Source organism: Carassius carassius, chromosome 25 (assembly GCF_963082965.1).
Source record: "Carassius carassius chromosome 25, fCarCar2.1, whole genome shotgun sequence".
Lineage (NCBI taxonomy): Eukaryota > Metazoa > Chordata > Actinopteri > Cypriniformes > Cyprinidae > Carassius > Carassius carassius.
In genome coordinates this window covers 16,779,873-16,851,961 of record NC_081779.1, presented here as the reverse complement: position 1 = coordinate 16,851,961, position 72,089 = coordinate 16,779,873, and the positions used below count along the sequence as shown (strand labels likewise).

The 72,089-nt window shown below is 35.6% G+C and overlaps 4 protein-coding genes across 5 annotated transcripts; 3 read left to right on the top strand and 1 right to left on the bottom strand.

Annotated features, from left to right (window-relative positions):
* The first annotated feature begins 35,842 nt into the window (after positions 1–35,842).
* LOC132104723 (gap junction beta-4 protein-like) lies at positions 35,843–37,071 on the top strand. The gene has a single exon (XM_059510279.1). It carries the CDS (start codon positions 35,843–35,845, stop codon positions 36,614–36,616), a length of 774 nt encoding a protein of 257 aa, XP_059366262.1. The 3' UTR covers positions 36,617–37,071.
* Positions 37,072–40,411: 3,340 nt separating this feature from the next.
* On the top strand, positions 40,412–47,475 carry LOC132104305 (peflin). The gene is made up of 5 exons (XM_059509681.1): positions 40,412–40,512; positions 41,407–41,668; positions 43,823–43,978; positions 44,166–44,309; positions 46,779–47,475. The coding sequence occupies exons 1-5, from the start codon at positions 40,492–40,494 to the stop codon at positions 47,006–47,008; spliced, it is 813 nt and encodes a 270-aa protein (XP_059365664.1). The 5' UTR covers positions 40,412–40,491; the 3' UTR covers positions 47,009–47,475.
* Positions 47,476–47,721: 246 nt separating this feature from the next.
* On the top strand, positions 47,722–49,288 carry LOC132104722 (small integral membrane protein 12). Its single transcript, XM_059510278.1, has 2 exons — positions 47,722–47,846; positions 48,276–49,288. Exon 2 carries the CDS (start codon positions 48,288–48,290, stop codon positions 48,561–48,563), a length of 276 nt encoding a protein of 91 aa, XP_059366261.1. The 5' UTR covers positions 47,722–47,846; positions 48,276–48,287; the 3' UTR covers positions 48,564–49,288.
* Positions 49,289–52,696: 3,408 nt separating this feature from the next.
* Positions 52,697–56,412, bottom strand: LOC132104304 (gap junction alpha-6 protein-like). Of its 2 annotated transcripts, XM_059509680.1 has the most exons (3): positions 56,286–56,388; positions 54,610–54,710; positions 52,697–54,491 (listed from the first exon to the last, which is right to left on the bottom strand). In XM_059509680.1, exon 3 carries the CDS (start codon positions 54,486–54,488, stop codon positions 53,442–53,444), a length of 1,047 nt encoding a protein of 348 aa, XP_059365663.1. In that variant the 5' UTR covers positions 54,489–54,491; positions 54,610–54,710; positions 56,286–56,388; the 3' UTR covers positions 52,697–53,441. The 2 variants fall into 2 exon arrangements, with proteins under 2 accessions (XP_059365663.1, XP_059365662.1); XM_059509679.1 differs by lacking the exon at positions 54,610–54,710 and having other exon boundaries at positions 56,286–56,412.
* Between the last annotated feature and the right edge of the window lie 15,677 nt (positions 56,413–72,089).

The window sequence follows — 72,089 nt, the reverse complement described above, 5'->3', positions numbered from 1 at the left end:
CAGTATACCGTTCACACAGCTTCAATGGAGGGACTGAGAGCTCTCGGACTAAATCTAAAATATCTTAAACTGTGTTCCAAAGATAAACGGGGGTCTTACAGGTTTGGAACAATATGAGGGTAAGTTATTAATGACATAATTTTGCTATTTAGGTGAACTATCCCTTTAAGTTCAGAGTTTGTTTATTTGCATCAAACCAGCTCTTCATCTTTTGTAATTCATTTTCTACTGTATCCAAGAGCTGTTCCAGATTTTTTCCAGAACAGAGTAAAATAGTATCATCAGCAAACAAAATGGTTTTCAGTGTTTTTGACATCTCCCATACATTATTAATATACAAGTTAAACAACAATAGTCCCAACACTGACCCCTGGGGGACCCCACAGGTTATTTTCTTTGACTTTGAAATATGGTTTTGCAGTTCAACATATTGTTGTTGATTATGTAAGTAACTATTTAACCAAGAAAGTGCAGTCCCCCTAATTCCATATTTGTGTAATTTCATAATCAAAAAAAATTTGGTCTACTGTATCTAATGCTTTCTTAAGATCCAAGAATATCCCTACTGCATTTTTTTTTCTATTGCTGTGAGGTTGTCCTATTAGTCCTGAAACCATATTGCTGATCACACAGTATATTATGTTTAGTAATGAAGTTATTGAGCCTTTCGATAATATCTTTTCTAGTATTTTTGAAAATTGGGAGAGCAGTGAAACAGGTCTGTAGTTTGAAAATGTATGCTTTTCACCAGCCTTATATATTGGTATCACTTTTGCCATTTTCATTTTATCTGGAAAAACTCCAGTTTTCAAAGATTGATTACATACATGCATTAAAGGTTTAACAACACAACAAATAATACTTTTTCCCATAAACATGCCAATACCATTCCAGTGAGTTGACTTTTTACTCAAATGTTTTAACAATCTCTATAATTTCTTTTTCATCAGTTTCCTTAACAAACATAGATTAATTAATATTTACATTCTTGCTTAACACATAATTTATACTGCTTTAACTCATCACTGAACACTGCAAGGTGGTGCAAGAACTGTCAGTCACATAAAAGGTTTCAGTTAAATTTGATAAGTTTCAGTTTGAATATCCTGAAAATGTAATGCACTTCTAATCCATTTCTGTTAATACACAAACTTTTAAACAGCTACTAATGAACATGAAGGCTTTTCACTACTACTATTATTATAATTTACATTCATGCTGTACCTTGGCAGGAGCATTCACACTCCCACCATATTCAGTCTCAGAGGTTTTTCTCGGAGTGGTAGCAGACTGTCCAATGCCTGTCTGTACTATTCAGAATACACATCTTGTTTTCCTGTGGGGAAGGGAAATGATGAACACAAGGATGAGTCATGTGTTGCCTATGCAACAATATGCTCTAAATTTACAATCCCCACGTCAGAGGTTCTTTCCTATATGTCCTTAAGAAAATTAAGATGCATCAGAAGCAAAGCATTACTCATACTTGTCCACGCTGCATCACGTATACAATACTGGGAAACAAAAGTCTTGATTCTGGGAAATTGTGCGAAGAAATGAGAAGCAGCTGCTCTTACAACAACTGTCTGGTCCTTAGCAGCGCAAAACTGCTTTTGCTTACAAATACAAAACCATCCAGAAATCTTCAAAAGAAAGCCTTCATGCTGACAGAATTTAAATGTTATCATTGCTTTGTTCACACAGCTTTACTGTACGTTTCTAATGCTGTTATATGATTGCATGGTGCCTTTCATGAAATGACAGCCTAAGATATGTATGAAGCATTCCCTGCCAAGGTTACATTGTGATCCCACTGACAGATAACACGAACAAAAGTACTTCACAGTTCCATTTAGGGGAAAAGTCAAACTGAACCGAAACTGAAATGAAACAAGACAAACCAGATCAAAACAAAATAACCTGAACCAAAGCAAAAAAAAATTACAAAAAAATTAATGCAAATTAAATTTCACATTATTACATTTAATTTACATAAACACATATAAATAAATAAATAAATAAAATATGGAGAAACACTCAAATAAGAGCATACTATTTGGTGAGGGAATATTCTATAAATAAACAAATAAGGTATTGCATAAAAAACACTCAAAAATTCACATGGAAAATATTTATCCTGAGGTAAAAGTATAGCTTTTAAAGGGAACTCGCATAGTGGTTCGTGACATGTCGTGAAAGATAGTGGCCCAATTAATTGCTGTCTAAGCTGAGCAATACCATTTGTTTGTTGGAATGCTTATTTAAGCCGGCCAACTGATATTTTTCCACTAATGACCAATCATACCACCATTGCCTGGACTTCCTTGACCTCTGAGGTTATATGAACTTGGTAATGGGATGTTGCCACTAGCAACAAAAACAGAAAAAAAAGGCTTGCTGTAATGAGGATGATCAAATTCTGAAATGTGTTATGGAATTATGAGATATCACATAACCATCTGACCCATTTAATGGCTGTGGGGATATTTTGATCCACCCCCAGCTTCAACATATTCTTATTATAAAGTTAAAAACAAGGTTTAGCTTAAACCAATGTTTCACATCATCAAAAAACAATTATTTTGATGTACAGCATGTCTATTTTTATGTTCTAAATCAATCATTTTTAAGCTAATATATTGCTAGTCCAGCTTATTATTGTCATGTCCAAGGACTGTCCTGTGTTCCGTGTCTTGTTTTGTTCTCAGTTACCCAGTTTCTCCTGTTTTGATTATTCATCGATTTCAGGTGTCTCCCATTACATTCTATGTGTATTTAAGCTCTGTGTTTCCAGAGTCCTGTGTCCATTATTGTTCGTCTATCCCCTGCTACATGTGTGCTCCTTGGATAAATAAAGACTTTAGGTTTAAATGCTCTTACGTCACCTCGTTCCAACACAGTAGCAGCATCGTAACAATTATATTAGTGGTAAACAATAAAACATGTAGTGACACATTTACTTAGAGTCAATTTTTATCGTCTTGTGATCTGTAAGACAATATTATGCCCAGACAGCTTCAACATATCTTGCTTATGGAGATTAGGCAAACCTCATTCTACAGGTGTTTCCACGGCAACCATCATGTCAACTCTCACAGGACTTGCCTTCTGGTGTCAGAAATTTATTAAGACACCCATCAGATCTCCTTTACACTATGGTGACAGCACAAGGTGAAAATATTCACAGAATAAAGGTAGAAAATTGAAGAAGAGAAGCAAGGCGATGTTGACAGAACTGGGGCTAAGTAAGGCCCACCAATCTGAACGGCATATCAACAGTAAATCGCCTTAGAGGGGTCCTGTATTTTCACTCACTCTCTCTCCCACTCCAACATTATATCCATCCTCCAAGCAGAAAATTGTGTTAATGCTTCACTAACACATGTCAGCCAAACTAAATGTTGCCCTGATAAAGCAGACAGTAAGGCTGTAAGGAGAAACAAATGTGGGGCCAAAACAAAAGCAAGAATGCTTGACATTGGCCGCCTTTCACAGTCTGGCAACAGCCAACATGACAGGAGTGGAATCTGAAGGGTTTTGGTCTCTGGTCTTCAATCACATTAATTCAAATAAGGAATCCTTCACCTTGTCAGTCTAATCAGCATGTTGAAATCAGTGAAGTACACAACAAATACATGTTGGCTGCGACTGAATTAAATTTAAGGCTTAGTGATATCTCATGGGTGTTATCTTGTGTTACACGGCTCTTACAACAATGGCTGGAATTGCTAATAGAGGACGTTAGAACATTGCATTTACATGCATTTATCGTACAATAGACTTTTTTAATTCACTGATAACACAAGGCTGTTATCAGCAACAACAGTGGTAGAAATAGGTACTGAAATTTGATACTGAACTCTTAAAAGGGATAGTTCACCCAAGTATTTATTATTTACTCATTCATATGTCATACCAAAGCCATATGCAAAGGGGGGGGGGGGGGGGGTAATTAGATATGAATATAATCTAATATTATACCTTCTTGTGAATTCTTGACCTGTGAATTCTTGACCTTAGTTCATTATTTTTATTCTTCTTCTCTTAAATTCAATCCGCCAATGACTCAACTCAGTGACTGATTCAATCGCAATATTTGACAACCAACATAAAAAGAATATAACAAGCAAAAAACTGTTTAGTGTGCCACACAAAACTATATGCCTTTAAAAGATGTAAAACATAGTGCACATATTTATAACACTGTAATTGTGCTTTTGCTTCACTTTTGAAGCTTGAAAGCTTCAACACCCTATGCATTCCAATTAAATTTACATAAGTATAGAAAGTATATTTTATATCATACTTTTCTCACTTTGTGTTCCATGTAAGGAAGAAAGTATGGTACAGATTCAGAACAAAATTAGGAAAAAATATTACATAAAATTTAATTTTTGTGTGAATTATCCCTTTGAATTTTGAATTATCAGGTGATTTTCCTGCAAAATATCACAATGCCCCCCCCAAAAAAAAGAAAAAAAAAAAGAAAAAAAAAAAAGAAAGAAAACTTGCTTTAGCTAAGCAGTAATGATACATTATTATGTTACATTTTAAATGGTTATTTAACAATTGCATTCAGTCCTGCTGCCTGCATTAACAGTGTGAAAGAGTGAAAGAGTCAGGAAAGAGTCAGGAAAGCTCTTTTAGAGAGGAAGGAAAACCGTGGTTCAACAGTGAAAGAGAGCAGATCAGTTCACCCCTTTACTATAATGTGTCTACAGATTATGAATCAGATCATTTAGAAGATCTGTAGCCAGTCCAGTATCTTGAGATCCACTATCATCAGAAGCCATCCACAGTCATCAGAACATCTGCACTGAATGCCAAACATGTAGAGCCAAATCATCTGTCCTAGAGACAGCTGACCTCCCTGACACAATGGAGGGGGCCCTTACAGATCAAACTAAGGTGATACATCAATAAATGAATAAATAATCACCCATTCTTACTCACTTCTGAGGGTTCACTGGCACTTAAATTGTGATTGCCATTTATTATTATTATTATTATTATTATTATTATTATTTCATTCCAAATGCCTGAAACTGAAATCTTTAGTCAACAATGAGATTGACATGAAGGTCATAATAACTGTTTGTGTGTCTGCTTTCATTCTTTAACTGTATCGCAAAGCAATGAACATGGCAAATATTAGAGCAAAACTACACAATGAAAAAGTTAACATAAAAGAACAATGAACAATCAGTGACAAAACGTTATAAGTGAAAATATCCGGATGCAATAGGAAATACAGTTGCTACTAATCAAATAAAATCACTGTAAATAAAAGAGCTACTTCATTAAAAATAACAAAAAAGACTAAACCAATTTTTTAGGGTTGTCAACGTGAACATGTTTAGTTCAGATGTTAATTAAACATGCTTTCAATGTTTTAAAATGCCGTTACTGTATTTTGTATGGTTTCATTAGTTTTAAACTGATAAAATAGTAGTCATTTAAAATAAAAATTGTATTTCTATACAATAAAATAAAATACATTTTAAATACATTTTGTTAATATTCGCCATTTAATGTCCTCTTACATTATAGAACAAAACAGATTTTGTCACTACTAGGGCCATTCAGACATGTCAAAAGCACATTCAGCAAACTTTATCAAATCACGCCTGTATTTGTAATATACGTTCACATCTCATAATACAGGAGTACAAAAATGTCATGAACTAAATTATGAGTCTAAAAACTAAAACTAAATTTGGATTCAGTGGCACCAGCTTTCAATGAGTCTTCTATTATACCATGCTCTTTAGCCGTAAACAGAGGTGTGATGATTTGTTGAACTGGATCACAGCCTCATGCTTACATAATTATACTGAAGTAGGACCAAATTTGCATCATAATTGCCACCAGCAAAATTTCTCACCTCTATCTCGAGCATGGCTGCACTCACACACAGTCACACAACCAAACACAGCCGCATAGTACAGCCTCAATCCTCTGCCATGCAGTTGAAATTGTAAAGACAGAAGCTTAAATTATTACTTTACCAAAAAAATTAAATTCGGTGCCATTTAGTCACCTTTATGCCCTTCCAAAACTGCATTACCTTATTTCTTTGTGAAATACAAAAGGGTAAAACGTGATGACTTTTTCCATGATCTTTTATGTAACATTACAATGATATTATCCTTAATAATAACAATAATAATAATTAAATCATAAAAGTGTTATAAAATAATCATAAAAGCAGTCCATTCAGTAGTAGTATTAAAAACGTTCCAGTTACTAATGAAACCTTGGTTCCCTAAAATAAGGGAACGAGCGTTGCATTGACACACTTACGGGGAAACTCCTGTTTACTCTGATAGTGAAGCCTGATTGATTCATGTTTGTGTAGCTGCACGAATCAATGGCACTTAAAGCCGCCAAAAGGGGAGGAGCCAACCTCTATATAAGTCAGCTCTGAGCGCAATTTTATCAGGATCTTTTCCCAGTGCTCATTCCCTTATCTTAGGGAACCTAAGTTACATTAGTAACCAGAGCATTCCCTTTCGAACAGTCTCTCCCGTTGCGTTGACATGCTTATGGGGATGTGCAGAACAAAGCCATGTTGCGAGCCCAGCCCCGGAGCAAAGGGAGCTGCAAAGACACCAGTTGAGGCCCCAGACATTAAGGTTCCACAAGTCTGGCCATGGATGCCAAATCATGGCCTCCATCAGTGGTATCGGCCAAGTGGCTACCGATAGCATCTGAATCAACTCAGGGGACCACATCTGATTCCTCCACAGTGTGGCCACAAGAAGGACTGAGCATCTCACTTCCCTGGCCTGTCTGAAGACCTGAGGAAGCAGAGGAAATGGAAGAGGAAATGGGAGAGCAGAGCATGGAGGACCGCCTTCATTTAAGAAGGCGATCCATGGGTGGAGAAGGGTGAGACTCATGCTCTTGCAGTGAGAGCATGCTGTCTCAGTGAGTACAGCCTCTGTGTGGGTGCTGCCCAGACAGATGGTGCACTCACTGTGCCCGTCTGCATCGCACAGGGGTTCCCTGTATGAGCCACACTCATGGTGCAACATTTGCAGTCACTGGAAATTTGCTCAGAAATTGCTCTTAGATGTGCCAGATGATCGCTGGGGAAAGCTTCTGGCTTCTTCCACTGCCAAGGACTACTACTACGGTGGCGAGCAGCAGGCTGAGCTGAACTTCGGCTTCTTGCTTGCAGAGTCAGCGAGGAGTTGATCTTCATCGCTGAAGGAGATAAATTCAGAAAAAAATGGTAGTCAGAACTAACTTATATAGAGGATGGCCCCTCCCCTTTTGGCGAGTTGAAGCGCCATTGGTTCGTGCAGCTACACTGAAACTGCAGCATGTTTTTTTTTTCATGTTAGAGTAACCAGGAGTTTCCCCATAAGTGTTAACACTTATTTGTATTGAATGTGCACTTGTACTTATACTTGTACTTACGTTCTACTTGAGTGGATGAAAAAAACTAAATGCATGTGATATAAATTTAAACTTGAATACATTTACTTTAATAATAAATACTATGAAATTAAGTGTGTAAAATGTTTTTATTTTTAAAAAAGTGTACTTCTTTTTCACAAAGGTATGCAAGACAGCAGATTTTAAACAGTAAACTTTTGTTTCCTGTGCAGTCAGTACAGAGTGAGAAAAGGAAATTGTCTCTGTTCAAATTTAAACAAACACATTTTTCTCTAAGAGCAAGAATGTAAGCAGACATACACCCAAGCTTAAATAAGGCCGAGCCTATTCCCGGGGAGAGAATCACTATGAATTGTAGAAGATAGTCCTGTTCTGTATTCCAAATACAGTTACTTTCGTTTGAGTAGCTGAAAACTAAAAATCCATTTTATTTTCTGGCCAGGAGGTAAGTCTAACATGTTTAAAGGCCTGGTGGATGCATTAAGGAGCTAGGCAGGCATTGCAGAGATAGAACCGTATTACAGGCTGGAAAACTACAGTAGGTACTGGAGGTACTGTATTTGTCACCTGGTAACTTGTCATTTAGCAAAAACTGAAGTAAGGCTAATATCAACTACCTTTTACTTATTATTTGAACACATTCTAAAGTTAAGTAACGTGTGTTCGCTTTTTCATGCATAGAATTTGTATAAAGTGTCAGGTTTGTGTACAAATGAAAAAAAGACCCCCTTTCAGTTAATATTAGTTGAATTGGAACCACATTGGCCACAACACAAATGAAGTATAAAAAAAAAAAAATCACAAAAGTGATTTTAATTAATATGACATGCAAAAGCTATCTGTCAATCTAGCCATCTTTCTATCCACTCATCCATCCATTCATCCATCTTTGTCATCCATCCAACTTTCTAACCATCAATACATCTTTCCATCCATCCAACTATACATCCTTCATTCCATCCATCTATACATCTTTCCATCCATCCATCATTTTCTTTCAATATAAGAAATGAAACGCTAGTAATAAATTCTGGGAAATATTTATTAAATACAATGAAATAAGCTATCCATCAATCCATCAACATCCATCCTCTGCATACTGTTTTCTAGCTCAATTCAAATTTTGTTTTGAAATTTTAAATTAATTAGAACTTTCAAGGTGTTCTCACTTCAACATTTAATGATGCACAACCTTAGTATACAAAGGTGTTCGGAGAGCCTATTCCTCAGAAGCTTGTGCACATGACACCATTACTTCACCATACATATTATAAGGAATCCATTTTGCCATTTACTATAATGCCATAACATCCCCCTCGAAACATTTAAACTCTCCCAGCACAGGATGACACCATTCAGTCAGCAACAAGGAATGAACTTCCCCTATAAAATCAGAAGGCAAGAATTGTGAGTGAAGTGGTATCAAACTTTCCCTTGCTTGAGTTTGTCAAGATACAAAGCACATGAAATATGGTTTATATATCCATGCCATATTGTAGATTAAGCAAGCAAGTATATAGAAAGGAAAAGCAGAAAAAGACGGAGTGAATTAACTGACAGACAGATGTTGAATGGCACTAGGGCACGGAAGCATGCAGGGAGCAGGCCTCTGATGATTGCAGGGGGTTCTCTAGGGACTTCCTTTCCGTTCTCTTTTGTGAAAAACACAAGCTGCTTTTCACACCAACAGTCAAGACAACCTGACTGTTATTATGAATGTGTGTATTGGTCTGTGTGTTGGCACGTGAGTGTATAGGAATGTGTTTGAGTGCCTGCAAGGGAGAGAAAGAACAGGATATAATTTCACACCCTGTGCCTCAATAACAGGCCATTAGGACGGACATTGATAGACACGGAGCATCTTTATTTCTGCCAGCGCTCACACCAGTCTGAGTCTGAAGCTGTCCTTTAAATTACAGATTATCTTCAAGATTCAACCCAACTCCCCAATTTGGCTCAGTCTTTTCTTTTTATAGAATAAGACTCCGATAAAGATCTTTGTCAGATACTTGAACACCATAATGAATTCTCTCAGACTAATGCACATAAAATTTTCACAACCATTATTTATCCATACTTAACACCCACCAAATGCCATATGAGAGTAAATGGCTTTGGCAGTCTCCAGTTGGCCAGTATATATATATATATATATATATATATATATATATATATATATATATATATATATATATGATTTAAATCAAATTTAAATGCAAGAACAAAAGTCTGACCCTCACAGTCTCAAAGAAATCATCTGATATTCTTTTATTGTAGTGGAAAATTTCCCTTTTTCGTTCTTCAATCATCTTGAGATGTCCACTGGAATTTCTGCAGATTTTTATATTCATACATTTATTTTATATTGTAAAACAGCAGGGTATAGTAGAGGGAAAACTGATATTTTAATTAATAACTATAAAAGAAACCCCCATTTTTGCAGTTTTGAGGAATATCCTCATTCACAAATCAAGCAACTTCTTAATGTGTTTAAGCCTTTGAAAATGTTTTAATTTCTCCTCAGCTCTGAACCTTTCACACAGACAGAAAAAGTCATTTAATCCCTTCTTGTCATTTGTATTGTTGCGCTTTCGCTGTTCTACATAATAACTGTTTGGGTAATGTCTGAATATACAGTAATGGGTCAGATTAATCTGGTTTACCTCAAGCTCAAAACAAATGTTGGTTTAGTGTGTATAAAGCAATAGTGACAAAAATACAAAATCAAAAAGCTCTAGATCCTCAGGTGAAATGTTTCAATAAGCTTGCATTCTTGACAGTTTGCTCAAAGTTAGATAACAACACTGCATCTCATCATAAAAGTTCTATAAAATATGAATACATATAAAATGGCACTTATTTCTACTTCACAATGAGTAAAAACTATTTGATATATTTAAAACATAACATTTAACAATTTACAGAAGCAGCTGTAAAGAAAGTGTGAAGGCACTGTGGTTTTAAAATGACTGTAATTTCTGAAGTGGTACAAAATGTCTGTTATAACCCAAAAATAACAATTTATAAAAACAGGCTGAACATGACAAATTCAGCTATGCACTTATTTTTCTGTGAGAGGATATGAACAACAGGTCTTTAGTCCAAACAAATGCTGATGTATTGTATATACTCTGTAAATGCAAAAGATTGGCAAACCTGATAGAACTATGTAAATGTTCTACAGCTGACAAGAAAATAAAGAGTTTTGGAAACACATGAACGCTAACTAAAAATAACAATGCTAACTAATTCTATTGTGAGGGGAATATATATAATATATATTAAGTATATATATAATATATATATATATATATATATATATATATATATATATATATATATATATATATATATATATATATATATATATATATATATATATAAAGGGTAACATACATGGCCTATATAGAACATATTTATGGCCTGTAAATATTCTCAATTCATCAGCCACTTGCCAGTGTTTAATTTCGAAGCGGTTTGTGTAGTGAAATCAGAACAGTTTTCATCTGAATTTCTGCTGATTGTGACATTCATGTACGACAAAGAAATAAGGTGTTTTAAAGAACACAAAGCAGACAATCTGTTTTCAATCTTTGACACTCACATAACAAACAGTGCCTCAGACTGACTGAACCCTATTTCACAAATGACCCTGACTTCATGACTGCAATTTCTCTCTGACTCACTGATCTGCTTGTTTCCGCCCTGATATTTAGAAGAAAAAAAATCTAATAAAAATGTGGCTGGGTGCCCAGTCACAACAAACCCCTTTAGTAAAAAAAAAAAAAACAAAAAAAAAAAACTTGTTTATAACTGAACGGGCATTATCACTAATAGCTTTCTTAAAATAAAGGCTTTGTTGCAACTGGTTTCTGGTCTTATGCAATATTAAACAAATACATTTTAAATGAACTTGCTTGTTGAATTTATGGCTGTAATGTAATGGACTGTCACTTAAGCAATAATGCCTCAACACACACAGAAAAACAAACACAAGTTTAATTACCTTCATGTAAATTAAGAGTACATTTTAGGATTGTGTACACAATAAACCACTAATTAAGACTTTAACAATAAAGTTAGGCAAGTAAATATTATAAGTAGAAGACAAGGAACAGAAAATGAACACATATTCAATTAGGGTAAAACATCTTGTTGTTTGCTCCTGATATGGACGTATAATAATCAGACCCAATAATGGTAACTTAACTTTAAATTACACAATTCCAGGATTCCAAATGTGTTATGCATCATGAGCTGTATATTAATAGCTTCATTAAATAACAAGCGTCAACATGCAAGCACCTAGCTGATGTGGAAAAAAAAAATAAAAAACATAAATAAGCAACAGCACACAACCCCATTAGCATCTTTTAAGATTTCTACTGTTACAGAATAACCTTTGATTGTAAATGTTACACATACAAAGTTTTGTAAAAAAATTTGTAATGTTCATGGGTCAACACAACGGCAGGTAAAAATACACTAATTGTACAGTACTCGTACAGGTTGATAAGCAATTTGTACTTTATACTGGTAAGATGTTCCTTGAGGTTCACTTATAATGTAAAAAAAAAGGTTTATGGCACAAAAAGTCATGTTTGAAAAAAAAGGGGGGGTTATTTTGATAGGTAATTGGTTATTACAAGAATAAAGATAGAGCAGTACTTTCCAATCTATGTTCCAATCTATGAAGATGCTGTTTTAAATGAAAATCAAACCACTTACTCAAAGCATTCATTTTAAATACTGGCTTTTGTCTTGAAACAAATAGGTTACAGTTTGTTTTAAAGAACAGCACAAATCTATATGAAATACACACAAAAGAAAATTTCTGATTGCAATGATTCTAAACAAATCTTATATGCTGTCTCCAAAAATAATTTTAGTTTCTGTAAAATGGATGTGTTATATGTCCAACTGCTGTAGGAGAATAAGTATGTTTAAAAAGTCAGTGATGCCAGTGGTTTGAGTGACTGCTACACAGAATCGAAGAGGTATCATTTTTCGAAAAAGACATTTGGCAGGTCAGACATTTTACTGAAATTCAAATAAAACTTGTCACATTTCTGGCCAATAACTGTCAGTTTGTGGGCCAACATCATGACTGAAAGTTAAGGCAAACTTTCAAGTCAACTGCGCACAGGAAATGAGTGTGGTATTCCTCCAGAAGGACTGAGGAGACGGCTGAGGGTGGATGAGAGAGAATGACTCAGCTTTGTTACTCAGCATTCAGTTTATTTGCCGACACAAGATGCCAGTGGGAATTACTACTCACTACCTGGACCTTTCAAAGGTCTAAAATATTTAACCAGACAAGACTTTCATTGTCAGATGTTATTGGTTTCTGTTGTTTTTTTAAAAAAATTTTTTTTTGTCTGAGGATACATGTAGATGTAAAAACAAGACAACGGACAAAAGAGTAGGGTAATAAGGTCTGTATCATGTAAAATGCCCCCATCAAAGCCTCTTTTGTCTCTAAAGTGAAGCAAATTTGCATATGTCGAATACTGGAGTAAATCAGGCCTTAAAGCAATTGTTTTTACTCTGAAACAGTGTAATTATTAGTTCTAAACTTTTTTGTAGTACAAAAATACTGTGAACAGTTAGCTAATCTTGATAAGCCTGTCAGCTATTTCTGAAAAGAAAAAAACAGACCAAAATTAAGTAAAAGGCAAAAAATAAAAAAAATAAACAAAAAAGCATATGATTAAACTAAACTAACGCTTATACAAGAGATAACTAGAATAGTAGAATGCTGAATTTGCCTCATAAATTGTTAATAGTCAGACTAAAACATTAATTAATGAGAATGAGGCATTTTTGCTCAACCAAATAAAAATAGCTTCTTTAAAATTTGTCATTCTCATTATTTTAGATAAAATTGCAGCTGTACAGACTACGGCGAGCACACAGTGCATTAAGTTATTACCAGTGTTACACTGATCATTATACACTATTTATCTCTATATAGTATTTGATGGTAGTGTTTGTTTTTTTGTTTTTTTGATACATTAGCCATTCATTTTGTAAAGAATCAGTATGATGTCTATGTGGAAAATGAGAAACCTAATAGTTGCAAGCTTTCTACAGCTAAAAAGCAGTTATGAACTATCACTGGTATGTAATCACATGGATCTCCATAACTAGTCAAGAAAAGAGCATTTGAACAGCCACTGAACACGTAATGTACAGTAGAGTCACAAATATGCCATGTCTGTGTGAGCAATTTATCTTGATCATATGTCATGGAGAATTTTTGATTATGTAACATTTTCCTCGTTGCTGCAGCCATGTATATTTTTAAGGCAGGAAATAGGGCTGCCTCATTTAATTTGTTGCCCTTTTGATAGCGTGTAACGTTTTTTCCCTTGTGCTTGACTAGCCCCTGGACGATTCTCCCCCCGGCACCACGGCCCTTTATTAGAACTCTATCGGTGCTTTTAATATGAAAATGCAATAAAGTCATTTCACGCCACGTTGAGCAACCTCCACTTGTTACTGCAGGCCCTCTGTGACTTATTTGCAGTTTAGGGAAGGAGAATGATTCACTCATCAATGAGTAAAGCTAGGATATGTTTGTGCAATCAATACAACCAAAAAATCAGCTTAAAGGGTTAGTTCACCCAGATAGCAAATATATGTAATTAATAACTTACCCTCATGTTGTTTCAAACCCGTAAGACCTCCGTTTATCTTTGGAACACAGTTTAAGATATTTTAGATTTAGTCCGAGAGCTCTCAGTACCTCCATTTAAGCTGTGTGTATGGTATACTGTCCATGTCCAGAAAGGTAAGAAAAACATCATCAAAGTAAACCATGTGACATCAGAGGGTCAGTTAGAATTTTTTGAAGCATCGAAAATACATTTTGGTTTAAAAATAGCAAAAACAGCGACTTTATTCAGCATTGTCTTCTCTTCCGTGTCTGTTGTGAGAGAGAGTTCAAATCAAAGCAGTCTGGATATCCGGTTCGCGAACGAATCATTCAGTCACCAAATCGAACTGAATCGTTTTAAACGGTTCGCATCTCCAATACGCATTAATCCACAAATGACTTAAGCTGTTAACTTTTTTAATGTGGCTGACACTCCCTCAGAGTTCAAACAAACCAATATCCCGGAGTAATTCATTTACTCAAACAGTACACTGACAGAACTGCTGTGAAGAGAGAACTGAAGATGCTGCTGCTTTGTTTTGAACTCTCTCTCACAACAGACACGGAAGAGTAGACAATGCTGAATAAAGTCGTCGTTTTTGCTATTTTTTGACCAAAATGTATTTTCGATGCTTCAAAAAATTCTAACCGACCCTCTGATGTCACATGGACTACTTTGATGATGTTTTTCTTACCTTTCTGGACATGGACAGTATACCGTGCACGCAGCTTCAATGGAGGTACTGAGAGCTCTCGGACTAAATCTAAAATATCTTAAACTGTGTTCCAAAGATAAACGGAGGTTTTATGGGTTTGAAACAACATCAGGGCAAGTTATTAATTACATAAATTTGCTATCTGGGTGAACTAACCCTTTAAACTTGACATTGCCCTTGATGAGTAAATGTAGATTAATCAAGTGCTCCTTAATAACTGAAACTTTTAGCACTTGCATCACTTTATTTTTGGTCCAAACCTGAGTTCAACTCCACCGCCATCACCCTGCAGATCTCTTTTATTGTACTTTTGGGTTCATACTGCAGTATGATTGTACAATTAACATAAGCAACAGCTGTTTACTACTATATCTAGATTATGATTTGAAGAGAAGTTACTGAAGTTTTTCCCTTCGAATTCACCACCAAAACTCTACATGCTCAGAAAGATGCTTGAGTTTGTCTTAAGTACATGTACTGGAACAGGTGCAGAGACTGTGACTGGCTCATAGGCAATGTATTTGGAGACAAGCAGATGTAAGAAATGCATTGTGCTATAATAAGTGTAACGGGGAGCATGCAAAGACGTCATCAACAGCTGTTCTGAAATTTGCTTTCACACCAATTGCTAACTGTAGCAGAGTTCACATGAGTCATAGATTAGATAGATTCACAATAACTCCAGGGGTTTCAAAGCCATTTCAGTTTCAGTTTTGCTTTGTTAAACCTGTAAAACAGAAATTACTTTAAAATACAAATTTTAAAATAAAAACATAATATAATATAATATAATATAATATAATATAATATAATATAATATAATATAATATAATATAATATAATATAATATAATATAATATAATATAATATAATATAATATAAATAGGGAGGTCAAAAGGTTAACATATTAAAGATAATTTGCAATGAACTGTTAAACATTCAATTTGTCTACCTTTATTTATTTATGTATTATTTTTGGTGAATAAACGTTCAAAAGTATAGCATTTATTTGAAAATAAATATTATAAATGTCTTTACTGTTACTTTTGATCAATTGAATGCATACTTGATGAATAACAGTATTTATTTCTTAAAAAATTCTTACGTACCCAAACTTTTGAATAGCGGTGTACTTTTAAAGTTAAGAAAACAAATACACGTAAGTTTTATCAGGTTGTATGAATGACATTTTGAGTGGAACATACTGTGCATACATATAAAAACTCAATACAGAGGCAGAATTCTGCAGCAGAACAATACAACACTCTTTCCTATTTCCAACCAGTCAAATATCTCAGACAATCAAACTAACAGCAGTTATACAATAACCAATTATACATTTCTCAAACTGCTTCAGATACTTAATGGGCCATGTTTTCCAACCAGTATCAATAGTTATAGTTAAAGAGAGAATTGTAATAATTTAAAGCTATGATAATAACATTCATTATATTTTTATAACATGTCCAGTATATATAGTCAAAAGGATCATATTTCTGGCTTGGAGATGGAGAATGGATTTCTTGAAGCAATGGGGCTCTTAAGGTGGTCGTCAAACAGATTCTGTCAGCACCAAATGCTCTTAGTGCCTAAAAACCCAAGATAAGTTTCTTTTTTTTCTTTTTTTAAGAATCCTAACCAATGCTAAACTGATATCTTTTCTCATTATCTATTTTCATTTAAAATCACAGCACAGCCACAACAAACTATCTATTATCTATTTCCTCAAGCTTTAAAGAGTGTAGATAATTCTCTGCTTTACACTATCTGCATTCTGCACTTTCAACAGTCAAGGCAGTTTTCATAATTTGATGACCAGTAAGTACTGCTCTGCACACATTTTAGAACGGACATTAAAAAAAGATGACAAGAAAAAAATGAAGAGTCTGCATAAAAATAAACTGAGGTGCATCTGGCAAAGCTTTCATCAATATCATTAATGCTCTAAATATATGATGTAGCAAAAAAAAAAAAAAAAAAAAAAAAGTACAAAATAGGTCATCCTTCATAGTACAACACAGTTAATTTTCTTTTTTTTCACCCTTTTTTTAAATACATTTTCTCGGGACAGGTTTATTCAATATAACGTTTTACAGCTCCCCACCTGCTTTAGTATTTGAGCAAGCATTCTCCCCAACACAGGATGTCAAAATCCTTTAGTCAGTAACGTTGACATGTGATAGCAAAAGCTACAGTCTCAGACCCAGAAAGCACTCGCCGCCTGAGCTGACTGCATGTCTTTTTGGCCGTTGCATCAGACAGGACAAATAGGACGGAATTTACTTGGTTTGAGTGTTTGTGAAAGACTGAAGAAGGGCAAAATGCCACTAACACAGTTGAAATTCACAGTACATTTCACTGAGCACTTAGAAAATATATAAAACTTTTATGGAAAGAAACAAAAAACAACAATGAAAGACTTCACACAACTTCACACATTACTAAAAATGCTTTCATTTGTGGAAAATAACTTTTGTTTAGATGCGATATAGCCTGTGGTTGGGGGGGGGGGGGGGGGGGGGTGTTACCTCTCTGGACTCTGTATGCATAAAGAGTACTGCATAATGTCATCAATATGTCCTTGAGTACATTCAGTAGTTCAACTTTACTGTCTAAACATAAGTATAAATAAGAAGCCAGCACTGCAAGTCCAAAAGCTTTCCAGGCAACATTAGCGATACTATACTAAATATCATTACTGAAATGCACTTTTTATGAATTTTTACTCTCAGTCTATGCTAGATCATAAACAGAGCCCAGAAAAACAGCCATTTTCAAATTCTTAAATGGTATGCATACCTTTTAATGGTTTATGAAATTCATACATCTTTTATTGTCTTCAAACTATTCATAAGAGAATCATATTGGAAATCGGTGGAGCGGAGTTGAATTTTTAGGTATCAAAAACCTTGATAGCACAGTGAACGTACATCCAAAAGTAATGACAATCATTTCATTTTTTAATTGACTTGATATTGTCTTTTTATTGCACTTCTGAATGTTCTCTAAGTATGCATTTGTATTTTCTATATTTCAGTGTGCTTGGAGCTGTTTTGCATTACAAATGCTTATTTTATATGATTGTTTGTGTTGTTAGTTTTAAATTTAATAATTGTGATTAAAGCATCCTAAAATTAACATTTCACAAGCACAAATGCATTGACCAACCATAAATTATGGCAAAGAAAAGATGGTCATGATTAAATAAATTGAATAGAATTTAATCTTTTCTTAATATTGAATATAATTAATTCGAAATGATGGTGAGAGGGAAAGTGAATGACAGTGGGAGAGGTGAGGGGTTGAAAGCTTCTGGAGAGGCAGCAGAAACTCACATCAGTATCGTATCATGGCAACAGAGACAGATGGAGAAGGGGTGGAAGACGTGGGTGTCAAAAAAGGCTGTGCTTTTCACCGAGCCTGGGTTTAGTCAGTGCAGAGAGACGTTGACACAGACGCACATACACTCAGAAAAACACATGAGCACTTATTCGCATTCAACACGACACAAGCCACACGACCAACTCAGATAATGAACTCTGAGTCACTGTCTTCCCTGACCATCAACGATTCTCAGACACGTTCTTAGGAAAAAGTGACATGAAAAATGAGTAAGTGTGTTCGCTGTTGAAGCCAATTTAAATATCTAGATTTGGAAGGAAAACAAAAACAGCATCGGTATTTTAACTCATTTAAAAAAATTCGATTCAGCACTCCCAACAAAGCAGACTATGGAAAGAAATGAAAGAAAGTGCAGATAACAAAAACATGAATTTAGAAGGACTTGTTTTTGTGAGCATAAGAACACTAACAACCTTTCTACTAACAACATATATGCAAACTATATGGAAAAAAATATGCAAAATATATATATTAATGATCCGTCCGAATATATTACAATATATTGATTAATAAAGAATTACAATATTTATTTTTATAACAATGTACTTATACATGTACAATTCATAGATGTACATTTGATAAAACTGTCTGTATAAATACATCTGAAGATATGTACTATATGAGAACATGCATGGTCCATATTTGTACACATCTATGAGGATAATATGTATTGTGAGATATATATATATATATATATATATATATATATATATATATATATATATATATATATATATATATATACCTAAAAAGGATTATTAGGAACACCTGTTCAATGTCTCATTAATGCAATTATCTAATCAACCAATCACATGGCAGTTGCTTCAATTCATTTAGGTGTGTGGTCCTGGTCAAGACAATCTCCTGAACTGCAAACTGAATGTCAGAATGGGAAAGAAAGGTGATTTAAGCAATTTTGAGCGTGGCATGGTTGTTGGTGCCAGACGGGCGGTCTGAGTATTTGACAATCTGCTCAGTTACTGGGATTTTCACGCACAACCATTTCTAGGGTTTACAAAGAATGGTGTGAAAAGGGAAAAACATCCAGTATGCGGCAGTACTGTGGGCGAAAATGCCTTGTTGATGCTAGAGGTCAGAGGAGAATGGGCCGACTGATTCACTGTGCAGGCTGGTGGTGGTGGTGTAATGGTGTGGGGGATGTTTTCTTGGCACACTTTAGGCCCCTTAGTGCCAATTGGGCATCGTTTAAATGCCACGGCCTACCTGAGCATTGTTTCTGACCATGTCCTGTGATGGCTACCCATCCTCTGATGGCTACTTCCAGCAGGATAATGCACCATATCACAGAGCTTGAATAATTTCAAATTGGTTTCTTGAACATGACAAATCTCCATCAACTGCAAGATGGTATCCTATCAATATAGGTCAACATTTCTAAAAAATGCTTTCAGCACCTTGTTGAATCAATGCCACGTAGAATTAAGGCAGTTCTGAAGGTGAAAGGGGGTCAAACACAGTATTAGTATGGTGTTCCTAATAATCCTTTAGGTGATTTTATATATATATATATATATATATATATATATATATATATATATATATATATATATATATATATATATATATATATATATATATATATATATCCCTATATTTGTATTTATTTATAATGTGCTAATTCTTTTTTATAACCATTTGACTTCCAAATCCTAAAATGTAAGTGTAAAAATGTAGTGCAGTTTTTGTCTTCATTGCTATATATTTTTATATGTAGACATATACATGTCATACTGTATATACCTGTAGTCCAACAAATATATTGCAGTACATTGAAAAATATAAACACCAGTTTCACATATATAGAAATGTATAAAATTATATATTTTTTATAGTTTCCAGTTTATTACCATATATGTTTTATATTGTAAACTGCACTTTCAGTACTGATTTTGTTATTTATAACTATTTATACTATTTAGAACTATGACTGTTTGCATATGTGTGTATTCACAGCACTGTTTATGGAGACTGCATTATGCACCAGCTGTCCCCTTGAGAAAGCTTGTCTGATGAAATATGGACTGCCAGTCTTAGAAAAAAAAGTAAAGAAAATTAGGGCTGTCAAAGTTTACATGTTAGCAAATTTTCAATGAATTACATTTGATTTTAGGTGCAATTTTACCATCATTGAAGCTCAACAACAGTAAAAAAATAAATAAATAATAATAATAATAATAAATAACAATAATAATAATAATAATAATAATAATTATCCTATTATTAGTCAAACACACCATCACAGCAGGTTAACCAGGGGGTGGGTGAGGGAAAGCAACTTGAAATTTAACAAGTTATAGTTATGTTATATAATTACTGCAGCATTTCTTATGTGTTTTTGTTTGTTTTACTATGAGTGTCTTTACTGAAACTGGCGACACAGTGCGTTTAATTTGTTATCATTACACAATGCATCAATAATTGAATGCTAATAAATCTTTGTTCATGATTAACTAAAGTTACAAATTGTAAAAAAACTGTTTTGCAGAATATGTAAAATGTAAATGTAAAAATGTAACATGCAAAAATGTTGTAAATGTATGTTCATGTTAGCTAAATAATAACTAATTGTTACATTAACTTAATGTTTCGGGTCAGTAAGATTTTTGAAAGAAGTATCTTATGAGCCTTCAGAAAGCTTTTGTAATATTATAAATGTATTTAATGTGACGTTTGGTCAAATTGAATGTATTAATGTATTGATTTATTTTAATAAACAAACACAAATAACTCTGAACAATAATAATTTATCAGGTCTTATATATATATATATATATATTTATTTATATATATATATATATATATATATATATATAATACAGTAAAAAAAAAAGAAAAGGTAAAGTTAAAAAATTATTGGCACATATTATTTAGTTTTCTTTCCTTAAAAAAAAGTGTTAGCAAATTAGCTGCAAAAAAGAGTCATAATTACTATTTTAATAGACTGACAGCATAAAAAACACTATGCATCTAACATCAAATTAGCACAGTTGCACAAAAATTACAACTCCACCAATACATCTTGTTTCTCAAAACACTATCCTGTTAAGTCACATCTTACAAAATGTGTCTGAAAATAGGAAATCATTTAGTTCATAATGAAAACCATTTCTGAGCCATGCAATTAAGAGGGCCTTTAAAAGGGTCACATGATTAATTTGTGTCACAGGAAGCCTGCGAAGGTAATTAAAACAATGACACTTTTGTCCCCGATGAACTTGTAAAAACTTTCCTTGTACATGGCTTTAGGAATGATGTGCGTTGTCTATGCTCGGGGCTGACCAGTTCGATGTCATTCTTTGCTTTAGTTATATCCTTATGCTGTAATTTAGCCAGAGAATATTTTTGAAGCATAAAAGTTTATTAGCATTTTTCGCTAGTCGTTTGTGGTCATTATGTTTTTGAGCTTTACCTTAAATGACATCACTTTTTCACTGCCCTGTAATATAGGATATCAACCAAGACAATTGCAATGGCATGTAGCATTTCAATTCGTAATGCAGATATATAGGACAATCAGATGATGTTTAATGAAAATTATCCATTATGCCCAAAATACATGCTAAAGAAACAAAAATCAACAATTTACTCACCCTAATATTGTTTCAAACCTACATGAGTTTTTATTATTATTAATTGCCTTTTTTTGTGTGGAACATGAGTTTACAAATACAAGTTTACAGGTAAACAATTACTTCATTTAAATTTTTGGCAAACTACACCTTGACACCTGTGTTTTCTGCAGATTTTTGCCAGTATTTGCTGCATGCAAGGAGATTTCACAGGCAAACCATCAAATGTCTCAATAGTGGAAATGATAGGGGGTGGATATAAATTTGTGAGGGCCAGCAATTAAGATGAATTGAGGCAGGGGAGAGCTGAGATCCCAATAAGACCCTGCTGCCATGTAATTACATGTTTTCTGCTTCTTATCGAGTGGATCCAAAGATCTCAGGACTGGTGGATTTATGATAGGCCAGTGTGGCAGTAGGGGGCACTTGGAGGAAAAGTGTCATCCCTGCTTAACAGCTGTTTCCATATTTATCCACAGCTGGATGAGAACAAGCCTACGTCCCTTAGGGCTGACCACGGAGGAGGGAAAGACAGGTAAGTGGAGACAGACATGAAAATTCATGAGAAATCGACTCTGCGAGATGATGTACGCTCGGCGATTGCCATCTTGCAGCGGTATGTTGGAGACTCATCATTCCAGGGAACGGCTGAGAAATCATGAGAACGAGAAGGGATTTGGGGATGGATATTCAAAGATACTTACATGAGGAGAGGAGGAAAACGGTTTGGGACGTGTGAAATGAAGCCGTATCCTTGTTTGAAAAGAGAGATTGCTATTCCAAGACCTCTGCGTGGATGTTTGCGTGGTTTCCTGAGATGCCACTTTTGAAAAAGCCGTCCCCGAAGGGCTCTGACGCCTCATGCTACCAATATACCGTGGACAAGGAGAGGCGTAAGGGGGCCTGGACATCAGAGACACTAGGAGAGGAGGACTCGAGAGAGGCCCTTGAGAGAATGGGATTTTGTGAAACATGAAAACTGCAAAGGGAACAGATATGGTGTAGGTAACGAGATTTGGAGCGAGAGAAATGGAGAGCCTCAGATGGAGGAGACAAAAAGGATAGAGGCAAGAAATGCGAATCTCTTCCATTATAATAACCCACCTCTGACTCTCGCTAGTGAGACTCCTTGCTTATCTCATCTTCAACCCAGAATAAAACCCATTTTCAAGCCTTAGAAACAATATAAAGAAAGGTTACCATGCCCAACATCCGTGACACCTAGTTAGAGCAGGGCCGAAGAAGAGTATAAAAATGCATGATGTGTCGTGGTCCTGCGTGTACCATTCTGATTGTCGGGCAGCAGCAGGTATCAAGCTTTGTCACAGTGATTTGGTGCAACAGACAAGGCGAAGGATAATCATGTCCATGAAACCACCACGATTTAAAACTTTATTTTATTATGCAGGTCTTCCTTTCTTTTCCCGTTCTCTTTTTCGCTTTTCTTTCCTGGATTACAGGCATTTTTGACATTAATGTCTCTTTAAGCTAAACAGATTAGGGGCTTTAATGACTCTCGACAGGGCCTGGGAGCACATGAGTCACATATATTTGAGTATATATGGCAGTTTTGGTTCTTACAACACCAGATACACTGCAACGCTAAGTGCCTTGTCTATTCTCATCCAAGCTGCATATCAAGGCTGCAAATCCTCTCCCCCCGGGGGGGAAGATGTTTAAGCAGTGAGATGGGGGCTGTGGTTTAGACACCTCTGCTCATCTATGCCCACAAATTCTTCTTTGCTTCTCACAGTGAGTTAGAAAAGAAAGTGGTGTACAAGCCAAACAACTCTTAACTTCCAGGCACAGAGGCTGCCAGCACTGATAATTCTTCCCCTGAAGTGCAATTGCCATTCAGCAGCCTTTCTCTTCAAAAACAAGTCAGATGAGAACAGTATCAAACCAGCCAGTAGAGCAACCAGATCTTTGGACTACTCTCTTGAAGACAAACAGTGCAGAGATTGATTACTCACTGATACGGCAGTCGCATTGGATTAAAGTATGGCTCCTCTCACTGCTGTGTGTGTGTGTGTGCACTTGTATGGGATAAATGCAGAGGACAAATTCCGAATATGGGAAACCATACTTGGCCTCACTTTATTTATTTTTTTTTTCACTTTTACTCTTAGAAATACTCTGTATGAATACAAAAAGTTAGTGGTATTAGAGCTAATATTGGTGAAAGAAAGTAATGTAATTTCTACACTACCAGTGCCATCCAATGGATGTCACACTGTTTATACTTTTTAGAAGAATACTAGACCTATGAATGGCTTTAATTTGTTCCAGTAAAAGGAATTAATAGCAAAACGTTGCTAAAAAATTACATAATTTTGTGTAAAAACCAATAAAACCCATTACAAACGAGGCATTTGTTGCATCCAGTGGGGACATAATTACTGATTATAATGACTCACTCTGTCTTTTTACGTGTTGTCTTGCATCACGCCGAGTAAACATAAAACCATGTCTGCATTTGTGATTAGAGAAATGACAAACAACAAGCGCTACTCTACACTGCTCAAAACCTGCATTTAAATCATCAGTGGCAAAACCTTTACATATGAAAATGTACTTATAGACTGTGAGTCAGCATTATTTGTCAGAACACCGGCATTGTAGGCTGCTCTCACCAGGAAACAGTGCTTGTCCTCCATAAAATGTGTCGCACACACACCTGAATATTTGGGTTAAACTGTTTCGGAACAGTGTTGTAAATACAACTTACACACTGATTTCTAGTGGTGTCCTCTTTTTGAAGGCCAAACAAGGAAACATACAGTTTGGCTGTCTCTGCAGCAACAATACTACAGCTAGAATAAAACTTAGGCCTTCTTTCTTTGTGTGAACTTTTAGAAAGGTGTTATGCAAATCTTCCCACATCATGAAGTAGACATGTGGGGACGTGTTTAAATGAGGAGGGCGTGGATGAATCTTAACTTTTATAAAGAATATCTCTTTGAGTTTGAGACTTTAGTCTTTGCAACTTTAGGGATCTTATATATTAACGAACAGCTTGTAAAACTCCAAAGAGAAAGAAAAACTTGAAATCGTATCATATGAACACTTTAAGTGAGTACACATGTTTTACTTATTGGAGCCAATGAAACAAACTGCATGCCTTTTAATGTTCAAAAGTTTTGGTTCAGTAAGATAGGAATGAATTACATGTTTAAATATATTAATATATAAAACAATAACACTAGTATAAATGCATATTCCTTTTCAATTTTACATAAATTTTACATTGTTAATTAATGTAACAATACTTTGAAATCTGGGACTTAATCACTAAAATAAAAATAAAAATGGGGGCTCTATATTTTCCCACTGGTCATAATTTCAATCTCTTACATGTATGCATGTCCTGATAGCGAAATTAATATAAACCAGAGAAATATTCTTAAATAATATTAAGCTAGAATAGGATAAAGTATTTTATCATCAAAAAAATAAAATATACAAATACACACCTCACCCTTAGAAGATGGATTCTTACAACCTCTAATTGAAATGAAGAGTAACATAATGTGAAAATACATGGAGTGTTATTGACGTTTTGGTTGTGTAATTTCACTGTATCCCACTGGTTTAACAGAAACATCAGTTCTTTTAAACTGCCTTGAAATAATCACGGAAAATTACAGCAGAGTTTTTACAACAGCTGAGCTGAGTGAGAACAGGAAGACTGAAAAGGATGTTCCTTTATATATATTCTTCATCTTAAAGAAGAGACTGGTTTGATTATGCTTACATTGGAGTCCTCTTTACTATGTAAATCATTATATTTAAAAATGTAATATCGTTAATATAAAATTTAATTTAGATAGCTGAGTGTTTTATTTTCAGATCAGGTTCTGACATTTTCCCCTCTTCATCCAGACATCTTCCGCATTGCCTCAAAACAAGCAACAACAAGACAATAGCAGCTCCCCCTACACTTAGCATACTTTGAGTACATCATTACACGAGTATTTCATTACTGTGAACTTCTCAGGGAACTTAACAGGAATATGTTAGCAGTTTGTCCTGTGGGGAGAAACACCTACAGCATGAACCACTAAGAACACGGTAGCAAATCTCAAGAAGCACCTGGAAGGCAAACACAGCACCACCGATGCCTAAGGATCCACAGGCTAATGATCTGAACCAGGTCTGTTAACCAGAGAAACAAGCAGCACCAGAGATGCTTATAATCCTCCAAGGCATTAGCCTAGGAGAACTAAGCATTATAGTTGGTTTTGTGGTGCTACCCACCGCCATATTTGAGTCACATGCTTAACATAAAAAAATAAATAAAAAATAAGTTTGGGGAGAGAGAGAGTTTTTTGTTACTGAAACAAAAAGTTTGAGGGCCTCCACTATATGTGGCTGTAGGGAAACAAATGCAAAAACATTAAGTCATCTATGAAAGCAAAGCAATTAAATACAAATATTATATATCATATATTATTAAAATTATGAATATGTACAAAAGTTGCCCTGGAATTTTTTTTTTTTTTTCCAGGTCTGCAGCTACTGAAAGCTGAATTTCTTGTGACATTGTCCCTCACATCATACAATGTTGGAACATCATGGCAAAGAACAGATAAAGTGAAAGCTCTCATTAAAACAACTATAAGTAACTTGAGTGAAATAACTTGCTAATTAATGGAAACGGATGACCTTGAAGTCCTATACATTCTTGATGTCTCAGCTCTGAACTCCTTGCTTTTGATGACCTGGAAGGATGAAAAACCGTGACCAAAAATAAATAAATAAATAATAATAAATAAATAAAAAGGTTACATAAACTGTACTGTCAACTCCTTAAAGAAGTTTTTGACACACAGAATATTTGATATTCCTTGCCCTCTAGCCAATGCTACAAGAATAATCACTTCCAACCAACTGGTAAACATTGAACTGGAAAGCAGCCGTAAGGACTGTGCCTTTCTCAGCCTTCAGTCTTCCCAGTCATGAAGAAGGCGCCTCAAGATCCAGACCATGGGCTTCTGTCTAAGCTAATCAATCCACATGGTGAGCATTAAGCAGTCTTTTCAGGCTTTAAAGACAAGCTCCACTCATCCATGGCTTGAAACCTCAAGAGAGAGAGATCAACAATCAACGGGTTCTCAGTGTTAACTGTTTATGGGATGAAGAACAAATGGATAAAATTTCAACATTTAACATCAAGAGAGAACTTGTGAATGAAATTAATCTTTTTAAGTATGAGCTTGCTAAATACATCTTACTCCCTTAAGTACAAAATAAAGACACTTCATATCAAAACATTTTGAAAGATCACAGTCTTTCACAGGCTGTTACCAGTGTGCTATTTGTTTCCCTTAGGCTTTTTCTTGGTGTTCTTTTAGAAGAGAGGAAAGAGATGCTTTTATCCAGCGCTTAGCACCCTTCTTATATATATATATATATATATATATATATATATCCTGGTGGCTGAAGCCAGAAGCCCTTTTATCTGATACTGCCAGTGCAGGTGGGATTGATAACGCCTTGGCCTGCGACTGGGAGACAGTTCCTGGATCACAGCCCCCTTCCATCCTAACTCCTATTGATCTTCATTATTTCCACAGGACCACGCTGCCTTTCCCAAACCCTGCCCAGCTACTTTAAACCAGCCCACTGTGTGCATTTCATTCCTAATAATGTAACCCATTAGTAAAAAGTCTTATACAATATTTATATTGTGTAATTTGGGTTAAATCTGTTGCATTTATCATCTAGAGATACGGTAACCCTTTTTTGTAAATTGTGCAAAAAGTTTTTAAACTCAGTTTAAAGGAGCTATGTGGAGGTTTTTACTTAAAAAAAAAAAAGTTTTAATTTGTACATGTATGAGCCAATTATGATGTAAAAAATAGAATGACACCTCGACTGTCCACCACGGTTGCCTCTATCAGCCTGTAGGCTCAATTGTGTGTGGAGGAGTCGTGCCCGAATTGGCACGAAATTTCACAAAATGTGACGTCATGCGCGTTCTCGTCTACTTGTGCTTACAACAATATAGTAAGCAGCGGCAATAGTGTTTTCAAATGGACTCTGCGGATGGAAAGAAGCGACCAGCCTCCAGCACAATTCAGACACCCACGGACACTCCTCGTAAGTTAAAAAGAAAAAAAAAGCGTGCGCACTGAGAACGAGCATGAGACTGGCTGCAGTTCCTCTAACGGCCACTGGTATCAGTAACGGTTAGAAATTTCAGAACCTATGCAATGCTCCTTTAATTGGCTCATTTTACCATACCACTTCTGCAGAGATGTAAATAGGGTGTCTCTGAGATAATACCATATCGACAAGGTGACTTTCAACACATGAAATTACTTATGCATTAAGATGGTGAGCCAAATATGAGATCGTTCTGCACATAAATCTTACCTAGTGAACCATGACTGTCTAGATTATCACACTCATTCCTTCTTTCATCGTTCATTCAATACACTGGACCACCATAAGTTCAAACCTGACATTATAGATGTATCAAGACGAGACGTACCAAGATGAATTTCCAAAGAACCAACACAATGGGATTTGGTCAGCAGCATATGATAGCACATAAGACACCTCAGTTGTATGTGGCACCTGGAGACCCTGACTTGATGACTTGCACCTAATAATTGATGACAAACTAGTCCACAGCTTCTTTATATTAATCAACAAATGTGGCTGCACTTTATTGCCTCCCCTTTTCTCTCATCCTGAATGAGAATGTGAATGCAAAAGGTGAAATAAAAGAGAGTGTGATAAACAGAAGGCACAACAAGTAAATGAGAACAGTTTATTGAATGGTAGAGCTCTAAGGTGCCACTCTTCCTCACCAAGTAAGGCTAATTCAATTCCCTCACATGTCCCAGCAAAGAGTGTGCTGCATCAAAGCTGTGCTGGAAAACACAGAGTGATTGTAACTCAATTGTTGTCACCCCGTCATTGATTACACACTGGCATAAAGTCGAGTGCAGAGACAAAAGACTTTCCTGTCCTTCCCTGGACTTTGTAATCACCTTTCTGATGTTTGAAGACTCTGATTCATCCTCTACTGCTAATAAAGCCTGCACAGGTCAAAAATGCCTCTCAGATACAAAAAGTAACCAGACATACTTAAAAAAAACTCTCACAGAGCGACACATGTGAATGGAGGATGTTGTAAAGGAAGGCAGTCTTACATTCTTTTTTAATTTTCATTTTCAGTCACTTAATTTTTTTTTATATATATATATCAGAATTGGGTGATAACTTTTCTGCTTGTCCGTTAAGTGTCAGATGTGTGACTTATTTTGACAGCACTGAGAATAGTTTAAATTTATATAGTTTATTTATAGTGTAATAAATAAAGCTGCAAAAATAAATCTGTTATATTAAGTAGTGATATCATATATGTTGGCTTTACACTATTTTCTAAGATATTGGCATATGCCATTATATATATAGACACACACACACACACACACACACACACACACAGACATTTTGAGCTCCTCAGGAGATCAAGACAGTGTTTTTTTGGTCCTAATGTCTCTCATCTGGGAATCAACGGCACTCTTTAATGAGGAGTTGGTGCCATTAATGACTATGCAGTTGGTGCTTAATGCTGGCTATGCAGTCTATTATCTGGCATGCTAGCAGTAATGTCCTTGAATGCATACAAGTAGAAAACAGGTCAGAAACAACCAGAACACTCTGGGGCCATAGTTCATTAATATAGTCATAGTCCATGTGAGGGATTTTTTTCTACAGGTTGCATCAGACAGTATGTTAGACAGTATGTTAGCAGGTGCAGAAGACAGACAATTCTTTGAAATAAATTACTCAACCTACACTGTTCACTGATTCTTAAGATATTCTTATATTCACCATTAACACTCATTAAAAATAATAAAATGTAAATAATAATCAAAATAATCATTAATGATCAAAATAAAATAAAATAATGCCACTGAACATCTAAATGATTTAGAGAAGACTTGGGAGAAAGTGCTGTGGTCAGATGAGACCAAAATTGAGCTCTTTGGCATTAACTCGACTCGCCGTGTTTGGAGGGAGAAAAATGCTGACTATGACCCCAAGAACACCATTCCTACAGTCAAGCACGGAGGTGGAAACATTATGCTTTGGGGCTGTTTTCTGCTAAGGGTACAGGATGACTTCACGAATTGAAGGGCAAATGCACGGGGCCATGTACTGTTAAATCTGGGATGAGAACCTCCTTCCCTCAGCCAGAACACTGAAGATGGGTCATGGATAAGTCTTCAGGATTACAATTACCCAAAACATACCACCAAGGCAACAAAGGAAGAAGCTGCTCAAGAAGCAGCACATTAAGGTCATGGAGTGGCCTAGCCTAGAGAAAGTCTGTGGAGGGAGCTGAAACTTAGAGTTGCAATGAAAGCAAAAAAACCTTTTAAAGAACCCAATCCTATGTCATCTTACATTTCATACAGTTGACTGTTAACAAACATAATGCAGGGCAACAAGTCAATGTGTGATGTAGCCTATAAAATGCAGTTATATGCCCTTAAATTGAACATTAAATTAAACCAGGGTTTCCCAAACTGGGCTTAATGGAAGAACTGCAGTGGGTTTGTGAGTTGCTAAAAAGCAATGGTTAAATAGAACATTGCATGTTAACATTGAACTGTGTTGTTAAATCATTGAAATATTCACTTCCTCAGAGATACTCAGAAAGTAAATTTTCATGTCAAAGGGGTCTGGATGGTTGGGGATAGTTGGGAATCCCTTTGTTCCATACATGGTGATAGTCTGCTTGCTTGTGCAGAAAGCCTACTTCACACCAGTAGCAAGAGTAAATCCATGTTTTAAATGAATCGGGTGAACTGATGATTCAGTAGCCCATTCAAAAAGAGAGCTGTTTACTTCATTCCTGAATGAATCAGCAGTTTGAACAAATCGAATGCATGAAAAAGACTCAATTGACTTACGTATTATGACATTTAGCCTACTGCCATCTACTGGCAGTTTTTTAATTAGAATATTATTTCATAAAAATTGAAAAAGTTAAAAGTTATAGTTCACTCAGAAATTTAAATTATGTCATCATTTGGTCACCCTCATGTTGTTTTAAACCTGTAACACTTACTTTTTTTATGGAACCAAAAGAAAATAATGAAGAATGTTGGTCACCAGAAGAAAAAGTAGAATGGTTTTTTTCCCCCTTATAGCATTCCTCATAACAAAATCAACTATGAAATAAAAAGTTTAAATTAGAACATGCAAAGTCATAATTATAAGATATAAATGTGAAATTATGAGATTTAAGTGAGACTAAAATAATGTTATTAAGATTGATTTACTAAAGCATGATTTTTTAGGTCAAAACTGCCATACAAATAGCAGTAAAATAGATCTAAAGTTTCAGCAAAGTTCTAAATGAAATGCTGCATCTTAGTCAAAAAAAAAAAAAAAAAAAAAAAAAGAGAGATATGTCAATGTGAGATTATCTAACTTGAACCAAATAACAAATGTAACAAAGTCTGCACTCTGAGCTGTTTGGGCTGAATTTATTCCAGAAGTCTAATACTTTTTTTAGAGGTTCAGAACAAGCCGTAACCAGAATGCCTGAGGAATTTCACCACAGGGATAAGAGCACAGTTAAAAAGATGTTCACATTTTAGCTTGCACATTGTTTTTCCTGAAAAACCACACAATGAAAAGATGGTTCTTCAGTTTCAACCATCAAAACTCTCTAGGAGTAAAACAAAAACTCCAGTAACTGGAGTCGAGTCCAAGCACTGTTCAGTAGGTGATGTCCTGAAGGCTAGAGCAAAACACACTCTCACACTCCATGCCTTCTGCAAAATTGAGCAACAAATCTGTCACAACACAGACCTGCAGAGACATTACCCCTTTGTCATAGCGGTTCAAGAAAAGCTCTGTGTTCCAGCCGGCATTTGAGCTGCCAGATATGACAAGCGGAAGCTCTGCTTCAGCAGGACACATCTACATTCACCTGGCTGAGACGCTTCGTGACAGCTCTCCTTTCCTCGCCCCCTCGACACAACCCCATCCTTCCTCTGGTTCAGAAGAGCACAAGTCTTGACTGCTAAGTCACTGTCTCTCTCTCCCAGCCTGTTTACCAGGTTTCCCTTTTCATATCTAGTCTCTCTACCTTATAGTAAATTCATGTCCATCCTGGTCTCAAGGTCTTAACTCTTTCTCCCACTGCTACATTTTGTCTCTGTGACCTTTGATAAACCTCCTGGGTGACGCAGACAGACAAAGAAAAGTTTGGTATATAGAACCAGGCTAACGGTCTTTGAAATAGTGACCGTGGTCTGCAATATGCTGCTTCTCCAGAGATCTTGTACTGCATTTATGTTCCTTGAAGCTGCCGTCTTTATCAAAGCTTTTTATATGAAGTTTAACATAATCTAATGGGGGCAATTCAGCTGGACATAAAGGCTATAAGTCACATTCCACAACAAAATAATAGAAAGGAAAAAGTCGAACAGGTAGAAATAGGTTAGGTTTAGTATAGAAGACACCGTTTGGGATTTTAATATTTAAGTCTAATTGGCATTAATTAAAAACAAATATAGCAATAGGCTCTCTGCAGCTGTGTTGCTTATTTTCTCAGCATGAGGCTGGATTGTGAAGCTCTTTTCCAAAGCTTCAGCGATAGCTTTCTGGCTTTTGAGAAAATATTGATGGAGGATAGTGGAGCTTCAGCCCTATCTAGTGGTGCCTTAGTGAAATGATCAACAATGATATTTTTCCCATCTCCAATGATGATGATAGACTATGTAGTATGGCATGCTCTTCTGGACCCTAATTCTGCTGCTAGTAGAATATATAAAAGAAAGATTTAGAACAAAAAATATTAACGGCAGTTGAGGTCTCTCTCTCTTTCTCTGAAGCAAACATTAATGAAATTCAAATAAATAAATCACTACATAAAATATTAAATTAATCCAAAATTACAGTAAAGAATTCTACATTGTTACAAAATATTTGTTTCAATTAACTTTGTTTTAATTTCTATTTATCAAAGAATCCTGAAAAATGTAACCTCAAAGTACGAAAAAAAATGTTACTTAAGCATCAAAACAGCATATTCAAATAATTTCTGAAGGAGCATGTTGCCATCTATCTAATTAATTAATATTTTAAAATATCACTTATTTATTAGCCAAATAAATGTAGCTTTATTGATCCCTTTTTCAAAAACAAATCTTACTGATCCCCATATTTAAATGGTAATGCATGTAATAATCTTTTTAACAACTTTCTGTGTTAATGAAAATCTAAAGACAACCACCCTTGATTATTATTTTTTTTCTTTAAATTAGAATATAACTGGCATTCGCAGTAAATAAATTGTTTTATTCAAATGCCTGAAAACATTACTGTAATGAGAAATTGTGGTTAGGAAATGTTCTTAATTATCCTAAATACATAAATGTATCGATGCTAAATACAGTCTGTTAAGATTTCTGTAAAGGAGTGGAAATGAGTGTCAGGTTTACAGTCAGTGAGGGCTTAGGATACAAGGTCATACAGCTTTTAAAATTTCATGTTTTATGTATGTCGATGAGAAATATGCATTAGAGGCACTTGCTAACAATGTTTATACATGGGTCATAAAAAAAGGTATTAACCTGCTCAGTATTCAAAATGGCATAAGTTTAATGTACAATATTTCAAATTGTAGGTCTTGGGACTACCCTATGGCCTGGCAAAGAACCTGTACAGGGATTTCAGTTTAAATCCAACTGTGGGCAAATTTGGCCAGGAAGGAGGTGGGAGGAGATCAGGCCAAGCTAGTTTAGAAAAACAGAGAAAAGAGCCAAATCAGTGGGGCTGACGGATGCATGTTCTGCATAAGCTGTTGCGTGTTATAGGTAGACACAAACTTGCCGTGCAGTATATCTGCATGCAAACTCTCACAGATGGGTACAGCATATACAAGCTGGCAGCTTGAGGCATTATATTTGAAAACAAACTCCTTTTGACAGCACAGAGGCGAAAGTTGTATCCAATTACTCTCACAGAGCCTAGCAGAAGCAACATGACAAATACTTGTGCATATTCACCCACATACACACCACACTGTAACCATGGAACTACCAGCCTGAATGAGGAAATAGAGCTCCAGCCCACTGCACCCTCAGCTACTCTGTCCTTGTGTCCATTGTGAGTCTTTCAAGTAAATACAAAAAGTCTTCTTCCTGCTTTCATCTTATCTGCACTTATATATTTCCAGCTTTATGATATTGAATGTTTTCATGAAAACGCCCTTTGGAGGAATGTTGTTTTTAGGTTTTGGTCTGGTTTCTAAATATAACACTAGCTTATAAACGCTTTTTGTTTGACTGATTTTGTTACAGAAAAATATTTCTACAGGACAATGTTATTTCATGCAAAGCACTTCTCATATTGTAGTGCTTTGCACACCTACATGAACAAATATTTGCAGTCCTATGAAGTTCTTTGAACTTTGTTTAGTTTTAGACCAGTCTGAGAAACTTTATTAAATGCTCCCGGTGTTACCAAAAACGAATTACAATAGCAAATCCCCCACAGTGGAGTTGAAGCATAAGTAATGGTTTCATTCATTTCAGTTTAACACTTTCTTTTGGTTTCATTTGACAAACTCCGGTGAGTATAGTCATAGATATGGCACAGCCCTCCATCAAAATCAAGTCTGTCTAGATTGTCAAATGAAGGCAGATCATAACCTTTTGATTCCGATGCGGTACAAACAGCTCATACTGAACCTCTCCGACACCTAAAAAAGGTAAGAGACATATAGGATTGATTCTCAAACTAAAGGGGAAGTTTTATTTATTTTATAAATCATTGTCACTGTGATAGGGATCAAGACTATATATAATTTAGTACAGTACATACATGTAGATAAAAAAAAAATCTTATGTTGATTTGTATATTTGTATTAGTAAGTGCTAACTTGTACACTTTAACTTAAACTACTGTAACTGTAAGTTAAATTTAAGCATATTGTTTGATATACATGCACATATCTGCTGAAAGTAAATGGCAAGTCTACTGTCTAGGGAGTTTCCTGTAAGAAGATAATGCGTCAAGAGAACAAGAAGATATTCAAACTATGAAAACTATTTTGTTGTCTAAACAACTTGACAGAGATTTGAACATAATGCTGTTGCAAACTTAATCCATGATAAATCTATTAACTTCTGTGAATACTGCAAGCAGATCTATAATGACAATTGATGACAATAAAGAGAAGTACTTTTAAAATACATAAAGTACAGATTTATTTACTTTGAAAATGCAGCTTGATGTAGGCTGCTGTAAAGGAATCTGTACAGAAAATGAAAGCCCCCTAAAATAAGCACTTAATGCTGCTTTTAGACACTTTTTATTTTTTTATCTTGAGCTCTCTCTCTCTCTTAAAAACAAAACCAAAAAAGATTACGATTTCTAGTGAAACCAAGTGAAGAAGAAACCAAAAGAAGATGTTTAGCAGGGGAATTCTACTAGTAGAGAATAGTTATAGCTCATAAACTTATTATAAAGTAATGTCATTAATGTATTAGATACATATACAATACATATCTTTTTAACAGTATGCAAAAAGTCATATCACATAAAATATACTCACTGAATGAATTATATTATTTAGCCATTTGAAATTACTGGGTTTGGCCCATTTAAAAAATAAATAAATGAATAAAACGCTTTTGTTAATATTTTAAAAATAATTTAAGACAAGAAATTATTTAATTTAGGCAACTTTACCATTATCAAATATGCTTTCATTAAATGCATGCTTTAAATCATTCAAATCTGGTCTAAGATTAGACAATATATTAACATATAATATTAAATACATTATTAGTGTGTGTGTGTGTATAATTATATATATATATATATAATTACATTATAATTTACATTATGAAAAATTAATATCCATTTTGATATAATTGAAAAAGATTTTATGATTACTCTGCATTCCTGTGACATACTGCCATTGAACTCATGAATATATTTATGTTTCTTTTCGTTTCTTTTTTTTTTTTTTTTTAACAGGATTAACATCCTGGTAAGAGTAAGGATAGCTGTTTGTGGTGGCAGACATGAACTGGATGTCCTTACAGGTCCTGCTTGGCGGGGTTAGCCAGTACTCCACTGTATTTGGGCGTGTCTGGCTATCGGTGGTGTTTGTGTGCCGTATCCTGGTGTTTGTGGTGGCTATTCAGCAGGTGTGGAGTGATGAACAGAAAGATTTCATCTGCAACACCGCCCAGCCGGGTTGTACTAATGTCTGCTATGACCATTATTTCCCCATCTCCCACATCCGTATTTGGGCTCTCCAGATCATTTTTGTCACTTGCCCGTCTCTCATGGTGGTGGCTCATGTCAAGTATCGTGAAATGAAGAATGAGAAGTACACCAATGTCCACAATGGTGAACATCTGTATGCCAACCCAGGAAAGAAGCGCGGAGGGCTATGGTACACCTACATACTCAGCCTGGTGTTCAAAGCTGGCTTTGATGCATGTTTCCTCTATATTCTGTACTACATTTATCATTTTGACATGCCAAGAGTTGTCAAATGCACTGAGGAACCTTGCCCAAATAAAGTTGACTGCTACATCTCCCGTCCTACAGAAAAGAAAATCTTCACCTTCTTTATGGTGGTCACTTCATCGCTCTGCATCTTCATGTGTATCTGCGAGATGTTCTATCTGATTACCAAGAAAATTCGCAAGTACCTGCTTAAACAGCATCAACGCAGTTTACAGCATGATTACAAAAGGGTGGATCCAACGGCCTCATCCAACCAGAATCTCAGCAACTTTAAAAAGGCAAAGGTCACAGAAGGAGAGAAGGATTCAGAACCAGCATAGTTATCGTCTGAAATTATTGTGATGCAAGCAAGCATTATAGACATTAATGAGACACACTGGACCTTGCTAAGAATATAGATAATGCCAATACACCAAAGGAATATTGCATATTTGAAGGACTTTTTCTTGGGACAATAACATATCTATGACAAATTCTGAATTTCATTATTTTCTTATATGTAATCATTTAAATTAAAAAATAAAATAAAATTTGGGAGTGTATTCTTGAGTCTCCTCCACTAAAGGAGCACAGTGTCCCCTAGTGTACAGACCCACTTCAGAGAACAACATAGTGGGGAGGAGACCATAGTAAGAATCCAGTTCCTGGCCTAATACAGTAAATAAATTATTGTCCACACTAAAGTCTGACATTTTCTGCAAAACATTGATTAACAGCTACTGGACACACAGAGACTCTTGAAAGCTGGACTGAACTAACCTTATGAAGTCTTTTCATTTTGCACATCAATACTTTTATGATTTGCTCAAAAACAAATGTAATGCTTCATGTACAGTACATGGGTCAAAGACGATAAGATGTCTGAATCAAAAGTACAATTATAACTAATTAGTATGTGGGGTGAAAGTAATTACTCTTTTAATGTCATAAATTTATTTTTGTCGGATATGCCTCACAAGATTGTTACACTGAATTACATTTTAGTTAGTCTCTTCTTTAAATCAGAAAAAATTCATGATTTAGATTTTTGATTTTTTTTGCTTGACAAAATTGAAATTAAATTAAACAGAAAAAAAGAGGAAAAACTATTTAAAGCAGTATTACACTTGATGCTTAAACCCTTTTTCATCTTTGACCCACAAGCACTGTAAAGTAATAATGTTTACAGAATTTTTTTTTTGAATATACAAAAAAAAAAAAAAATGCTTTATTGTATTTGTTCTTGTTTATTTTGCACATACTGTACTTCAAAGTGAAGCACTACTAAATTATATACTAAATAAAAGCATAAATGAGTACACCATCTCTGAACATATCTCTATTTCTTAATGATCAATATTACAATTCATGGGAATATGCCAAAATGTAAATTTTATTTTCAAGTTTAAAGGTACAGGTTGTAGGACCTGCCACTAGAGGGCGCACTACCAAAACAATAACAATCGAGTGGTTTGATGACGCTAAGAAGGAGCGTGGAATGATGGGATTTGTTGTTTTCAGTAAATTATCAAATTAATTGATTACTGTTTAGTCAGATGATATGAAGACGATTACAACTTGTTCAACAAATATATACACTCATATACATTCAAACACAATAATTTGGCATACATAGCAAATGCGAGTTCAACGATTTGCAAAGACGCGATTGGACTATGGATCAGACGCGTTCTCGCGCAGGTCTAGAGACGCGATGCCTCGCGTTTGGCCTGTATGCCCCATAATACTAATCTCGTTGATCATTATAATAGCATACGTTTTCTGTAAAGATACAAATGAAAACAACTCACCTGTAGAGTAAAACACAAGCGAGATCGGCATCTCTTTCTAGTTGAAGTTTGTCGCGAAGCTCTCTCCATCTAGAAAATGCAACACCGATATTGATCCTTGCTCTTTCTCTCCTCTTGTCCCAAACTCTTCATTCCCCCGTGTCACTGTTTAAAATGGGAATTTTCTCATGATTTACAAGTAGTTGAAAACATTAGAGATATTGTTAGTAATCAGCTGGACAAAATAAATAACAGCCTATTGGTTTTTGGATATTTTACTGCAAATATCTTACAAATTGTACCTTTAACTCCTGAAGGATGACCTCTTAGAATGCATTGATCTTTAATGGGTAATGTTGCTTAACTTGTCTTTACAAAATCCTCCACATGTGCGTGAGAGTGTAAGCTGCAATACTTTTCACTCTGAGATGTATAGAGTCATTACATCCCTGTTTAAGAACTTTACTGGACCTCACTGTGGGGACCATGCAGGCACTTCTCACTGTACAGTCTCCCACTTGTGACACTATTTTGAATGCTGTTAGATTCAGAATGATTAACCTAAATATGGCATGCCAAATTTCCAATACAAAATATTGAAAACGTATTATTTTATGTGAATTTAATTATTGCAGCAATATGCTTCTACAGAAGAACAATGCTATTTTGTGCAAACAAGCACTCCTCATATTGAGGAGTAAAAATATCACAGCATACACACATACCTATAAATAAAAGAATTCCCATCCTACAAACTGCTTTGAAGTTGTTTAGTTTTAAAGAAGAATCCCCACAGGTGAGTGGAAGCAGAAATTATGATATTTTGTTAGTCTAATATTTTCATTTGATTTAATCTGACTAACTCTGGTAAGGCTGATCATAGATATAATCTGCCACTGCCCAAAACTAACCAAGTATGTCTGGTCAAACAAAGGCATAGCTATTTATTTTTATTCCAGTCAAGTACAAAGCCTCATACCTCTTAGAAACCACCAAAGGTAAGGACATATGTGTATCTCTGCTCAAACAAAACAGGGTGTTTTTAAATAACTGCCACTGTGATATTGATCAAGACTCTCATCAGTTAGCAAAATAAAATTCTAAGAAATAAAAAACTGATGTTGGCTTTATTTATTATTTTTTTTATTTTTTTTTTTATCAGTAAGCGCTAACTTAAACTTTGGGTTTAAGACAGGGATATCTGCTACATTTTAATGGCTCTGGGATTTTTTGTAATATGGTATTCATCGAGAATGAGGTATTAAAGCTACATAAACTTGTTCAATGCCTAATTTCATTCGATACTAGAATAGTGGCTTAACAGGGTTGTAAATACAATGCTGTTGTAAACTAGCTTAATGGTAACTGTACTAGTGAATGCTAAATGCAGACTTATGACAAATAACTTAAATAACTCAAAAAGTGAATTTGCAGAAGGGAAATTCTGAAATCTTTTAGATTGTAGCTCATCAATTCTTACTATAAATAACCCAAATGAAAGTATTAAATGCATTTATTGTATAGTAGTGTGGTGTATAATGTTTAAAAAGTATGAAAAAAAGTCACAATGCAGAAAAGAAAATTTCACTGATTGGATTGGTGACTGATATATTGACAGCTAAGGCGGATTAATCATCCAGTTTTTTTTTTAATTATTGGTATCGGCCAACTCTACTGATCGATGTCAAAATCAATGAATGACACATAAGTGTATGTGAACATAAATAAATAAATGTATGAATGTTAAGTAAATATCGGGTAATATAAGCATTAATCCATCAAATCATCAAATCATCCATCAAATTTTTTGCTAAATTGTAATATGTAAACATCCTAATTTATGTCAGATACGATCAATTTTCCCCATGCTCCACATCCTTCTATAGTCAGATCATTTTTGTCATTTGCCCGTCTCTCATGATATTGATTCATGTCAAGTTCCGTTAAATGAAGAATGAGAAGTACACCAATGTCCACAAGGGTGAACACCTGTATGCCAACCCAGGAAAGACATTTGGAGCCTTGTGGTACACCTACATACTCAGCCTGGTCTACTTCATTTATCATTTCGACATGCCAATAATTGTTAAATCTAACTGAGAAACCATGTCCAATTACAGATGACTGCTACATCTCCCGTCATTTACATCCTCAATTGCTCATTAACCAGGTAAAAAGAAATATCGTTCTTACCTCAATATAACAACTCCACCCTCATTCAAATATGGTTTCTATTAAAACAAAAGTTTCCAATATAAACAGAATGACTCACAGTTTCTGCTATGAGCAATTTTCCATGTTTTATCCAATCAGATGGAAAATACGAAGCTCCCTTTTGACAAACGTGAAAACGCACCAATCAGCTTCAGGAGGCGGGCCTTTATAAATATAGCCGAATCACTCCATTTGCTAAGATCCTCAGCGGAATGAGTTATCGATACGGACAGGTAAAGTCTGTCTTCCGGGTTTACATATTTAACACACATATATATGTCTATATGATTCTTTCATATTCGGTCTAAACTTCTAGTGTAAGTGTACTGGGAAATTGTGTAGAATGACGTTGGTTCCAAACGCGTGAACTTTGTAGAAACAGCCTTTTTTTTAGGCTAGTCGTTTAGCACTGTAGCTAATATGAAACATTTAAGTGGTAACAGTATTGTGTTTCTGTTGAGAGCGTGCTGTTAAGTCAGGAATCACAGTGTATGACATAACCATATGTTTTACATCTTTATCTTACATAATGTCATACAAAAAAAAAAAAAATTCACGACAGAGATGTGTCAATGGGATGTAATGTTACCTTACCCTTTACCATCCATTTACATACCGTAGTTTTACAGTTATTGTTACTGGTGTAATATTATAACAATAATTATAATAAAAGTATGAGGTTACAAGTACTGCTTAATATAATTTTACGGTACAAACTTCCGTGAAACTCAAGAGAAGACTTAACATAGTATCCTATCACTTTCTTTGTATGGAAAAAAAACAATGCAGTGAGTGAATGGGGACTAAATATGTAATCCTTTCTTAAATATATCCTATATTAATATTATAAATATTATATGAACTCAGTATAGTAATAAAAGTCATACTATATAAATGTTAGTGTTCCACAGAAGAAATAAACTCATACAGAACAACATGAGCGTGAGTAAATGACCTAAACACGTTAATCTGATTATAATCCTATATTTGTTTTGGTGATATAATTGCTTTTGCTCATGCCATTTAACCACATCTAATTATTCTCTGTTGGTGTTTTATTGCAGTTCAGCATTTCAAATTACTCATGTTTATTTCAATACAAACTTTATATTATTTGTTTTTGAAAGGGTTATCAGGGGCCAGGTGGTAATGCTCCCCAACACAACCCGCCTCCAGGGGCACCGTATGGAGGTGGTCCCGCTGGTGGACAGTATGGTTCACCTTATGGCGGTGCCCCTCCAGGGCAGCAGTATGGTGGAGGGGCTCCATACGGGTCTTATGGTCAACCTGGTCCAAGAGCGCCGTCCGGTGGGGGCCAAGCTCCAGGTGGTCCTTACGGAGGTTATGGACAACCCCAGGGTGGACCGTATAGTCAGCAGGCACCTGCAGGTTAGAGACATGTAACTCTGTTTTGTTTTAATTTGGCTGAGTATAAATTTGGGTATATAAATATATTTCTAAATAATTTTATGTGTGTGTTTATACAGTGGCCCCCAAAAATATTTTTTAGACACTTAGGCCAAACTTAAGGATGCCATTACATTTAATAATTAAATACAGTGTATTTTAAAGAGCATCATGTGTTTGAAAACATGCAATGAAAATCATATACATTTCTTTAGGTTTGATGTTGTCAAATAAAAAACGGTTTTAAGATTTAGGGCTAATATGTACACTACTGTAAAAATGTTTGGGGTGTGTAAGATTTTCTACATATATATATATATATATATATATATATATATATTTTATGAATTAAACTTTTATTCATCAAGGACACAGCAAATTGAATCAAAGTGACAGAAAATTAGTTACCACGAAAAAATTTGTATTTCAAATAAATTATGTTCCTTGAAATTTCTATTTATGAAAATATCCTAAAAAAAAAGTACCACGATTTCCACTAAAATATTAAGCAGCACAGCTGTTTTTGGAGCTGACAATAATATGAAATGTTTCTCAAGCAGTAAATCGGCTTATTAGAATAATTTCTGATAGATCACGTGACACTGACGTCTGGAGTAAAGGCTGCGGAAAATTCATCTTTGCCATCATAGGAATAATTTGCATTTTAGAATATTAAAATAGAAAACACTTATTTTTTAATTGTAATAATATTCACAGCATTACGGTTTTGCTGTATTTGTAATCAAATAAATGCAGTATCAATTATATATTATAACTGAGTCAAATAAATGTGATCTAATTTGGAAGGTAGAGGAATAGGAATGTGGTTTGTTATATAACACATATACTTTTATTATCAGAATGTTTCCCACAGCTTCATACATACTGCAAATGCAAATTTGTCCACATGGTTTCAGGAGTGGTAGGCATCAGGTTTGACTGATGTTGTCTGAGTGTCAGGGTTGGCAGCTAAGACTCTGCGAGCCGCTGCCATTTCATCAGGCGTGCAGTGGCTGAGGGCTGTGAAATAAAATTCAAGAGAGAAATTTATGAAGGTACTGCAGACAAGGTCCTTGATCCTCCTGCACTGCAGCTGTGTCATATGCCCCTCACTGATGCTGATACACTGCAGGATGGCAGTGTACTTGTACTGATCTGGTACAGAATGTGCCCACAGGAGAATCAGAGTGATGAGTGTGGTAATTCCGAGCGAAGGGGTTCGTGTTTTTGTGTCCTTCTGCGTTTATGTCGGTAAGTATTCTGTAATGTCATGTAGGAAAGGCTGTCAGATTCAAAGTCTGTCCTCTGAACAGTTCTTATCCCTCTCGAGGGATACAGTGACCGTCTGTGCTTCACCAAATTGCACAACTTATTCTTGTCCCTCTTGGGATCGAGACGACACATCGCTGACAACCTTGGCTTGCTCACATTTCCAATATGTTTTGCACATCTGACCTGTAGGACTGCTTGTCCTCATCATTGTCTCACTGTCATTTTGCAAGTAATGAAGTGTTTATGCATATGCTGCATCCGAAACAGTGCAGTACATAGAGGGAGCCACGTGTGAATATAAATTAGCTAATGCAATCCCAGCTGTATACGCCAGGGTTATTATTGTTAACCAAAACTATATATATATATATATATATATATATATATATATATATATATATATATATATATATATATATTTATATATAAACATACATACATACATACACACACATACGTTAAATACTGTATAGACTGTAGAACAATTCTTTATAAAACAATAGTGAATTTAACATCAAAATTTTACATCTGATGTTAAAGTGTATGTTTTAATGTAACCATCTTCCTTTAAATACTTTGGTCTGTTCAAGAATAATTCATGCAGTTTATATTATTTCTTTGAAAGATGTATAAGTGCAGTTTCATGTCTGTCATTGTATTGGTCACCTGGTTGAGGTTGAAATGAGTTTAAAAAGTAATTAGTGATCTTTTTTGATGTGGTCATAATCCTAAATAATATTTTGGTGTGTGGTTCACTATGGTTAAAGTGTTTGTTTTGAATTGACTGAATTATCTCGTATCAGCTGATGATGAAGAAATACATTTGTATCTAACTCACTAATGTAGTGTGTTTTCTTGATTTAGGTAACATTCCTCCCGGTGTGAACCCTGAGGCCTACCAGTGGTTTTGTTCTGTGGATTCAGATCATAGTGGCTACATTAACGCAAAAGAACTGAAGCAAGCACTCATGAATTCCAACAACACCTCTTTCAATGACGAAACCTGCATGATGATGCTCAGTGAGTGTTGCCATTGTTAACATAATTATTCTGATTAAATTACTGAATGGATGCTTATATCACCGTAGAACTAAATATCAGAATGCTACAATGTCAGTTAAACAATACAACAATAGAAGTCATCTGATGACATCTCCTGTGCCGAAGGAAATTGAAGCAAGAATCAGTGCTTTGTCTTCATTTCCAGATATGTTTGACAAGACCAAAACCGGACGTGTAGATGTAATTGGTTTCTCTGCACTGTGGATGTTTCTGCAGCAGTGGAGGGCAGTGTTCCAACAGTTCGACCGCGACCGATCCGGATCAATTAACAGCAATGAGATGCACCAGGGTGAGTAAATTACAGGTCAGGAGAGAGACCCAAGATAACACGTTTGCAGTAAAGGTCACATCTTCACGCTGTTATGTCACTAAGGACAGATTCCAGCGTTCCCTTGAGATGCTGTGTTCAGGCTCCAAAATGTACTTGTTTGAAATGGCTCCCAGCTGTGAGATAAATTTACTGGTAATAAATACCAGTCAATAAACTGTATTTAGCATATATATATATATATATATATATATATATATATATATATATATATATATATATATATATATATATATATATATATATATATATATATATATATATATATATATATATATATATATAGTAGTGCTGTCAATCAATACAATTCTTCATGATTAATCCAACCCAAGTTTATAAATATACTTTTATATTGCAATGATTTCACATTCAATCTTCAAATTAATATAGAATATAGAAACAACATAAGGACAGTATATTTTTTACATTTGTTTAATGACATCGTTTTTATGGCTGAAGGCTAGAATCACTGATACCAATACTACTGATGTTTCTAACTATTTTTTTTCTAATATTTACATCATTACATTATAATTGAGAGCTCTATACATTTTTACATTTATTAGACTTAAAAATATAACAACTTCTAATTAAAGTGAACAAAAAAAAAATCTTCACATAAACTCATTATAACAAATGGCATATTTAACAAGTTTACAGTTGTTGTACTGAAGCTCCCTCTAAAAAAATGCGTCTAAATAAATGCAATTCTCGTCAAGAACAAAAGAAGCAGCAGCTGTGAGTGTGGTGCTCAACCCTAGCTCTGCCCTTTCATTAATTGCGTTGAATATTTTTTACATGTTAAACTGAAAAAATGAATTGCATATGTTAATGAGCTAATTTTGATAGGACTGCTAAAAAGTGCAACATAATGCAGTCTCCATCTCAGCAGTCTTCCACAAAAATATATTAAGAAATTCTGAGTTCAGAATATTTTCATTTTTGCAGTATAATATGAAAAAAATCTTGTATGCTCATCAGAGCTGCATTTATTATATTAAAAAAAACACAGTAAAACAGTTGTGTGAAGTATTATTTTTCTTATGATTTAATTTAGTTTAAAATGTAATTTATTACTTTGATGGCAAAGCTGAATTTCAAAGCATCATTACACCAGTCTTTAGTGTCACATGATCCTTCAGAAAGCTCTTGCTGTGATATACTGTAGCAAGGCTTGCTCATTGTTTTAACCACAACCTAAATCTAACCACAGGAAGTCTTCACTGCATCCATCAACTAACATGTATTTATGTCTATTTCCTCAAATCACGTTTAAGTGATTCACATGGCATATCACTTATCTTTGGAATTTGCAAAGAGATTAATAGTTTTATTGCTCGTAGTTAAAAGAATTTGCACAATTGAAAAAACAATTACAAAAAACTGTAATTAGTCAAATTCTCAGAAAAAAAAAACATTGTTTAAATATAGAAATGTTCAGGGACACACACAAGATGTAGCGGTCACAGAAGTAAGGAAATACAGCTGCTGAGCTTGTATTCTCTGCCTCTTTTCCCATCTAATCCTGCGCCATTGAACACACCATTATTTGTAGAGCCGATTTCATTGTTGAGAAGTCATGAAAAATTGCTCTTGAAATAACTTTCAACTTTCAAATCGCAGCTGTTATCTTGTCTTTTTTGTGCTCATTGATTTTGTATGAACAAGACTGTTCATGACTGCCAGAGCAATATTTCATCTGCAGCGGTAGTTGAAGCCATTGTAAAGATGTGAATTGGCCTGAAAGTGTAGTGATGATTACTGGTGAGTGACAGAGTGTTGAAAACATGGTGGATACGAAAACAACAGTAGAAGGGTTTAACAGGGTCTGTGCAGAAAAAAAAAGGAGGGATTTAGGGACCCTTGGAGGCTTTGCTGGGGAAAAGTCCTTCTTACATGTTTAATTTCCAAACCTCCTCCACTTTTTGTTGCCAACTCATTTAAGAAACATAAACCTTTATGTAATACCAGTGGTTGGCAATGTAAGCATTCCCTGATTTTTATTATTATTTTTTAAAAGAAATTAGTACTTTTATTCAGCAAGGATTCATTAAATTGATCAAAAGTGAGAGTAAAAACATTTATAATGTTGCAAAAGATTTCTGTTTCAAAGAAATGCTGTTCTTTCGAGTTCTTTCTATTCATCAAAGAATCCTGACTGAAAATAGATAGTTTTACACGAAAAAAATATTAAGCGGCAACTTTCCATCATTGAAAATAATAAGGAATGTATTTTGTGCAAATCAGCATTTTAGAATGATTTCTGAAGGATCATGTGACACTAAAGACTGGAGTAATGACTGCTGAAAATTCAGCTTTGTATCACAGAAATAAATAAATTTAGCCTTGGTAAGCATAAAGGCTGAAAAACAAAACTGTATATGGTAAATGTAATGTTTTAATTACCACTGTTTTTTTCTTATTTCCCAGCATTATCTCAGATGGGCTACAATCTGAGTCCTCAGTTCATTCAGGAACTGGTGAATCGTTACTCTGCGCGTGGTGTGAATGGGGTTCTCCAGCTGGACCGCTTCATTCAGGTGTGCACGCAGCTTCAGAGCATGACCCAAGCATTCCGTGAGAAAGACACAGCCATGACTGGCAATGTGAGGTTGAGTTACGAAGACTTCCTTTCTGGTGCCGTTACCAGACTGATGTAAAGGACTGCACAGCAATTCAAAAGATGATCTGACTCTGAGTGTACAGCATGCCACCTCACCATCTCAACAGTGCCTTTCACTGCAGCTTACCCTGATTTTACATTTTTTTCATTAAGCATTGCCACCTAGCCAAATTAAAGCACTCATCGCAAGAGACCACTATTGTGATTGGGTTGTCTGTAATGCAACCAGTTATATAAGACTAAACTGTTGCCAAAATATTTGTGGTATATGTGCATAAAATGACATTAGCTATGCAACATGCACTATTTACTAATTATGGGAGTATGTCATAGAAGTATAATAATGTTTGATTTTCTTTATTTTAATTAACATTTCTGTACTTTTTTAATATTAGCAAAAAAAAATCTGATTATGAATGTTTGAAATGCAAATATTTTTAGGTTTCCCTCCCCTCCCTTGCTTTTTGCCTTTTATTTGATAATATTTATGCCCTCTTAACACCCTTTTTTAACCTTTCCTTATGTATTGGGTTTCTTTCTGATGCGGTTTTGATTAAACAATGTATTTAAATTCAGTCTTGGTGTATCTGTTTAATTATGATGTATTTTCTCATGCATGTTGTTTTTCCTTTTTTAAATTTTTAAAATAAGTGTTTTCATAAAAAAAAAAAAAAAAAAAAAAAAAAATATATATATATATATATATATATATATATATTTTTTTTTTTTTTTTTTTTATATATATATATATATATATATACTTTTTTCGCCTGAACGAACGAGACTTGAAAACGTCATTCTGACGTACAAAAATAGCCAATCAAATTGTTGCTCACGGTGACGCAAGGAGGCAGGAAGTTGTCCTGGAGATAGAGGTACGTACACTACGGTCATGAGATTTTATAAACGCACGTGCGAATGATTGTATAGATTTATGAAATATTACGCACTAAATCGTCAGTGGGTTTCCTTGTTATGCTTTCAGGAACATATATATCGTATTAATGTATTTCTATTGCGCCATTTAACACCAGGCTTTGACACCGGTAACCTTGTTTTGGTAACCTTGATTCTTTAATGATCAAGTTATGTTACATAAACACGTAGTTGGGCACTTAAACATAACGCCATTCTCATTTCATTCCTGCTGCCTTATAAAAACAACAGAAAAAAGTACCTTTGGCTTCATGAATGCACGTGTATGTATGTTATCCTTGAACTTGTCGCTGGGTAACATAGTAATGATTATAAGGCTGCATTATCAAAGCTGAATAACTTTTTGGAACTTGGACTGACCTTTTCAGGTTTCTGCAACTATGTGGCCAGTAATCTGGACTGCAGTGCGCACTTATGCGCCCTATGTGACCTTCCCAGTGGCCTTTGTGGTGGGAGCTGTTGGATACCACCTTGAGTGGTTTATTCGGGGAACTCCTAATGCCCCAGGAGAAGAGAGGGGCATTGCGGAGCAGCGGGAGGATAGGAAATTAGAGGAACTGACCGGTCAGGACAGCACACAGGTCCTCAGCCTGAAGGACAAACTGGAATTCACACCAAGGGCAGTGCTGGAAAGAAACCGACCGGAGAAGAGCTAAGTTTTATTAAATGTCCTGAAGTCCTGCAAGATTACCATATAATGATGTGAAACTTCTCAGGCTTTGCACTCATTTGTGACACTCAATGGCCCCAGGGACAGAAACTTTATCAAAAAACTTTTTTTTGTGGGATTTCATGTCCATTCCTATGCCACTTCATTCAGCCACCCTAATTACACGAAGTCTTGCTGTAATATTTACCAGGCCAGCTTGTGGAACTTGGCTGCTGAGAGAATTTTTAAAAACTTTCTTTCTTTGAGACTTCTCAATATTCATCTTTTGCCTTTAGGCATCCAGACACATGACTATATTGCACAAGTCCTAACTTGGAAAGCTTTAATGAGTTTTCCATTTGTGCTCCCTGTCATATGCTTATGAGACTGAAGCTCAAAGAAAGACCACCTTTGTTAAGTTTTGTGTCTGTGTGAATAAAAGTGCATCTATGCAAGGCAACACTTGAGTGGGACTAGAAAATGTTTGAGACGTTTGAACTTCGAGTGGCTGAAGTGATTCAGGACACTCAGAAATTCATACAAGCTCTGTCATTGTTTTCCTTTGCTAATTAGTAATAATGAACAGTGGATAGTGAGGAATGAAAGCCAAGTTCAGTGTCTTTTCGGTTCATGTAAGAGCTCTGCACACACTTTGAATATGTGGATCAGAAGGTTTAGCTTGTATTTCAAACCAAAAAAATAAATAAATAAAAACTTGAAGTAATGCATTTACATTGACTTCTGTGATTTTGTTTGTACAGCTGTATGGTCTGCTTTCTATACTACACGTTATTTTTCTTTCAGCACGCAACTTGATTAATAGAAACCAGAGAGCAAGACTTTACAAATCCCCAGAGTGAACTTAATAGAGGTCACCCTAACATTTTCCAGCATAAGTTGTGCTTCCTTGTTGCCAACAAGCTAGTGAAACTTTATGAGTGCTGATTTACATCAGCAAAGTGCATAAATACTGATACCAGGCACCATTGGCTTGTCTGCTTAAACCTGTTTTCAGTAAAAGGTTATATTTAAAGCAATATTTCAGATGAACTCAATGAATGACTTCAAATCGGCCCTAGAACATTTACATCACTTTAAACTCAATGTAAGTTTTCTTCCGTATTTAACTGATTCTGCCCATGTTATTGTGTATGCTGATTTAAGGCAAAAAAGTGTTTAGTGTCACTTTAAACAAGTGGTTTTCAACCTTTTTGACTTTTATGTCCTTCTAGTTAGCAGAGATTTTGACAAAAACATTACAAGTGTGAAAGCTAAGTGAGCAGAAATAATGATTATTTTTTCTTTGGCCAATGAAAGTAATCATTGTTATTGTTCAGGCCACATTTGAAACATCCTCTCTGAGGTTTATTATTATTATTATTATTATTATTATTATTATTATTATTATGCAGCCTTACAAGAATGTCATGCTTGCTTATAGGTCAGATGACCTGCTGTATTTGTACAAGTACTCCTATTCCTGTGTCCAGTAGTTGTGTGAGAGAGGTTGTATTGTCTGGATTGTTTTTGCCTATCCTGGTAGGAGACTGTGGGTTTTGTGCTGGAAAGGTGCTTGTATGTCCCAGAGAACAAACAGCACTATTGTTCCTGAGTGATAGGAAAAAGGAACCAAGCCTTTTGGCCTCTCTCAACCCCTCAGTCAGGATGTCTACAGCCTATATCTGCACAGTTACAGCATAACTGTTCACTATAGATTCCCATCAGTGACATAAAACAATGGAGGGACACTCAAAATTCAGTTACCACAACCGTTTCTACCGTGCCTCTTTGAATCTTTTTAGATATGAATCCATTTCTCTCACACTTTGAGGAGGGAAAATTGAGTGTCCTTCCACTTATTTGGCAAATTTCAAAAAAACTTATCCCAGGGTTATTATGTTTATTATAGTAAAAGAAAATAAGTTCAAATACTGATTACTGATATGGTGATGTAATGGGTAAAAGATGAAAATCTCATAGACTTAAAAAGAGCTGATGACATCCTGGATCTGCAGCAGGTGGGATTTTACCAAAAAACAATGTAACAATGCCCTCCGTTTTTCCATAGTAAGGCTGAACAAACCTGAACATTCAGTGCCTGGAGTGACCAATGAAAAAAACAATCCGATACAAGCCTATTTTCTCAAGGTTGTTTAAATTCAGGATCCAGTTATCCATGAATTATTTTAGTTACCTGATAGCTAGACATTTGTTCTGAAATGTGTACTTCAGTTTTAATGGTTAATGTCACATAACATAAATACTAATAAAAGAATGCCATACAGGTTTGGAACAACATGTAGATAAACATACAATATCAGAATTTTCATTTTTAATCTTTTACCTTGTCTGGAAACTTTAAAACCTTAGTGTGATTTCTTAACATTCGATGGAAGGGCAAGCACATTGATTTTCAATGCCAATGCGTTAATTAAACATTCTTGTTATTTTTTAGGCCTCTGTTTTATCTTTGTGGATTTTTTTTTACTTCTTGTTATGGCTATCATTGAGAAGACATGATTCTTATTCACTTCAGCTGACAGGAAGTGCATGTGTCCGTTTTGCACTGCATACATTGGCATATTTGCCTGATACTGCGGCCTTTAGACACCGTACAGAAAGAAGTTTGGCACTAAGGCTTAAGTCCCCATGGGAAGCAGGTCGACTGGCCACTCGAAGCCACCTCTCATCCAGAAAACACCCACACACATCCGAGCACAGCACATACTGCAGCTTCAAAGGTACGTACAGTTCATAGAGGGCTTTAAAACCTGTTTGTTTGTTTTTTCTGTCTGAGGCTGGTAAGCAGGTAAAGAGAAATGCATCAGCGTTTGGAACTATGATATCATGATCCAGGGAGCGACCCGCAAGAGTGGCAGCTCAATTTAATTGGTGTTACTCTGTACAATTCACCTAAAGACAGATGCAGGCAGTGTCCCTACTGGGTTACACAAATAGAATGACCTTTGTGACTGTACTCAGCTACGTATCATCATAATAGCTTGAACAGAGCAGGCATCCATTACTTTTTTTTTTTGTCGAATCTATGTGATTGTCTTTCTCTTTGGCAGATGAGGGGAACTTAAGAGGTCAGTCCTCACCAGCTGTTTGCTGACCCACACATCTTGTGTAGCACCTCTAAAACCTTGAATTGGCAAGAGATGACAGGCTAACCGTTCGTGTAGGCCTGCTGTGATGGAGAGAACTACACATTGGGCAAAGACTACAGGTTATGGTTGGCAACCTTACAAGCACAAGACTCATTAATCTTTTATAGACTGGAGCACAACAGCGAAGATAACACCCTCTAATAAAACACCATTTCCATTAGCCAACAAAGCATACCTTTTGAAAGGGGGGGGAAAAAAAGAGCACTGTTTTTTTTTTTTTTTTTTTATTCTCATTGTATTGTTTTGATTTGACCCTTTCCATAAGAAACTGTCCCATCAAGTACCCATCATTCCCTTTTTCCTGCTACAGATAAAATTGCTAAAAATGACTGCTGTGGAATGTGCTGTTCTCATGACCAAACAGGAAAGTAAAGAACTTGATGATATCGGAACGCTATCTACTCTGAAAACTTTAGAAATATTTCAAAATGGCCAACATTAGTATGAGACAATGAATTTTTGTCCCCATTTGTTCATATAAATATTAAGCATTTTAATATGTTTTCAGTGTTTTATGAAGTGTTTACCAGGGAACAACTGCTCACTTTGTATGTATCGCTTTAGTAGTTGCACAGTTTGTGATTATGCTTATCTAACATAATGCAGTTATATAACCCAGGCTCATTGGAGAAACATACCTGTTGGCAAAATTTCTGCAAAACAATATTTTGAGTATGATATGTCCAGCGAGTGTCGCTAAAACCCTGATTAGCTTTATCCAAAACAGATGAATATGAATCTGGCAAAATTTTATTCATAGGTTATGTTGGTTGTTGTACGTACACACATAACAGTAGTTACATATTTGGAGTTTTGCGAAAATGTAGATGCACGTTTTTCCAATCAACTTGCCCAACTGGGCAATATAGGTGCTTTCACGGCATGTTTCAATTACAACTTGTAAAAGGTGTTCACAGTCTTGTAGTACTTGTAATTACAACTTGTAAAGATGGAATTTTCTAAGAACACTGACTTGTGCCACCCGACCGCTGCAGCATATACAAACACTAAAATGGCAGCTGCTTCAGCTGTAAAATGCAGTTATTTTGTGATACTTCTGTTTAATAATTACTGACTGAGAATCTTAATAATATGAAAATAAACAAAAGACATAAAAAGTTTAAGGCATTTTAAGTACTTGTATTTTTGGATTTGTCTATCCACCTTATTTTTAATGTAAGAGTGGCGTAACCATTTTTAACTTGAATAACTTAAACGGTAATAACAACATGGTGTGAACGCAACATACTGTATATATCTAACAAAGACCTAATCATTTTCAAAAATGGAACCAGAACTCTTTTCATTAAAATAAATATTAAATGAAATTAATTCATAAATAGATTTTAAATATTGTATATACATTTGGTTGGTATAGTTTGACTTTGATTTTGGCCTTAAATACTGTACATTATGGACTACCTTATCTGTACCATATCTATCATTCATTTCAGCACTAGACTTTCACTTTGGCGTTTTTAGACATTGTGCTTGTTTCTCTTAGGCTCAGTGGTTTGAGTATTTCTTGACCTTGAGCCTCTCAAAAACGAATCACTACTTGAGAGGCTCCCGTATCTGGCCACAGATCACAAAAGGCAGTTCATCGCAAAGCACAGCCCATTTCCCTGCCTGTCTAAACAAAGGTTATGGCCCTCAAATGCACAGTAAACCACTAATGGTCATTTACGCAAGCCTTGGTTTTCATTTTGTAATCCTCATACATAATGTCTCAGTTTATCTTCAGTCCTGTGATGTTTTTTATGAAGATTGTTTTTAGTTATGGCAGATTTCACATTGTTCATGCACTTTATGTAGCTAGGGATCATGTCCTCTGTTAAAGGAGGATCTCTTTTATCCCAGTCTAACCCTGATGTAGGGTAGCCGTCATGCGCCACAGGAAGAAAGAGATGTTTTTTCCCCTCAAATGATGGTATTTGAGCTCTAGCTGATCCTTTTCTAGAAGAAGTCGCTCTAATAAGTTTATTAATCTCCTCCTCGCATTGATATCTCTTCTCTAGTCGATGGTTTACAGCTAGCTGAAGCAGATGGAGAAGCTCCACAACATTGAGGAGAACAGAGACTGCGGCAATGACCTGCGTGTATATGGTGAAGATTGTTTTTTCTGTGGGTCGTGAGACAAAACAGTCCACCGTGTGAGGACAGGGAAACCTCTCGCACTCGTACTTGGCCTTGATTACGAACCCATAAAGGATCCATAGACCCAAAATGAAGCCAATCTCTATGAGAATCTTTAGCACAAGGCTGGTCGCATAAGCACACAGCAGTTTCCCTTTGATCTTTGAAGGGACTTGAGGTTTGTGATTCTTCTCCATTTCCTTCTCGTTGCTCACTTCGTCTTCCTCCCTTATTACCTCCAGCTTAAACTCGTTGGTTTTACTATGTCTCTGTGTTCTCCCCTCCTCTTCTGGCTTACCTTCTGACCTCTTTTCATTTCTAGTCCTCAGGGCCACATAGCCAAAGTAGAAAATGGTTGGTGCTGAGACGAAGATGACTTGCAGAACGAAGAAACGGAAGTGGGAGATGGGAAAGGCCTTGTCATAACAGACGGACTCACAGCCAGGCTGTTTGGTGTTGCAGACAAAGTCAGACTGTTCGTCGTCCCATGCAGATTCGACAGCTGTGCCAAGCACAAGCATGCGGAAGAGGAAGAGCACGGTTAGCCACACTCGCCCCACGCCAGTCGAGTACTCCTGACCTTCCTCTAGCAGGTGCTCCAGAAAACCCCAGTCAGCTCTGGACATCCTCTGCACAAGCAGAAATACAGGCTTGAGAATGTGAACCATATATAGAAACACTTTCTGATTTTTCTCTAAATTATCCATATAGACCTCAGTAAACAGCATGAGTCACTCTTAAGATTACCTCAAAGAATAATGCCTCTGATTATTCAGGTTGTCCAGATTTAATAGGGAACAGACTGATTCTGTTTTCATTTCTCCTGCAATTATTGAAGCAGGTTGCATCTGGAAACATGTTTTTCTGTTTAATCATTTATAATTTTGCATGGGCAATTTGTACGTTTGTTGAAGTGAGACCATTTTATCAACAGCTGTAAAATGTACTGAAGTGATTCTGCAGGCTGTGGAGAAGTTTGGCTTGTTAACATTTGCTCATTAATTATTTAGCACTTTAAGTCAATCTGCAATCAATCATATATAAATAAATATATATATATATATATATATATATATATATATATATATACACACACACACACACACACACACACACACACACACACATTTGGGCTTGATAAAATTGTTTTATTTTTTTTAAAGAAAATGCAATTTATTACTGTGATGACAATGCTGGATATTCCAGTAATCAGTGTCACGCCGTCCTTCAGAAATAATATTAATATATGCTTATTTGCTGCTCAAGCAACATTTCTTTTTGTCGCCAGTGCTGCTTAATAGTTTTGTGGAAACTGTATTTTTAATTCTTTATTTATTTGCAGGATTACTTAAGTTCAAAAGAATTCCATTTATTAGAAATACAAATAGTTTATGTCATTATAAATGTTTTACTGTCAAGAATGATTAAAAGAATGTTTCCCAAACTTTTGAACAATACTATATTGGAATGCACAATATATAATTTAGCTCCCTTTCTGTCATTCACTACGAGTTATGTCATGGTGACATTAGTTATGACATTAGTTATGACCCTTATGTTATGTCACGACTTAACGTTTCCGTTCCCTTCATCAGGGAACAAGGGTTACGTATGTAACCGAGATGTTATTAGCCAGTATTAGTGTTTTGGTTTCTTTTTATATATTTTATCAGTTGAATATTGGATAGTTAATTGTGCAGGGTCATTTAGTCAATTTGCCATCACCTAAAACTCATTTAGTTAAGTTAATATTTCAAAACACTATGGCCGCAGCATTCCCTCTTGAAACAATTCACATTTATGTAAACATCCCATCAACACTGCTAGATGACAAACTTTTCAAATCTGTTTGCCTATTTATTTTCTACTTTGGCTGGAGGCTTGGCTTGTTTGCATTTGTTTGCATTTTTTGATGTGTTCAAAACTTCTAAAATGTTTCTAAGAAGTACTGTGTGTCATGGCTAAAGGGGTTATCTTAAATAGATTTAGCCAGAGGCACTGTCTGAAGCAGTTATGTCTTGTATAATAAAGACATATGAATTCTCAGAAAGTTTAGCTCACTGACATTTAACGCTGCCAGGAATCCGGTTATCAGTGTTCATCTTCATCAAGCAGCACTAAACAGCTTTCAGAAATGTCTCAAATTCTTAAAAAAAAGTTTCTAGTACAGTTTCAAGTTTCAGTTTCTTTCTTTCTTGAATATTATGAACACATATGTAGTCTACAGTAAGATATGAATATGTATAGTTTAAAAAACAAAACAAAAGGACAATAATACGTAATTTGGTTGTCAGTGAAATTTATCAGGACAGCGCAAGTTAAATAAGTTGTTGAATTAAAATGAAATATTACCTAACTTCGCTCTCATACCATGGTCAAGTAGACTAAACTCTAAAACACAGTTTATCAATGAGTGATCTTACCTGTCAACCCTGTTTTATGTTTATCCTCTGTTGTCTGTTTAAGGAGATTCTGCCGCTGAGTTTTCTTAGGACTTGTGGTTGAAGCACAGCTGCTTAATCAGAAAAAAAAGAAACAAGTGAGGGAAAGGGAACTTTCCCATGCCTTACAGAGGCCCTCCCACAGGAACTCAGTGCAGGAAAAGGAAAGGATGGATTCAAAAATAGACTTTCTGTGCTGAGCCTTTCAAAGGCCAATTTCGTCATGGAGAATTACAGTGTTTGAGAATGAATATTGCGGTCTGACATATTTTGAACTTCAGTTATACATATACAGTACATTTGTTTCTACATGTATGTCAAAGCTTACCCTTATGTAAAGACAAAATATTGTTTTTAGTTTGCATTTAAAATTACATATTGAGCAAAACCCTACATCATGGTTTAAAATAATAACCTATGCAGTTATGTAATTGATGTGCAACTGTATACTCAGCAGAAATGTATGAAGAAACAGATAAGTGTATTCTCTGTCTTCACCACAGGGAGGCCCTATAGACTTGCAATAAAGAGGCAAATGAATGCATAGTGGAATACACATGCTAAACATGACTAATTGTTGTTATTTAATTGTTAATCTTAGCACAAATCGATCTTTTTTTTTCTTCTTCTTCCATGTGCAGGTTAAAGAACAACATGAAATGAAATGCTGCATTAAAAGTCATAATAAACTGATGGCCAGAATAATTCAGAAGGTTCAATAGTAAGCTGGATCCACGTTTCATCCTTCCTAATACCTCAGTGCATTCGGTTATAAGAGAAGTTTATCTTTTGACTGGGGTAACTCTCATGCCCCCATGGATTTTATAATTATTATTAATTAATTAATTAATTTATTTTTTTCTCTGGGCTAAATCCTTATGTTTATAGCTCTGGGGGGTACAATCTGTTTAAAGTGGTTATTTAATTTAAAGCAAAGAGCTTGTTTTGCGCTCACTTATTCAATTTTTGGAGGAATAACATTAATAATTCACGCACATATAAAATATTCATTCTCATAATGCTATCTATCCTCTTCCTTTGTTTGCTGCATTTCGAAAATATTTTAGTAGGCTACAGTTAGCACAGGCCGTAGCAAAGAAATCTGCTCCTAAAGCCTGATGAACTCCTTTGGTAATTCCTAGATAACCCTGTGAAAAATGAGTTCATTATTTCTAATTCTTGAGTTCATTTTTATATATATCAACTAACAACCTCAGTATTTATTCCCCATGGTCGTCTTTACCTTGTACTCTGCATCGCAGAAAGCAGAAACAGTTAACAATTCCAATCAGTGCTGCACCATAAAATCTGTCAATATGGTGATAAGTTACTGACAAAAAGACTTCTGTTTAATCTGCGGCAGGTTACAGGCAAGAAAGCATTTCTAAAAGCTGGTTAAACTGACATTGAATCACCCTGATGAGCTGAGCTCTCAGTCTAGGATTGTTATTATGATCATAACTGTTTGCTCTGAGCAGTAAAAGGTGCCAGCATTTATGATACCCAACAATTAACCTGGAACACATTATTTATTACATGATTTAGTTATCCTGCATAGTATATTAGGCATTAACAGAGTCATAAAGAATACTCTAATAATGCTTAATACATTTGATTGTTAACACAAATACTATTTTATTAAATAAACTAATTGTTAACATAGAATTATGTAATCATTCACTGCCCTTTACATTAATTCCAAATTATTATAAAAATACTTCATTGATGAACTCTTTGAGTGTTGTCTATATACAATTTAATTGTAAAAGATGTTTGTTTGCTTGCTTTGTTATTGTTTTGTTTGTTGTTTGTGTGTGAGGACAGCTAGGGCCAACCTATCCCGCGGCATCAGAGAAGCTAAGAGACAGTACTCAAGGAGGATAGCCCATCAATTCAGCGACAGCAGAGACACTCGGAGCCTGTGGCAGGGGATACAGACCATTACAGACTACAAGCCCTCACCGCGGACCTGTGACAGCACCATCTCCCTGCTGAACCAGCTGATCACCTTCTTCGCTCGCTTTGAGGAACAAAACAGAACCACTGCACAGAAAACTCCAAATCCTCCCAGCGACTAGGTGATGACGCTGACCCTGGACAGCGTGAGGAGATCCCTCAGAAAGACCAACGCACGCAAAGCTCCTGACAACATTCCTGGGCTTGTACTGAGAGACTGTGCAGTGTGACTCACTGTGCAACTGGCTGTTAGACTTTCTGACTGGAAGACCTCAGGCAGTACGGGTCGGCAGAAACACATCCAGCACCATCACACTGAACACTGGGGCCCCCAAAGGATGTGTTCTGAGCTCCCTCCTCTTCACTTTGCTAACACATGACTGCGTGGTGAGCCGCCTGGCCGGGTGGTGCAGTGACAACAATCTCTCTCTGAACGTGGAGAAGATGAAGAAGATTGTTGTAGACTTCAGGAGAGTGCACACTCAACATGTTCCTCTGACCATCAACGGTGCAACTGTGGAGAGAGTGAGCAGCACAAAGTTCCTGGGTGTGCACATCACAGAGAACCTCTCCTGGACCGACAACACCGCAGCACTGGCCAAGAAATCACAGCAGCGTCTCTACTTCCTCCGCAAACTGAGAAGAGCCAGAGCCCTGGACCCCATCATGTACACCCTCTACAGAGGCACCATCGAGAGCATCCTGACTAACTGCATCACTGTGTGGTATGGCGCCTGCAGCACCCCCCCCCCCCTCCAGGACATTTACGGAACCCGTCTCAACCGCAAATGATCTCACACACCCATCACACAGCTTCTTCAGTCTGCTGCCACCAGGGAGGAGACTGTGGAGTCTCCAGGCCAGGACCAGCAGACTGAAGGACAGCTTCATTCACCAGGCTGTAAGGAAGTTGAACCCCCCCCCCCCCCCCCCCCCTCTCTTTTGCCACAGGCACCACTTAACTCTGAACCCACTCCCCTCTTTTGCCCCCATCAGCTCCCACATCCCCAGGTCCTTCCACTCCCCCCTCCCACCAACAAACTCTGACCTGCTCCAGACACTTTGTGCATGATTGGCCGGCTCACTACCTCACCTCATTCAACTACCTCTTCAGTCAGTTTAAATAAAGAACTGCTTTTTGTCACTTTAAACCAAACAATTGTCTGAATAAGCTCTTTTGCACTACAATCTTTTTATCTGCACTGTTTGTTTACTTCAGTGTTTTACACTCTTATTCTTATTTGTATAGTTGTATTTTATATTTAATCTGTATCTTTCTGTATTTTCATGTTCTACTCTTAAGTGTTATCTGTATACACCATGGGTCTGAGAGTAAAGCAATTTCAATTCTCTGTATGTATGTGCTGTACATGTGGAAGAATTGACAATAAAGCAGACTTGACTTTTTTTTGGCACAAACTTTTATTTTTGCTTTTTATGTTGTTTTGTGTTGAATTGTTTTGTTTTGAGTAAGAACTTAGAATTGTCAATGATTTGTTTATAAATTGGACTAAACAAGTTCTTAAGTTCAATGATTTAGTTGCAAAAAATATTGTCAACTCGCTTTAAGTTTATCAGTGAATTTGTTTTCCTCATATCATTTGACCTAACGGCTTATGTAGTTTACAAGTCATTCTTTTTGAAGCTTGAAAGCTCCAGTCCTCTATTGATTGTTGAAAAGAACGGCCAGTACATTATTAACATTTTCTCCTTATAAAATAAATATTCACACAGGTTTGGAACAAAATAAGGGTGAGTAAATGGTGATTTTGTTTGAACTAATACATTAACTACCCTACTAATATTGTAATCATTATATAATGCTGGAGTTAATCGATTATCTTGGAGAATCATTCGAGAGAGGTAGAGGACAGCTGTGTGGGGGCACATTCCTGGGATTCAATAGCTATCACGTGTTTCATGTCTTCTGATTCAGACTACACATGGGAGGTAGAGGCTGTGACCGCACAATAAATTCAGAGGTGACCTTTAGCTGTGATTTGACACAAGCCTCAGTGGAAATTTGATTTTGGTTTTGTTATGTCCTGCAATTGCCAGGACACACTGTGTAATGGAGACGTTTTGATGTGCCTTGAGCATGACAAGGCCATGTGATCTCTTGAGTAAATATTAGTGTCCCTACTGCCTGTCCCAGTGTGTGCAATACATGAATGCATGAAACAAACATGTAGGCATGATATGAAAATATAACCGTTTATGAATCATGAAATAGCTTTGAGCTTACCAGTGCCATATGAGCCTGACTGTGATTTAGAAACAATCTCTAAATTGCGCTGATTGATGAAACATGCATTTTGAAAGTGTGTTGTGCCGCGTGTAAAATTGAAGGCTCTTTATGCTATTACAGCACCAGACATAATCAGTCATTACTCAACCATTCAATAATACATGTGGCTTCTCCTGTAATTATGGACCTGCTCTCTCCTCTCTTGATCATACTTAACTAAGAACCCGTGTCTAAAGGAGAAATTAAAGTCAATATCGCACAATACGTTTCTAAATGATCATTTACTTCAATGTACTAAAATTACCCTCCACCAGATGTGTTTCCCCATCACAAATCATCAGTTTCATCAAAGTTTATATCACTGTCAAATACAATTATAGTGCATAGTGGCGGGGGACTGTCTCTCAGGTGCTTACTTGAATCTGTACAGAAAGAATGATGCAAAAATGTTACCATAATTTTGAGGCTGCATTGCTTCCAGCACTGTTATATATATAACACTGTTATTATATATAGCACTGCACACACACACACACACACACACACACACACACACACACACACACACACACATATATATATATATATATATATATATATATATATATATATATATATATATATATATATATATATATATATATATATATATATATATATATATATATATATATATATATATATATAAGTATCTATCAGAGTAGAATTTGGCTGATACAGTGACATTACAACTTTGAGATGTTGTACAAAGTCATGATATAAAATCATTATTCATATGCTATATATATATATATATATATATATATATATATATATATATATATATATATATATATATATATATATATATATATATGTGTGTGTATATATATATATATATATATATATATATATAAAAGGAAGTAAATATTTTTATATTATTTTCATTTGTTAAAAAACAATTGTTTTTCATTTTAAAATCCTGTTTCCACAAAACATTAAGCAACTGTTTTCAATATTGATGATAATAAGAAAAGATTCTCGAGCAGCAAATCAACATATCAGAATGATTTCTGAAGGATCATGGATTATTTCACATGTATAGAAAGAGAGAGAGAGAAAGAGAGAGATACTGACCAATTAGTGTTTCAAAACCATGCCACCCAAATATTTTAACTAATAATTTTTCTGTATGCAAATGTTACAGTGACGTCACTGTTGGCTGTTAGATTTGTGAAGTTTTATCAGTGTACGTCAGTGGGACTTGCTCTTTAATTAGGGTGCTTAAGCTGAACTGAGATCTGCTGCAGCACAGTTGCTTTGTAATCATTCTTCCAGTCGCTGGCCAAGGTGCTGAACATAATTAAATCTTTGCATGCAGCAGAAGCGGGACTTCACACATATAGTATCCTCCTTTGAGTCTTTATGTATTTGTTCCCATGAAAATGTAGCAGTTTAGTACTCTAGACTTTGATTTGGAAAGGCATGCATGTTTTTTATGCAGTTTTTGAAGAAGTCATATTCCCACCGGCTGGCTTACTAATGTGTGTGCAAAGTCTGCAAAGTTACGCTGCATTCATTTGCACAGAGTCTGAGTTGACACCAGAGGCTGTGAAAATAACACTCATGCCTGCCAAAACAGTGACTGAGCCAGATAAAAAAGAAACCCCAAAAGCGTTTGGAATATTAAATGGATGGTGACAGTGTGTTACTGACACTATGGAACCACAATGCTGAAAGCATTCAATTAAGTCCAGTGATTACTTTTATGTGTTTTAATGAATGACTAGGATGAGGATATAATAATAATAATAATAATAATAATAATAATAATAATACTTTTAAGTGTTGACTTTAAAGGAACTGTTCACCCCAAAATTAAAATTAGCTGAAAATGTACTTATCCTCAGGTCATCCAAGATGTAGATAAGATTGTTTCTTCTGGACTGAAGTCTTGCAGATTACTTGCAAATTATTGTGATGTTTTCATCAGTTGTTTAGACTTTCATTATGACGGCACCCATTCACTGCAGATTATCCATTGGTGGGCAAGTAATATAAAATTTCACCAAATCTGTTCAGACAAACAAACAAGCTCATCCATATCTTAGGTGGCCTGAGGGTGAGTACATTTTTGGCACATTTTTTTTATTAACTCTTGTTTTAAAACACGTGCTATATATGAAGAGTTTGGTTTCAAAACGCAATAAATCCATTTTGATTAATTTGAGTAAAAATGTGTTTTCTTTACCAAGAAAGTGGCAAGATGAAAACCAGTATTTTCTGTTTCAAACTTTCACATATAGCATCTTAAGGTTATAATAACATACACAAAAATTAAATCTAGGTTTTGATTTTATTATAGATTTATTATAAAAAATAAAAAGAAATATTCCCCTAAAATGCAATAAATCCATGATTTTTTTTTTCTTTCTCAAAATGCAATAAATCCATTCAATCAATATGAAAGTTATTTTTCATATTGAAACTGATGAAAATACACAACATAGTAATTTGATCCACATATATCAGCCTCTGACCTTGGTCAATACTAATTATATTATATCATAATCAATACTTATATACAGGCACTGGACTAAAAATACATCAATCAGTAATGCTATGAATTAATTACAGCAATAAAAGATTATTTTTTTTTTTTTTAAATGACGTTTATCGCATTTTGGAACCAAACTCTTCATACAAACAGCACCCAGCATGCACTTTGGTATTACTGCTTTACTGTCACTTTAAGCTACTTGTTTTGTAATATAGTCAGGTGGTTTTGTATTCTGAGCGTTGACGTATCTGCCTTGTTAACAACCAGAAATAACAAGGCTCATAATAGCGCTACAATTATCTTGGCTATTTATTAATGACAGAAAAATTACCCAGCCTTAGTGATCCAACAGGAAATTCCGCAGTAGTGCATTGTTGTATTGTATGAAACAACTGTTAAATCCTCGTATCGATAATTACTTTATTAGGCATCTTTTACTTTTCCCTGTAGATTATTTTAATAAGTCACAATGACGTAGCCTAACAAAAAATTAGGCAGATATTACAGAAGCTTTATCCGTCTGCCACACCAGTGTACTTTTCAGAAATGTAGCATCCATTCTAGTTAAGTAATTTCTGCTTAATGTCAATTTGACCCTGAAGTAGGCTACACGGTACTGGGGGGAAACAACTAGCTCCTTTGTTTCAAAGCCCTGTAGATTCGTTGCTCCATGGATCCCGCATAAATTCAACTTGGCATTGCACGCGCTGATTTTATCTTTAATTTAAAAACTCTTAAACCACTGTGAAATACCAGCATATTCATTCATTAAGAAGCATATTCGTTCTTTGGATGTATTTGCATGTCATCTCCTGTGTGCTCGCATCTCTCTGCCCCTCCTCCCAGTGAGGTGCTGCGGGGAGATCCGCGGACCAATGGAAACGCGAGGCTGGGACAGAGGGAATCCTGAGCGCTGCTGTCAGGATCTCAAACAGCGGCGAGTAACGGACCGTCCGCACGCGCACCGAACCCTCGGCCTGGAGGAATATTGAATATTATCAGTACGGGAATGCGAGTCTGACCTGCTTACTTAAACGCAAGGTAAGCAGAATGCGGATGCGTCTTTAATGCTTAGCGTGAATTGCGTGGTTTTACTGGGGTTTTTGAGTCCTATAAGTTAAAAGCTGGCTATAATATGCAAATATTCATTGGAAGCTGTCACAGTGCACATGGATTTACCTTTCAAGATGATCTAGCCACATTATAAGCATGCTTTTGATGTTAGGGGTATGGTTTATCCCTCAAAGGGTGTGTTACCCATGCTGGAAGCACACCCTGATGGGCATTTACTGCATGACAAGATAGCCTGTCCCTGTTTTAATTTTTTAAGATGACTAGTGGGTCATCTTAAGCACCTGTACTAAATGAACCCATCAGCATGGCTTCATTCCACAAGACCTTTGCGGCTGTGATAACTTAACAGCACTTGGAAGTTTTGTCACGGTGCACTGGAACCGTTACAAATTTGAGGGCTGATCAGGGACCCCTGATCCTTGGAGCAACTTAAGTTAAATTAATATTTGACTGCTGATTGTGAAAGCATGTCCTGGACAGGGATGCGCTAAGTGGAATCACACTCACTGTCTCACTGTCTGTCAAAGCATATCATATGTAAAGGCTTTTGAGCATAGGTTAGAGGTTCTGAGATAAAAATTAATATGTATAATGTGACCTGGATGAAATCATGTGATTCTGTGAGAAGGGATTGATTAAGATTGGTCTCCTTGCCCAGTTTGTTGCACGAAAGCTATGGGCCGTGTAAATGGAGATTTAATGAACTCATTTTTTAATATAGGATCTGAAAAAGGTTTGGGATGTGTTCTCTGGGTCTTCAAGGCAAATTTTCACTAAGCAATTAGTATTTAAATATGAATTCTTCTCAGTGTGACTCATCTGAACAGCTATTGTCAGCCTATTTTTCATATCACTGGTGCATATAATTTAATTCAAGAGAAGTGGGTCAAAATATGATAAACGTGTCATGAGATCATGATCTGTTGTTTAATGTCTCGATGGTACTGGTTTGCCAGTGTGCTGTGTAGTTTCTGTAGCTCGAGCAGAGGCAAACTGAATAAGTAGGTTAACTAACTGCTCATTGACTCAATTATATTTTGCCCTTATTTAGAAAAATGACACGTGAACTGCTAAGTTTAATTCATTTCACTCTGCTGGCATAGAGGCTTTTGCTTGGGGGGGCATACACCTAATTGTTGGAAGAGAAAAAAGGGATCAGAGCTAATTATGCCAAGATCAATGCTTTGGTTATTTATATCCTCCAAATCCGTTTAATTCTTTTCATTGTCAAAAAGAGAATAATAATAATATATTAAAAGAGCCTGAGATAATGGAAGCGTATTCATGAATACACGATTATGTGTTTTATCTAATGTGATTTTTTTCAGCATCACTGATGTTATGTTGGAATCCTTTATTTTTCAAGTTACTTGCTAATTAAAGTTCATTGTATTTTAGCCACATGAGAGCAAAGGGGATTCATTTAGGTTTGAGACTGGTGCGGAGCAAGCAAATGCCTTTGCCGTTGACTTTTCCTCCCTCAGCACTTGACCATTGCCTTTACACTACTGCCCTGCCTACTTATAAAGTAAGCCTAAAGGAGTTACACTGCAGGCTATTTGACTGTCCATTTTTATTTGGACCACAACAGTACCTCATTCTCTCAAGGCACAGAACAGTTCCTTCAGCATTTTCGCACATATTCATGTAGCCTTTATGCCGTAGGCTATGCGTCAGTTTTCATTTATACTTCTGCATCGTTGTCCACGTCGCCATGCAGTACACATGCAGACCGCCAGTCTGCCATGTCCCCGGGCATTGCTTGTGTAACCCGCAGACCATGGCAAAAGTGTGGCAAATAAAAGTGGTAAATAAATATCAAATCATTAGTTAAAACTACAAACATTAGACAACAATGGAACAGGACTCAGAGAGTTGTTATCCCCTCTGAGATTCCTCCTCTAGCTCCTGATTCCTCTTGATTTAACTCAAGCACAACGCCAGAGCACTATCCAGACACACTGATTATGAAGATTATCTGCTATGAGGCTATGGGTTTATCATTGGGCCTCATTTACGAGCAGAATGAACTATTCAGAGGTGGCTCTAAAGTAAATTTTTGGATTGTTGAAAGTGACCGTATTCTTAAAATGCATTTAAATTGCATTTTGGTTATCAATACAGGAGTTTACAGGTATCTGAGTGCTTTATGAGCCAGTCCTGAATATACAAGGAAACGTATACGTCCAGAGCATTTTCTTTGGTTCATACAATTAGGTTCAGTAAAGAATGCTCTACTTCTCAAAAACAATTTATAGCTCTATGTTTTTTTAAAACTATTATACGGTTCTTTGGAGATAAAGTTTTAAGTTATTTATATCAGCATGTTGGTTTCTGTGTTATTTAAAGCATCAGATGGTTCTCAAAAGTAGGGGTTTTAAAACTTTTACTGCTAAGGATTTTGAAGAGACCCACTGACTAAAATTTAAAGATTATGTTTATATTGTCAAGTATATAGATTTCTTTTCATATCATATAATATATGATCACATTATATCAAATAATATCATCATATTCATAATTTAATTTAATTTATTAGCTTTTGTGTGGCTCTACATCAAAGCCAAATACAATTATTGAATATTATCTGGAATTCTTTTGATTAATTTAACTAATTTTCACAGCTAAGTTTTAAAGGGGTAGTTCAGCCAAAAATGAAAATTATGTCATTAATGACTCACCCTCATGTCGTTCCAAACCCTCTGATGTTACATGGACTACTCTGATGATGTTTTTCTTACCTTTCTGGACATGGACAGTATACCGTACAAACATTTTCAATGGAGGGACTGAGAGCTCTCGGACTAAATCTAAAATACCTTAAACTGTGTTCCGAAGATGAATGAAGGTCTCACGGGTTTGGAACGACATGAGGGTGAGTCATTAATGACATAATTTTCATTTTTGGATGAACTAACCCTTTAATGTTAAGTATTTTGAAGTGATATAATGAATATTATATTATATTATATTATATTATATTATATTATATTATATTATATTATATTATATTATATTATATTATATTATATTATATTATATTATATTCAAATATTTTGTAGAAATTAATTAATTATTTACGTAGAACCCAACAACTAAAAAAAAAAGAAGTATATTATATTCATCAAGTTTGAAAATGGAGCATTCAAAGTCCTTTAAAGAACTGTGATGTCAGACTGAAAAACAGTTTTGGATTTGTCATTGCCTTTATTTTTAATAGTGTATGTGAGAAAGTGTTAGCAGGAAAGGTGCTGCCATTTTGCATTATGATGTGGTTGCTTTTCTGTATTATTAAGCCTTTTTAAGTCTATTCTGGGTGGTGGGAATGGCTCTGATCAGCTTTGCCTATGACTGAGTGCCATTCATAGACACAAGGAGTTGGCAGGCATTGTTTGAGTGGTAAGTAATTATTATAATCATGCTGGTGGTCTGTTGTAAGGGTCTGTCTAGAAATGACAGAAGAAAATAATTTTGATTCCTCTATGGAAATTCATAAGAAGAAATTTCCAAGACTGCAAGGAACTCACTGGTATGTTAAAAAGAAAAGAGTTGATTAGTTGAATGGATAATTCATAATAGAAATGATCACGTACAACAGTCGGAATATTATCTAACATTTTGATTAGGAAAAGCGAAACACACATCAGCCGCTAGAGTAAAAAATGACGTAATATGTGGAAAGATTTGAGTAAGCATCAAACGAGTCCAATGCATCAGGGTATAACAATACATGGCTGGAAGCTTAAAGATGCAGTGGATAATTGGCACAAATGTATCTGCATTAAGAAAATGAATTACATTCATGTCCATTCATTTTGATATTCTCTGTCATCTGGTTTTGCATCTGCCCTTTTCACCCCACCGTCCCGTCCCAGCTATGCAGCAGACACTTGTGAGCAAACCTCCCAAGCTTCTGCTGGGCTACTGCAGTGCTCCTGAAGCACAGTGCAGAGAAACAACACATCAGAGGAAGACTGAAGAGTAAAGTGAATGGAGAACGAGTGCAGAGTGTAGAAGGGAAGAACTGAGAGGGTGGGGGATGTAATAGAAGAGTGAAACATGGTTTTTCATGATTGTTGTTGCTGTTGCACAAGCTTTGCATACTCTAAAACACGGTAAGATATATGCATCCACTGAATTATGAAGATTGAGAGTGATTAAGTTGGTTTGTGTTTATATATACTTTCTCTTTGTTTGCTCTGAAAATGGTCTGGATTTTATAAATGGTTTTAATCATGGATCAATAGACTTCTGAGAGGATATGCTCATTGGTCTAATTATATTGTTATTATAAGATCTGCCCTGCACTCATGGTCTGAACCCTTTTCACCTGCATTTCAGACTGTAGCTCAGAAATGTGATTATAGCTGTCCCAATGGGCTCTCTGGCGTCTGTTTAATACACAGTGGGGTTCAGGAGTGGACCACCAGTTAAAATGCTTGTGTTTTTGATTAATTTCTAGTTTAAAGCATTACAATTGATTTAAATTAATGTCTATCTATCTATCTATCTATCTATCTATCTATCTATCTATCTATCTATCTATCTGTCTATCTGTCTATCTGTCTGTCTGTCTGTCTGTCTAATATATACTGTGCTATTAAATCTAATAATTAAATTAAACATTAAACATTTATACATTAAACAAAGATGTGTACGTCTTTAAAGTTGTATATATACGAACACTTAAAGGCAGGGTAGGTAAAAAAATGTATAAAAAACTTTTTTTCCAAATTTGTTTAAACTTTATTTATATATCAATACATAATTAAAATGTAAGTACTCTGAAAAAGAAAGTATAAAAATCGAGTGTCTGTAGACCACCCCCTCCCTTCTGGGCGCCTATAGATTATTTATCGCCTCTACTACGGCTCGCTAAGTAATGTTATGTTAGCTATATTACGCAGCTACGTGTGCTAATGACACATGCTTCATGAAAAAAATATGTATGATCAAAATACAAAAAGAAAGATTTACCTGTCCAGCAGAAATAAAGCCATCAAGGAGTCACTTTTCAGCCCATTGAGTTCCCTCAGTTCTCGCCACCGCTGGAAAGCCACGCCGATATAAACTCGCGTTTTATTTCTTTGTTTATCCAAAGACTTTTTGTTCATTGCCTTTTCTTGTACTGTTACTGTCTTCCTTTTTTGCCTGGTTCGCCTTCACTAACTGCATAGGCTGGTACTGTGAAATTTGCTTGCTGTTTCTCTGCCATTGTTTTGGTATTCCTAGGATCCGTGCCTGTTGAATTCCTCAAATCAAACGTGCACGCGCAAGTGGGCAGGTCATGTGTAGCAAAAGGGTGGTTGCGAGAGAGTGACAGTCGCCTAAGCCAATCCTATGTTTCATCCCGAAATGGAAATAATGAGCTGTGTTTAATACAGATTAAACGGTCTAGAGTCACTCGATTTTTATACTCTTTTTTTCAGAGTACTTACATTTTAATTATGCATTGATATATATAGAAAGTTTAAACAAATTTGGAAGGAAGTTGTTTATACATGTATTACCTACCCTGCCTTTAAACTTAATTAGACATTCATACATTCATATTAAATAAGGATTTTTTAAAAATATGTTTATTCCTGTGCTTTTCATAAAATATGAATAATAACAACCTAACATAGGATGGGTGGCCCCAGCCACAGTGAAATCTCATTTGTCTAAAATGATGCTCTGCATGTCATGATTCTGCCTTCATGTCCTGATTTTTCTCTAGTCTTGTGGCAGGATCATGACAGGCCCGTGTTTTGTGTACAAGCACATGGCCTTGTCTTTGGGCCATGTGCTTGCGTTGTCTTGTCATGTAACCCCGCCCCTCGTATGTTTCTCTGTCCTTTGTCGGTTCATTGTCAAATAGTGCCACATGTTGCCAACTGTTGTCAAGCTTTGTTACTGTCTATCGTAAATGATATCTTGCTGTGAGTATTTTGTCTAGAGTTCTGTTCAACGTATAATGTTAATTGTTTTGTTGTTAGTAAGCCTACTGTTTAGTCATCGTCAAGTCTTAGTCAAGGCTTTTGCCTTTTGTCTCGTTTTGCCCCCTCGTGGGTTTTGTTTTCTGTTTTTGTCTCCAATATATCTTGTGAGAGCATTCTGTCTGCAATTGGGTTCATCTACCTCCCACCATCATGACACTGCATAACTATATATTAAACATCAGATTTGTTGTGACACATTTTTTTCTTTCAATGTAAAGAGACTGGCATCTTAACGCTTCATTGCAATGTAGTGTTAGACTTTTTAACCCCACTGTAGCTTACAGTGAATCGTTTTCTGAAGCTTGTGTAAAGCTTTTATGTAGGTTTTTCCTCAGCTGTTTACAAGGATGATTGGAAAGAAGGGGAAGTGGAAACAAAGCGAAGTAAGCAGGAGATGAAACATAAGAGTGAGTTGGAAAAAGATGGATTGAGAAGGAGAAAGATTGCCTCAGTGACTCAGAATGAAAGGATGACATGCTGAAGTAGATGAATGAAGGAGGGAGAGAGAGGGTACAATGAGAGATGGGAAATGATAGAAAGGAGCAGACCCATAATTTTCCATTGGCCTCCCTTCCTGTTTTCTAACCAGGCCATGACAGCACCACATGCAGGCTTTGGGATGAGTTTGCACTGGGATTTAAATAGATAATGGCGGCCTAACAGTTGTTGGCTGATGAATTATTCACTGGAACCTCAAGAAATTGTTATGTGACATCACTGGTGGCATACACCAACTCTTACGTTTGCAATATTGATGTGATAGAAGATTCGTCCATTTTGGTTTATGCAACAGCTCAGCTATGATAATGGTGCTGTTTGATTTTTATGTCTTTGTCTTCAGAGTGTGTTCTTCAGGTAAAGAGTTGTGTTGTTAATAAAGGAGTTGATCTGTAGTTGCTTTAAGCACACTGTGCCTCATACACGTATGAGGGTTCCTTGGTAATTAATACTGCCAGTTACTGACAGCCACATGAAGATATGGAGATGAAGTTTTAAACAGCCACTAGGCCATTTAGTAAGCTTGTGGCATAAAGCTTTTATGGGAATGCAGCATGCAGTCTGGTGGATTGAGGTGGTGGAGTATTTGAACTCCTTTGTTGTTCAATACATATATATTCCTTGAGTTCTTGCCTTCTTTCTGCTACTTTTACGTTTATATATATATATATATATATATATATATATATGTACCCTGACATTTATCTAAATTAGTGACCACTTTTTTTTTCACAGTAAATGCAACATTTTCATATGATTTTCATACGATCATCTAAAATGTATATTTTATTTCATTTTATTTTATCTTCATTTTAGCTTTATTTAGATTTTTAAGATTATTTATTTATTCATTTATTTTGGTATATTTATTCATACCTTCTTTTTTTTTTACATCCCTGAACTGACATTGTGTCTGTTTATTTTTGTCTTAATGTATGTGTTGGTGTAACGTGTTGCCTTATCCAACAGATGTAGCATATTATGATATTGCAATTCAAAAAACAAATAGTTTTCCTAAGGTCTTTTGGGTGTTGTGTTACCATAAGATTTTAAATATGTTATTTTTTTAAGCATGATTATGATCTCTATGGGATACAAATAAGCTCAAAAAGAAGGGGAAATATAGTGCATCAACAATAAATATTTTATTCACAATAGATTGGACAGATTTCTTTTAGCAGGAGACACAAACAGCATTCTGTTGTACTCCATGTTGCATTGCTGTTGGATCAGCCTACTGTTCTTTTTGACAGGCTTGTCATGGAGGGGGTGCGAGATGTTGTTCATAATGGTCAAATTAATTTTGACATCTTTTTATACTCACCCACCTCCACCAGTGGGTCTAGGTCCATCATAATGACAGAGTCTGCCTGCATGGTTGGTTCAGCATGTTGTCTTCTCAGGCTCTGACCTCTATACTAGCGGAACACATTTTTAGTAGAATTTATTATTATTATTTATTTATTTGATTTTTTTCATGGGGTTAAATC

Bases quoted from the DNA above. Each gene is read 5' to 3' on its own strand.
- LOC132104304 (XM_059509679.1), bottom strand. From the start codon at position 54,488: ATGTCCAGAGCTGACTGGGGTTTTCTGGAGCACCTGCTAGAGGAAGGT.
- LOC132104722 (XM_059510278.1), top strand. From the start codon at position 48,288: ATGTGGCCAGTAATCTGGACTGCAGTGCGCACTTATGCGCCCTATGTG.
- LOC132104305 (XM_059509681.1), top strand. From the start codon at position 40,492: ATGAGTTATCGATACGGACAG. The intron at 40,513-41,406 runs GTAAAGTCTGTC...TGTTTTTGAAAG, and splicing joins TGAGTTATCGATACGGACAG to GGTTATCAGGGGCCAGGTGG. The intron at 44,310-46,778 runs GTGAGTAAATTA...CTTATTTCCCAG, and splicing joins CAGCAATGAGATGCACCAGG to CATTATCTCAGATGGGCTAC.
- LOC132104723 (XM_059510279.1), top strand. From the start codon at position 35,843: ATGAACTGGATGTCCTTACAGGTCCTGCTTGGCGGGGTTAGCCAGTAC.